The following is a 51,237-nucleotide window of genomic DNA, read 5'->3' as shown; positions in this document are numbered from 1 at the left end:
TTTTCATTTTATAAACTCACTGTGAGCATGTGAGTAGTTTAGCTCCTGCCATTAGATCTATTTTGGATACTTAATTGTGGTGTTTTGTGGAATTTTCCCCCTCATAGATGATTGTGCATTTGGAGGAAAAAAAAATGAACCCCATGTGAGTTGTGAGTCCTATATAACATTTAAAAGACTTTGCTATAAAAAAGTAATGTAGGAAAATTTATTATTGTTAGCTGTCCGGTATGCTTAATAGGTAGGGTTGGACTGTGATTCAAGTCCGGCTCTTTAAGTTGTCAATTATCATGAATTTCTTTCTACAGTCATTCACACTGTACCTCTGCTTTGTGCCGGTTTCCAGCATGCGCAGGAATAATGTGGTGTCTAATAATTACGTGTTCAGGTAAAGTCAATGTGGTTTATACTGTTGTGATCCAGAGTGAAAACTACCAACACCACCATTTGATATTATCAAATGAAGCAGTGACTAAACTACCACCATTTTGTTCAAAATGTACTCATTGTTTGCTTTGATAATCTTTCTGACTCAAGTTCTTCACTGCTTACCTGTTTTAAATATGTGCTTTAAAGTAGTATTCCATATTTACTGAGAATAAAGTATAATAGTATGTGAAAAGGTAACTTCTTTAAGTTTTTTTTTTTTTTTTTTTTTTTTTTTTTTTGGCTTTACAGAATTTTTTCCTAACTATCCTGTAGTCCTAGCATTGGTGTGTTTGTCTATATTTCATGATAGAGACTTTGTTGAAGTGAAACAAAACTGTTTCTGGGCTGCAAAATTCGTGGATGATGACAATAACCACCTCAGAAATAACACAGATTGAAAGCAGTTTTACCATAATGTATTACAAATGAATTTATAAGACACTTGTATCATAGTTAAGAGACCTTTCTGTTGAAAAAATGTTTCAGAGTTAAATTGTATACCCATACTTGCACAGTGCATTAACAGTAGTGCAGGTATTAGTTACCCGCCAATATGCATGTCCATTGTCCGCAGTGTGTTTTAATACTTTGAGCTCTTAATCGAAGTTTGACAGTAAGATCCAAGAAGTTGAAATTGTCGTGACCCACATTGAACATTACATACAAACTCCATAACCATTGCTCCTATAAATGTGTGAGCATTTTATCCGCTTTTTTTCTCTGCCATAATTGATTTACATTGATTGTGGTCAAAAATTATTCCTGCATGTGATTCAAACCCCCGGCCCCCCACACCTATGTTCTCCATGGAAGTTGGATATATATAAAGTAGGAATAACTTTTGGGGCATAAATGGCATATATACTAGGACGAAAAAGAAACGCCGGGTACATAAAATATGCAACACATATTTTATTGCTTGGCCTAATATAATGCCCGGCCCCATGTCGCCAGAGTTTGCCAGCAATTTCTTGCCAACAGTAACATACACCCACTCGATTGGCCAGCATTCAGTCCAGATTTGTCCCCAATTGAACATTTGTGGGACGAACTGGATTGGAGGGTAAGGAGACGTCCACATGCCCCCCCCCCCCCTAATCATGTCCAGCTCACACATGCCTTGCATGCAGAATGGAATAACATCCCCATGGCCATGATTAACACCCTGGTGAATTCCATGCATAGACCGATCAGGGCTGCCACAGCTGCGCATGGAGGACACACAAGATACTGATATGTCCGGCCGTGTTTCGCAAAACAAGAAGGGTCATCGTTAAAAGGGGGTATTTTTTCACATAATCAGCATCGGAAATCGATTGAAACTTAAACAGCTGGTTCCATACAGATGACATTTCATACAAAAATGAATATAATAATCCAATAATACAATTTATCCCTTAAAACAATCATTATAGTTTACCCGGCGTTTCTTTTTCGTCCTAGTATATAAAGATATCTCTCTGGCCAAAAGAAGACTATAAATAAAATAATTGTAGTTTGTTTGTTTGTCAGTCTGCCTAAATCAGCTTTCCTAGATATATAACTGGTAATTGATAATATTTCTGCAAGAGATTGGCTTGTATAAATACTGCAGCAGTGAGAGACAAATGACTATTCAGACTCAATGTCCGAGTTCTGAATTGCCACAGAGAAATAATTCTGACGCCTCTAAGGATCAAACCACCATTCCATGGGTATCAAATTCCCTGACGAGCAAAACGGCCAGACTCCCTTATACTCAAATCAAGTTTAAAACAGTTACCAATGGCCTTTTATTGTGCCAACTTAATTAACTAAAACATACAAAAGCATTCTATTTTATCGAATCTGATAAATGAATGTTTCTGTCAAATTAAATGCTTGTTGTTTATATTTCTTATATGTGTGTACTTTACATGTTAACTTCATGATTCAACTAAAAAATTTTATATGTGTGTACTTTAACATGTTAACTTCATGAAATAAAATTTTTATCATGTTAGGATACATAAAAATTGCCTGCTGTCAGCATGCTAATTACCTTTCATAATGTATCTAAAGTTTGAAATATCTGTATTGGTTTTTATGGCAAAATGTTCATGTTTTTCACTGTATATAACAGATTGTTTTGACACTATCAATGATTTGCATCATAAAAGTAATATTTTTTGCATATTGTTTGAAACAAAACAATAACAGATGGTCTATTACATGTATTAGACTCCAGCAAATCATTGAAAATTGTTAGTGAATATTTTCCTCATTTTTCCAGCAAAATGTTTATCCATTAAAGATGATTAAAATGTAGATAAGTATATGATGTGTGTGTATCATCAATTTGACTTTCTTTGATATATAATAAGAAAGAACAATGTAGTTGTATTGACATACCTTCTCGAATAATACCATCTTTGCATGAGGTTAGATGTGTATATTTTAGCAGCCTTTTTAATAGTGGTCGCTTAAAATGGCCATTTTAGAAGTCAGGATCATTTTTTTCCGTTTGATAGATAAAGCGTAACATATGTAAAATATACATGGATACCACTTATGCTACAAAATGCCTTGAGCATCCGAGTATCAGCGGGCAATATTTTTCACTAAGTCTATCAGCGGGCAATATTTTTCACTAAGTCAGTCCAGGACTCAGGGTTATAAAACTTTTTTTATCCTATGTGATACAACATTTTAAAGCTCCACGCCTCCAGATGAGTCAAAATATTTCAAGAATATCAATATTGAGAAAAATGTACTAAAATTTATAGAAAGGTAAAAACATTCAAGATCCAAGTTACATTATACATGTACATGTTGTATGCGGTTAAAGACTGATTTTGCAGTATTTTGTTACCATATTTCTACTGTGTTACTAAAGTAAGGGCTGTTTTGCATATGTCCCGTCCATAACTTTGTCATTTATCAAAGTAAAGGAATTTGAAATAACTTGGCACAAATGTTTGTTATAATAAGATGATGTGTCATGTGCATTAACCAGACCCCTACCTCCAGGGTCAGGGTCGTACTTGCTCATTCAAGGTCAACAATGTCTATTTGAGAGTATATGTTGTGTCCGGTCCATAACTTTCTTATCTGTGAAGGGATTTTGTAAATACTTGCCACAATTGTTCACATTAATAAGACGATTTGTCATGCACAACAACCTGTCACCTATCTCCAAGGTCAAGGTCACACTAAGAGGTCAAAGATTAATATAGTCTGTCACAGGGTATTTTTTGTGTCCTGTCCATAATTTTTTTTATAGGTCAAAGGATACTGTAGATGCTTGCCACAAATAGTCACTATAATAAGACGTTGTGTCATGCGCAACACTTGCATCCCTTCCTCCAAGTTCAAGGTCCGCTTAGAGGTCAAAAGTTGACATAGTCTGTTTAAGGGTATATTTTGTGTCTGATCCATAACTTTTGTATAGGTAAAAGAATTTTGTAAATACTTTCCAAAAACAGTCACTATAATAAGACGCTGTCATCCCTACCTCCAAGCTCAAGGTCACACTTAGTGGTCAAAAGCTAACATAGTCTGTTTTAGGGTATATTTTGTGTTCGATCTAGAACTTCTTTGGGAATAATCAAGGGGAATAATTCTTGAAATATTCATGCAAAAGTTATGAATCTAGTCACACATGGACTCGGACCGGTGAATTTTCGTACTATTTGTTCTGTAGTAAATCAGTCAAATTTGAGGCTTAATTCTGGATTCCACTGTTCTTGATGAATTATATACTGTCTTCAACTTTAAACATTAACACTATCTAAGTCCAATGAGGCCCAAAATATAAAAGGTTAGCCATCTACTTTTTCAGAAATCTTCATTCTGTTGTAACACTGTTTAAATTCACCTCTTTAAAAACTCCTGACAGCTGGTGGGTAGTACATCTTTAATCCTTCCACCAACAAATGAGTTCCTGGAGAATACACAAAAAATAACTTTTAAAGTCATCATATAACACACAAAAACTACACACATGCAATAAATACACTTTGATTATGACCAATCTAACTAGAGATGACTTAAACTGGGCCATTTCAAAATTTTAAAGAAATACTTTCTAGATGATAGATGAAGATAATACTTAACAATCAAACAGTTCTCAAATAAGTTACAAAAGCAAATGGAGATAATTCGGCAAAAGATGAGCTTAGGTGTTATAATTCTTATCACAAATGACAAAGGTGTTGTTAACAAAGTTGGTCTTTAATTTCAAAAGAAAGAGCAAGTTACAGAAAAAAAAAATAAAAAAAATTCTAAGTTAAATGGGAGATTGATTGAAAAATATTGACACTTCAGTTATGAACCTTGTCATATTATTATTATATGGTACATTGTATTTGATATGATAGATTAAAGTAGATCCTTGAGGAAAAATAAAGAAGTTAGAGCAAAAAAATAACAAATTTTGTCAAAAAAAATCCTAGTTCAAGGGGAATAATTCTTGACATATTCATGCAAAAGTTATGAATCTAGTCACCCATGGACTCGGACCGGTGAATTTTCGTACTATTTGTTCTGTCGTAAATCAGTCAAATTTGTTGCTTAATTCTGGATTCCGCTGTTCTTGATGAATTATATACTGTCTTCAACTTTAAACATTAACACTATCTAAGTCCAATGAGGCCCAAAATATAATAGGTTAGCCATCTACTTTTTTCAGAAATCTTCATTCTGTTGTAACACTGTTAAAATTCACCTCTTAAAAAACTCTTGACAGCTGGTGGGTAGTACATCTTTAATCCTTCCACCAACAAATGAGTTCCTGGAGAATACACAAAAAATAACTTTTAAAGTCATCATATAACACACAAAAACTACACACATGCAATAAATACACTTTAATTATGACCAATCTAACTAGAGATGACTTAAACTGGGCCATTTCAAAATTTTTAAGAAATACTTTCTAGATGATAGATGAAGATAATACTTAACAATCAAACAGTTCTCAAATTAGTTACAAAAGCAAATAGGGAAAATTCTGGAAAAGAGGAGCTAAGGTGTTATAATTCTTATCACAAATGACAAAGGTGTTGTTAACAAAGTTGGTATTAAATTTCAAAAGAAAGAGCAGTTATAGAAAAAAAGAAAAGAAAATTCTAAGTTAAATGAGAAGATTATTTGAAAAATATTGACATTAGAGTTATGAACTTTGTCATATTATTATTATATGGTACATTTTATTTGATATGATAGTTTAAAGTAGATCCTTGAGGAAAAATAAAGAAGTTAGACCAAAAAAGTAACAAATTTTGTCAAAAAAAATCCTAGTTCAAGGGAAATAATTCTTGAAATATTCATGCAAAAGTTATGAATCTAGTCACCGATGGACTCGGACCGGTGAATTTTCGTACTATTTGTTCTGTAGTAAATCAGTCAAATTTGAGGCTTAATTCTGGATTCCACTGTTCTTGATGAATTATATACTGTCTTCAACTTTAAACATTAACACTATCTAAGTCCAATGAGGCCCAAAATATAATAGGTTAGCCATCTACTTTTTTCAGAAATCTTCATTCTGTTGTAACACTGTTTAAATTCACCTCTTTAAAAACTCCTGACAGCTGGTGGGTAGTACATCTTTAATCCTTCCACCAACAAATGAGTTCCTGGAGAATACACAAAAAATAACTTTTAAAGTCATCATATAACACACAAAAACTACACACATGCAATAAATACACTTTAATTATGACCAATCTAACTAGAGATGACTTAAACTGGGCCATTTCAAAATTTTAAAGAAATACTTTCTAGATGATAGATGAAGATAATACTTAACAATCAAACAGTTCTCAAATAAGTTACAAAAGCAAATAGAGATAATTCTGGAAAAGAGGAGCTTAGGTGTTATAATTCTTAATACAAATGACAAAGGTGTTGTTAACAAAGTTGGTCTTAAATTTCAAAAGAAAGAGCAAGTTACAGAAAAAAAGAAAAGAAAATTCTAAGTTAAATGGTAGATTAATTGAAAAATATTGACACTACAGTTATGAACCTTGTCATATTATTATTATATGGTACATTGTATTTGATATGATAGTTTAAAGTAGATCCTTGAGAAAAAATAAGGAAGTTAGAGCAAAAAAATAACAAATTTTGTCAAAAAAATTCTCCTAGTTCAAGGGGAATAATTCTAGAAACATTCATGCAAAAGTTATGAATCTAGTCACACATGGACTCGGACCGGTGAATTTTCGTACTATTTGTTCTGTAGTAAATCAGTCAAATTTTTGACCTAATTCTGGATTCCACTATTCTTGATGAATTATATACTGTCTTCAACTTTAAACATTAACACTATCTAAGTCCAATGACGCCCAAAATATAATAGGTTAGCCATCTACTTTTTTCAGAAATCTTCATTCTGTTGTAACACTGTTTAAATTCACCTCTTAAAAAACTCTTGACAGCTGGTTGGTAGTACATCTTTAATCCTTCCACCAACAAATGAGTTCCTGGAGAATACACAAAAAATAACTTTTAAAGTCATCTTATAACACACAAAAACTACACACATGCAATAAATACACTTTGATTATGACCAATCTAACTAGAGATGACTTAAACTGGGCCATTTCAAAATTTTAAAGAAATACTTTCTAGATGATAGATGAAGATAATACTTAACAATCAAACAGTTCTCAAATAAGTTACAAAAGCAAATGGAGATAATTCTGGAAAAGAGGAGCTTAGGTGTTATAATTCTTATCACAAATGACAAAGGTGTTGTTAACAAAGTTGGTCTTTAATTTCAAAAGAAAGAGCAAGTTACAGAAAAAAAAAAAAAAAAATTCTAAGTTAAATGGGAGATTGATTGAAAAAATATTGACATTAGTTTATGAACCTTGTCATATTATTATTATATGGTACATTGTATTTGATATGATAGATTAAAGTAGATCCTTGAGGAAAAAAATAAAGAAGTTAGAGCAAAAAAAAATAAAAAAATTTTCAAAAAAAAAATCCTAGTTCAAGGGGAATAATTTTATGACATATTCATGCAAAGTTAGGAAAAATGAATCTAGTCACACATGGACTCGGACCGGTGAATTTTCGTACTATTTGTTCTGTAGTAAATCAGTCAAATTTGAGACTTAATTCTGGATTCCACTGTTCTTGGTGAATATTATATACTGTCTTCAACTTTAAACATTAACACTATCTAAGTCCAATGAGGCCCAAAATATAATAGGTTAGCCATCTACTTTTTTCAGAAATCTTCATTCTGTTGTAACACTGTTAAAATTCACCTCTTAAAAAACTCTTGACAGCTGGTGGGTAGTACATCTTTAATCCTTCCACCAACAAATGAGTTCCTGGAGAATACACAAAAAATAACTTTTAAAGTCATCATATAACACACAAAAACTACACACATGCAATAAATACACTTTGATTATGACCAATCTAACTAGAGATGACTTAAACTGGGCCATTTCAAAATTTTAAAGAAATACTTTCTAGATGATAGATGAAGATAATACTTAACAATCAAACAGTTCTCAAATAAGTTACAAAAGCAAATAGAGATAATTCTGGAAAAGAGGAGCTTAGGTGTTATAATTCTTATCACAAATGACAAAGGTGTTGTTAACAAAGTTAATATTAAATTTCAAAAGAAAGAGCAGTTACAGAAAAAAGAAAAGAAAATTCTAAGTTAAATGAGAAGATTATTTTAAAAATATGGACACTAGAGTTATGAACCTTGTCATATTATTATTATATGGTACATTATATTTGATATGATAGTTTAAAGTAGATCCTTGAGGAAAAATAAAGAAGTTAGACCAAAAAAGTAACAAATTTTGTCAAAAAAAATCCTAGTTCAAGGGAAATAATTCTTGAAATATTCATGCAAAAGTTATGAATCTAGTCACCGATGGACTCGGACCGGTGAATTTTCGTACTATTTGTTCTGTAGTAAATCAGTCAAATTTGAGGCTTAATTCTGGATTCCACTGTTCTTGATGAATTATATACTGTCTTCAACTTTAAACATTAACACTATCTAAGTCCAATGAGGCCCAAAATATAATAGGTTAGCCATCTACTTTTTTTCAGAAATCTTCATTCTGTTGTAACACTGTTTAAATTCACCTCTTAAAAAACTCTTGACAGCTGGTGGGTAGTACATCTTTAATCCTTCCACCAACAAATGAGTTCCTGGAGAATACACAAAAAATAACTTTTAAAGTCATCATATAACACACAAAAACTACACACATGCAATAAATACACTTTGAATTATGACCAATCTAACTAGAGATGAATTAAACTGGGCCATTTTCAAAATTTTAAAGAAATACTTTCTAGATGATAGATGAAGATAATACTTAACAATCAAAACAGTTCTCAAATAAGTTACAAAAGCAAATAGAGATAATTCCTGGAAAAGAGGAGCTTAGGTGTTATAATTCTTATCACAAATGACAAAGGTGTTGTTAACAAAGTTGGTCTTAAATTTCAAAAGAAAGAGCAGTTACAGAAAAAAAAGAAAAGAAAATTCTAAGTTAAATGAGAAGATTATTTGAAAAATATTTGACACTAGAGTTATGAACCTTGTCATATTATTATTATATGGTACATTGTATTTGATATGATAGTTTAAAGTAGATCCTTGAGGAAAAATAAAGAAGTTAGAGCAAAAAAATAACAAATTTTGTCAAAAAAAATCTAGTTCAAGGGAAATAATTCTTGAAATATTCATGCAAAAGTTATGAATCTAGTCACACATGGACTCGGACCGGTGAATTTTCATACTATTTGTTCTGTAGTAAATCAGTCAAATTTGAGGCTTAATTCTGGATTCCACTGTTCTTGATGAATTATATACTGTCTTCAACTTTAAAACATTAACACTATCTAAGTCCAATGAGGCCCAAAATATTATAGGTTAGCCATCTACTTTTTTCAGAAATCTTCATTCTGTTGTAACACTGTTTAAATTCACCTCTTAAAAACTCTTGACAGCTGGTGGGTAGTACATCTTTAATCCTTCCACCAACAAATGAGTTCCTGGAGAATACACAAAAAATAACTTTTAAAGTCATCATATAACACACAAAAACTTCACACATGCAATAATACACTTTGATTATGAACAATCTAACTAGAGATGACTTAAACTGGGCCATTTCAAAATTTTAAAGAAATACTTTCTAGATGATAGATGAAGATAATACTTAACAATCAAACAGTTCTCAAATAAGTTACAAAAGCAAATAGAGATAATTCTGGAAAAGAGGAGCTTAGGTGTTATAATTCTTATCACAAATGACAAAGGTGTTGTTAACAAAGTTGGTCTTAAATTTCAAAAGAAAGAGCAGTTACAGAAAAAAGAAAAGAAAATTCTAAGTTAAATGAGAAGATTATTTGAAAAATATTGACACTAGAGTTATGAACCTTGTCATATTATTATTATATGGTACATTGTATTTGATATGATAGTTTAAAGTAGCTCCTTGAGGAAAAATAAAGAAGTTAGAGCAAAAAAGTAACAAATTTTTATCAAAAAAAAATCCTAGTTCAAGGGAAATAATTCTTGAAATATTCATGCAAAAGTTATGAATCTAGTCACCCATGGACTCGGACCGGTGAATTTTCGTACTATTTGTTCTGTAGTAAATCAGTCAAATTTGAGGCTTAATTCTGGATTCCACTGTTCTTGATGAATTATATACTGTCTTCAACTTTAAACATTAACACTATCTAAGTCCAATGAGGCCCAAAATATAATAGGTTAGCCATCTACTTTTTTCATTAATCTTCATTCTGTTGTAACACTGTTTAAATTCACCTCTTAAAAAACTCCTGACAGCTGGTGGGTAGTACATCTTTAATCCTTCCACCAACAAATGAGTTCCTGGAGAATACACAAAAAATAACTTTTAAAGTCATCATATAACACACAAAAACTACACACATGCAATAAAAACACTTTAATTATGACCAATCTAACTAGAGATGACTTAAACTGGGCCATTTCAAAATTTCAAGGACTACTTTCTAGATGATAGATGAAGATAATACTTAACAATCAAACAGTTCTCAAATAAGTTACAAAAGCAAATAGAGATAATTCTGGAAAAGAGGAGCTTAGGTGTTATAATTCTTATCACAAATGACAAAGGTGTTGTTAACAAAGTTGGTCTTAAATTTCAAAAGAAAGAGCAGTTACAGAAAAAAAAGGAAAGAAAATTCTAAGTTAAATGAGAAGATTATTTGAAAAATATTGACACTAGAGTTATGAACCTTGTCATATTATTATTATATGGTACATTGTATTTGATATGATAGTTTAAAGTAGATCCTTGAGGAAAAATAAAGAAGTTAGAGCAAAAAAGTAACAAATTTTGTCAAAAAAAATCCTAGTTCAAGGGAAATAATTCTTGAAATATTCATGCAAAAGTTATGAATCTAGTCACCCATGGACTCGGACCGGTGTATTTTCGTACTATTTTTTCTGTAGTAAATCAGTCAAATTTGAGGCTTAATTCTGGATTCCACTGTTCTTGATGAATTATATACTGTCTTCAACTTTAAACATTAACACTATCTAAGTCCAATGAGGCCCAAAATATAATAGGTTAGCCATCTACTTTTTTCAGAAATCTTCATTCTGTTGTAACACTGTTTAAATTCACCTCTTAAAAAACTCCTGACAGCTGGTGGGTAGTACATCTTTAATCCTTCCACCAACAAATGAGTTCCTGGAGAATACACAAAAAATAACTTTTAAAGTCATCATATAACACACAAAAACTACACACATGCAATAAAAACACTTTAATTATGACCAATCTAACTAGAGATGACTTAAACTGGGCCATTTCAAAATTTCAAGGACTACTTTCTAGATGATAGATGAAGATAATACTTAACAATCAAACAGTTCTCAAATAAGTTACAAAAGCAAATAGAGATAATTCTGGAAAAGAGGAGCTTAGGTGTTATAATTCTTATCACAAATGACAAAGGTGTTGTTAACAAAGTTGGTCTTAAATTTCAAAAGAAAGAGCAAGTTACAGAAAAAAAAGGAAAGAAAATTCTAAGTTAAATGGGAGATTAATTGAAAAATATTGACACTTCAGTTATGAACCTTGTCATATTATTATTATATGGTACATTGTATTTGATATGATAGTTTAAAGTAGATCCTTGAGGAAAAATAAAGAAGTTAGAGCAAAAAAATAACAAATTTTGTCAAAAAAAATCCTAGTTCAAGGGGAATAATTCTTGAAATATTCATGCAAAAGTTATGAATCTAGTCACACATGGACTCGGACCGGTGAATTTTCGTACTATTTGTTCTGTAGTAAATCAGTCAAATTTGAGGCTTAATTCTGGATTCCACTGTTCTTGATGAATTATATACTGTCTTCAACTTTAAACATTAACACTATCTAAGTCCAATGAGGCCCAAAATATAATAGGTTAGCCATCTACTTTTTTCAGAAATCTTCATTCTGTTGTAACACTGTTTAAATTCACCTCTTAAAAAACTCCTGACAGCTGGTGGGTAGTACATCTTTAATCCTTCCACCAACAAATGAGTTCCTGGAGAATACACAAAAAATAACTTTTAAAGTCATCATATAACACACAAAAACTACACACATGCAATAAATACACTTTAATTATGACCAATCTAACTAGAGATGACTTAAACTGGGCCATTTCAAAATTTTAAAGAAATACTTTCTAGATGATAGATGAAGATAATACTTAACAATCAAACAGCTCTCAAATAAGTTACAAAAGCAAATAGAGATAATTCTGGAAAAGAGGAGCTTAGGTGTTATATTTCTTATCACAAATGACAAAGGTGTTGTTAACAAAGTTGGTCTTAAATTTCAAAAGAAAGAGCAAGTTACAGAAAAAAAGAAAAGAAAATTCTAAGTTAAATGGGAGATTAATTGAAAAATATTGACACTACAGTTATGAACCTTGTCTATTTGTTCTGTAGTAAATCAGTCAAATTTGAGGCTTAATTCTGGATTCCACTGTTCTTGATGAATTATTTACTGTCTTCAACTTTAAACATTAACACTATCTAAGTCCAATGAGGCCCAAAATATAATAGGTTAGCCATCTACTTTTTTCAGTAATCTTCATTCTGTTGTAACACTGTTTAAATTCACCTCTTAAAAAACTCCTGACAGCTGGTGGGTAGTACATCTTTAATCCTTCCACCAACAAATGAGTTCCTGGAGAATACACAAAAAATAACTTTTAAAGTCATCATATAACACACAAAAACTACACACATGCAATAAATACACTTTAATTATGACCAATCTAACTAGAGATGACTTAAACTGGGCCATTTCAAAATTTTAAAGAAATACTTTCTAGATGATAGATGAAGATAATACTTAACAATCAAACAGTTCTCAAATAAGTTACAAAAGCAAATAGAGATAATTCTGGAAAAGAGGAGCTTAGGTGTTATAATTCTTATCACAAATGACAAAGGTGTTGTTAACAAAGTTGGTCTTAAATTTCAAAAGAAAGAGCAAGTTACAGAAAAAAAGAAAAGAAAATTCTAAGTTAAATGGGAGATTAATTGAAAAATATTGACACTACAGTTATGAACCTTGTCATATTATTATTTTATGGTACATTGTATTTGATATGATAGTTTAAAGTAGATCCTTGAGGAAAAATAAGGAAGTTAGAGCAAAAAAATAACAAATTTTGTCTCCTAGTTCAAGGGGAATAATTCTTGAAATATTCATGCAAAAGTTATGAATCTAGTCACACATGGACTCGGACCGGTGAATTTTCGTACTATTTGTTCTGTAGTAAATCAGTCAAATTTGAGACTTAATTCTGGATTCCACTGTTCTTGATGAATATTATATACTGTCTTCAACTTTAAACATTAACACTATCTAAGTCCAATGAAGCCCAAAATATAATAGGTTAGCCATCTACTTTTTTCATTAATCTTCATTCTGTTGTAACACTGTTTAAATTCACCTCTTAAAAAACTCCTGACAGCTGGTGGGTAGTACATCTTTAATCCTTCCACCAACAAATGAGTTCCTGGAGAATACACAAAAAATAACTTTTAAAGTCATCATATAACACACAAAAACTACACACATGCAATAAAACACTTTAATTATGACCAATCTAACTAGAGATGACTTAAACTGGGCCATTTCAAAATTTCAAGGACTGCTTTCTAGACTACAATGGGTTCGGTCTAATTCCATACGTACCGGGTTGAGTGATATAATAAGTAAAAAATATAAAAGAGTTGATGTTGATAAAATGTAGAAGTAATTGTAAAAAAAAATTACATTAATTTTAAATTCAAGGGAGGTATAATTCTGAAAAATTGTGTGATAGAGTTATGAATCTTGTCATACATCATGTCGGTGGTGATAAGGAATATATATTTGGTGTTTGAAGTAAATGTAGATTTTTGGAAATAAAGAAGAGCACCAAACATGTAACCAATAAAGCTCCAAATGTGTAACCACTGAACCTTCAAGCACGTAACCACTAGAGCGAGAAAAACGTAACCACTAGAACCCTAACATGTTAACACCAGAACTCCAAGCATGTAATCACAAGAGCACTATGAATGTTTATTCAAGTGTGTAACCTCTAGTGCATCAAGCGTGTAACCACTAGAGCATCAAACATGTTACCACTAGAGCACCAAGCATGTTACCACTAGAGCACCAAGCATGTTACCACTAGAGCACCAAGCATGTTACCACTAGAGCACCAAACATGTTACCACTAGAGCACCAAGCATGTTACCACTAGAGCACCAAGCATGTAACCACTAGAGCATCAAACATGTTACCACTAGAGCACCAAGCATGTTACCACTAGAGCACCAAACATGTTACCACTAGAGCACCAAGCATGTTACCACTAGAGCACCAAGCATGTTACCACTAGAGCATCAAACATGTTACCACTAGAGCACCAAGCATGTTACCACTAGAGCACAAAACATGTTACCACTACAGCACCAAGCATGTTACCACTAGAGCACCAAACATGTTACCACTAGAGCACCAAGCATGTTGCCACTAGAGCACCAAGCATGTTACCACTAGAGCACCAAACATGTTACCACTAGAGCACCAAGCATGTTATCACTAGAGCACCAAACATTTTATCACTAGAGCACCAAACATGTTACTACTAGAGCACCAAGCATGTTACCACTAGAGCACCAAACATGTTACCACTAGAGCACCAAGCATGTTATCACTAGAGCACCAAACATGTTATCACTAGAGCACCAAGCATGTTATCACTAGAGCACCAAACATGTTATCACTAGAGCACCAAGCATGTTATCACTAGAGCACCAAACATGTTATCACTAGAGCACCAAGCATGTTACTACTAGAGCACCAAGCATGTTATCACTAGAGCACCAAACATGTTATCACTAGAGCACCAAGCATGTTACTACTAGAGCACCAAACATGTTACTACTAGAGCATCAAACATGTTACCACTAGAGCTATAAGCATAAAACCACTGGAACACCAAGAATGTAACCACTTAATCTTAACCACGGTATATATTCCGTACATACTACATTATTCCCTTCGGGCTCCGTTCCCTGCGGGCCGGAGCCCGCAGGGTATTGGTACGCGTTTAATTTTTGATGAATGGAGGAGCACGTAACCTGTTTTCGGTACATGGAGGAGCATGTGATCTATTAACCGTTTTCGAAAACCTAGCTAAAGACCGTTTTCCGGTACGTTACCGTTTTAGCTCTGGGGAATTACACCAAATGAAGTACATAACACAGTTACGAGATATGTCTATTTTTCTATCATTATTTAACCGTATTAGGTGAAAAAAAATTATGGTTTTAAAAATTATCAATATTCGTTTTATATCTATTGCAAATTATTAAAAAGAAATTGTTTATAATGAAAATCAATAAAATTCAAACAGACGGCACGCGTAGTGGAATCTTCCATAATGAATAAGGTTATTTTCTGAGTAAACTTGTGTATTTACTTTATTTTTGTATGAATTATTCATACAATGATATTTAATTATTTTCTTATAAAGAAATAACTGTTTTATTTTAGTTTAATTTAAAAAAAAATGCCGAAAACATTGAGTTCGCTATTACACTCCATTTAGGTAAATTCCCCAGCGGAAAACGGCGTTTATCTAGGTTTTCGAATTCGTGAAATTCACGAGAACATAAAACTATTACGTATTATTTCCAATTTTTTATAATTATTTTACCGTTTAAGGTGGAAAATCTTGAATGATGTGTTTGAAAAAATTATTATCAATGTTTCTTTGATATCTATCTCAAATTTTACAAACAATAAATTGTTTATAGTGAAAATCTACAAAATCAAAATATTCGAAGTGGCATCTGCCATAATAAATAGAGATATTTTTCTGCGTAAACTTGTGTGTTATCTTTATTTTTGCACGGAATTGTTCATACAATGGTATTTAATCATTTTCTTAAAAAGAAATACCGTAATTGTTTTATGTTCAACATTATCTCCGGTCTCCGGTTTTCAACGGTCACCAGTCTCCATAGACCTTCTTCTATTGATCAACTATTTTCAACTATATTCCTGATACAAACGTTTATTTATTTTTCCACAAAAAAATGTTGAAAATAGTTAAATGAAATATTTTTATATCATTAAAAATGTTTCCCGCCGGAAACCATTTAACTTGTCTAGATAATGTAGTATGTACGGAATATATATCATGTTAACACTACAGCATCAAGCTTGTAACTTCTAGAGCGTAAAACATGTAACCACCGGAGCTCAAAGAGGTCACCACTAGAACACCAAGCATGTTACTACTAGATCATCAAGCGTCTAAACCCTAGAGTGCAAAGTGAGTAACCACTATAGCGTCTGGTGTGAACCAACTAGAACTCAAAGCATGTATCCATTAGAACACCATGCTATCACCAATTGTCTTCAACTCCAAGCATGTAACCACAAGAGCAGCCAGCTTGTAACCACAAAGGTTCCAAGTGTGTGACCACAAGCAAAAACCTACTAGAGCACCAAGCGTGTAACCACTAAAGCACCAAGCGTGTAACACTAGATTACCAAGCATGTAACCACAAGAGCGCCGAGGATGTAACCAATAGAGAACCAAGCCTGTCAACACCAGAGTACTATGCATGTTACCACAAGAGAACCAAACATCTCACCATTAGAGCTCCAAGCCGTGTAACCATTAGGGTACCCAGAATGTTACCACTAGAACACCAAGCATCTTACCGCTAGAGCACCAAGCATGTAACCACGACAGTGCCTGGCATGTGACCATTTCAGTGCCAAGCATGTAACTACTTGAGTGCCAAGCATGTTACTACTAGAGCACTAAGCTTGCAACCACTTGAGAAATAAGCGTCTTTCCTCAAATTTCTTATTTGTACATTAACAAAATAAGTTGGCTCGGAGCTACATACCGTCATGGCTCCATGTTGGTTGCCAAAATGTAACAGGTTGAGAAAGATGTGCAGTCTGACGGGGGCACAAACATGGGATGCTCTGAAAATCATTATGCAGCTCTACCAACTGAGCTATCAGGCATTCGGCATAAGTTTTCTCTTATTTATTGAACAGTTTATACTGTGATATTATGTCATTTTTTATGGGTACAGAGAACACTTCACAGATATATGCCATCACGGCCCCACATTTTGCACCAAATATCACAGGGAGAGAAAATAGTGCAGTGTGGCCGGATTTTGAACCCTGGACCCTCAGAGGCTGCACAGACCGTGCATGATATGCTTTCCTCCAGTGTTACAACTATGCCAGGGTAGGGATTTAGGCTGGCCCACCTAAGACAGCTAAACTGCTCAACCATGTGTAGACAAATTTCATATTAAAGACACATTATGCCACAGAAATTTGTTTTTCATTCTTCAAAATTACAAAAACGTTAAAATAATATCACCTCAAGAAAGCAGGTACGAATTTGAAATAATTTGTCACAAAAGTAGTAAAATCTAAACAAAGTATTTTGACTTCCATAAAAGTACTTTAATTATCCCTATTACTACTATCTTAAAAAAAAGAGAGAGAAAAAACAAACAAACAAAAAAAAAACAAAAAAAAAACAGAAGCAAAAGATATGGTTCGGGTAATTGGCCAATGATTAACATTTTGGTAAATATACCAGGACAGCAAACTTTAAAAAGATTTTGGAAAATGAAAATAAAAGCATTTATTGGGCAAAAATCGCACAAAGTGCCTTTAATATGACATCCTGGGGAATAGAAGTTATTAACATACAGAAAATAAAACAATAATTGATCATGACCTTCAATAGATACATCATTTGTTTACAATATGATTAACAAGACCAACAAGGAAAGGCTGCATGACTTCAATGATCCTTAAAGTTGTCTCTTCAGTATTATCATTCTTATTTTTCAAAAGAAATTCTTGTAAAGATATGGTAATTTGTTTGTTATTATATTTACTTTCCATATACACGCAGAAATGTATCATAAAAAGTAAACAGAAGTTCACGAAAAGAAACCCAATTATTAAATGCTATTAATTATCATTTAGTATTTCAATAATGTAGAAATATATCAGATTTACACATGTATATATAAATCTGTATAGTACTAGGATTAATTAAAAAATAATGATTAAGGACCCAAAGCGACCAAAACAAGGTCTAAATGGATTGAAAAACTAGTTCGCAAAGTCACGCCCTAATCGAAATACTTCCATTTTTGGTTATACACATAAAGTCACGTGTTTCCGGAGGCTGGGCTAAAGCACGTATGCATGATTGTTATTGAAAAATTGGTTCGCAAAAATCGAATCGCTAAAACAATATTATACACATATTAAAGTCACGTGTTTCCGGAGGCTGAGCAAAATCACGTATGCATGATTGTCTTTGAAAAAATACTTCGCAAATTAACGCCCTTATCGAATCGCTTAAACAATACTTTTCATTTGTGGTTACACATACAAAGTCACGTGTTTCCGGAGGATGGGCTTAAGCACGTTTGCATGATTGTCTTAGTTGACGCGATGTTTTAGTTTCTATATATACGTGTATAACTGAACACTTTTCATCAGACGTTTTTAGTACTGTCGTGTATTGTATCTGGCATATTAGAAAGGTAGGAATTTGTATTTTCATATTAGATTTCTTACAGCATAATTTTATTGTATTGTTAGGATATTGAGACGGAATGTACGTTGATAATTTTGTTAACACAAAACGTGAAGGAAATAAATAAATAAATGGAAATGGTAAATGTTCGTGATTTAAGGGAATTTTGCTTGCAAAAATATATCTTTTCAAATTAAATAATAATTAAAATTGAAATTAAATATAAAATATAAATAAAACAAAATAAAAAAATTGTATTTTATGAAAGAGAAAGATATTGTAAGAAGATAGGCTTATGGTGCTGCAATATGGCTTTTGATTTAATGGATTTCATGTTGGCTCTTAAGATATAATCACAAAACAGAACAGAACAGTTCTGTTCTATTCTTAAGAGATAATCACACCATGCGTATATCGCTATGCTATAATGTGGTTAATAAATTCATATTGATCTGAAAATAAATGTTGATACTAGAAGGCCGTTTGATATTTACATAAAATATTGTTTATATCCAATATGTATGCGCGCAGAATTAAAGTTATGCTTAAATAATGCTATCAATTCATTTCAAAACTTTATTGTCCGAGTCACAGTTTTCATGTGAACATAAACAATCGTCAAGGAGTAGTAGACATTAAAAACAATATAAATTTGTCAAAATACTTTTTACAAAACTAATGATCTAAGTGATGAGGGAAAGTGACCTATATATTTTTATGTTATTGAAAATAAATAGTGCAGGATTTTAAAGTGAGTCAGTTGTCGATGTTTCTAAGTTATATACTAGTAACTCATCTGTGTTTTGAAGAAAAGAAAGTGACACTTAATAGGTACGTGTTCATATCAGAAATTGCTTATTAAACTAAAAATATGTATTTTAATAGTAAGTTTTTAATGGTATGTATACATAGCTTTCATTGTTGTTGAGGCAAATGTCGAATTGGCGTTTGTAATTTATTTTTTAACAATCTCTCAGCACACATTTTGTTCAGAATATAATAATTTATTGGTTTTTAATACGGGCTCTCGATTTCTCATAAGCATGTTTAGATTTTTTTTCTGAGAAACACTGATAATACATAAATGGCAAGTAACTGCAATAAATTGGTAAATAAGGTGATTCAAAAGTAGATTCATTTGGTGGCCGTAGTCAAACAAGGTTTTAATGTAATAGCAAACTGTGATATTGAAGAAATTATCAGCGTGTGATTCCTTTACATTTTATGAACAGTAGGCCTAAATATGTATCCAGAAGGTTCTTCATTTTATGAGCAATTCGGCATGACTGTAAAAATATTTTGTCTGAAAGGAAAAAAGAGGATTTTTTAAAAGATGAATAATGCTTTAAATCTTTGAATTTCATTTAAATGCCATGACAAAACGTCATTTTATGAATAGTTAAAAATAAGATATGATCGAACGGATGAAACTGTATGTTAATAAAAATATGTAAAAACGTCTGGCTAAAATTTACCCAATACAAAACACTTTATTCAGCTTTAAATTATTGGTAAAAACATCGTTTTCCGACCTTTTAGAGCCAAACGTACTAAAGAAATTATTTCTATCATTTGTTGATATTAAAATCCCACAATTTCTTCAGTTTTGGCCATCTGCTGAAATACCTTTTTAGAAATTTCATTTTGAGTATCTTTGATATCCATCTACATTTTTCAGAATAAGCTATTTTATAATATATATATATATATATATATATATATATATATATATATATATATATATATATATATATATATATATATATATATATATATAAGCTATTTTAAACTTTAGGAGGAGAACGTACGTACATATTTTTAATGCGGAGACGTAAAGAATTTGGTAGATCAATTACATTAGTATGGAGCTAACATGGATATACAATAAGACCTCTACTTATTCTATATTTGCATTATTGACGAGACATCAGATAAGAACGTGTAACGTATAGGATAAAATTACAGCAATATAGTAAATTACTAAAATGAAATTCATTTCAGGACTGTTTTCTTCTTTTAGCGATAAAAAGGTGTTTGTGAGCAACGATGACATTAAAAATCACACTTTTGGTGAGTTGATTTCAATTTTTTATCTCGTTTAACGCCTTTTAATCACTTCAAAACAGTAACTTCAGTTCCTTACTATAATGTCTAAATTTTGTTACTTTAAAACGTTTGTTACCCAGTACATGTAAGTGGAATCCCTACTTAAGACTACCCTGGAATTGAGACCATATAGTAAGAACGGAATTTTATGTTCTTTATGTCAAATGTTACATGATCCAGAATTAAAACCTCTTCGCTTTTCCACTTTTAAGGCTACCAAATTCAGTCTAAATTCTTAATTTGTTCATTATTTGACCACACTTTTGAGACCACTGATTTAAAGTTAATACATGTATACCTATAGATGTTGTTGTTTTGTTGTTATCATCTGCTTGAATGATCTTAGGCATGCCACTTCAGAATGTTTGAGATATTATATGAAATAAGGTGAGAAAGAAGATTTTAGTGTGGTTTGATACTGCTTTAAGCAAAATGATTTTGCGCAGAATTAATTTTTTATTTGATTGGTGAGTTATGTACATCATGTAATAATAAATATATCAAATCAGACCAAATAGAATTTGATATTAAATTTCTTCAGAAATATGTTTTTGTAACATTATAATTTATAACATACTTTTTTGTATTGTATTTGCAGGTTAAGATATATTGTCTATTCTCACAAATTGACTGAAATTAGTCTTTATTATAAATATGTAAAAAATGATAAGAATATTCACAATTAAGACCACCCAGCAATTAAGTTTACCACTTTGGTCAAGTCCCAATGGTGGTCTTAATTGAGGGTTTTAATTGTATTTCTTTTATAATGCTGGTATAAAAAATAAACAAATCAATCTAAAAAAAAAAAAAAAAATCAAAATAAAACAAACATAAAAATTAAACGTTTTTTCTAATATTACATGTACAAATATTTTTTTCTAGCTATTGGCATTTCTTTTGGTGTTTGTAAAAACATCCGAATCAAAGTCGCTTAGAGACATGCAGAGGGTAAAATATAAGAACAGTAAGAATACCAACTTTATTAAACGTTCAGAAAATAACAATGGGGGAGGAAATGGAGTAGTAAGATGTAATGATCACAACGAGGTAAATAAATTACAATCATGGTATGTCGTTCCTTTAAAAATAATAATATGCCATTTTCAAATGTCGTGTTTTTCACACTAAGTTTTTGGACATGTTGTGAAAGAAACAAAATAACATTATTTAGACTGACAAATGAATAAACTCCATGTCTAATATGTAAAAAAAAACATATTTAAAAAAAAAACAATGCTTTCTAGCTTAAACTTATTCTTAAATCAATGATTTCTAACTTAAACTTATTCTTAAATCGTTAAAGATAAGTATATAATTTCAGTGTCCAGCCGGGTTTGCCTGCCTATTGCCCGGCTTTGAACAGGCAAATTCCAAAGCAAATAAGAGGTGCTACCAATGTGAGTACTTAACATTTAACATATAATATTGAAAAATGAACATATTTTTCTTTGCTTCCTTTCTTTTTCTTGCCAGCGGACATATATGTCATATTAATAACATGTATGCTACAGACTTTTTCCAAAATCGTTAAGATCTGTTCTAAATGTCGAATCTGTCCATCTTTTTCAATTTATATATATACCACAGAAACGTTATTATATATTACATTTTTCTAAGCACCATTGAAACAAGTTCGAAATTGAGTAATAAATTTTATTCAAGACTTTCTTATCGGGCAAAGAATAAATTCAGAAACACGTTAAAAGACCACTATTGTCACTTTTTATGCATTTTCAATGGAAAAGATCATTGTTTTAGGCAACTGTACAGACCCGAGTCAGTGTTTCTTTCAAGATAAACAAATGAAGTGTGATTGTTGTGGCTCTGGATTCACAGGGCAATTTTGTCAAATAAGTATATACTTTTTATATACCTTGCTTAAAGTTGAAATTCTCAAAGATATAAGACATTTAAATTTCAAACATCACTCAAGCGAATACCATTAATTGATTCTTTTTTGTTTTAAACGGAAAATTAAAGAAATGTTTTAAGATTGATATACCTATCTGTTTGTCATTCGTCAATTTGTATAACATTCTCTGAACATTTTACTCTTCTTGTTTGCTTCCTAATGAGAAATGTATTCCTTTGTGAAGTTACTTATACAATAACAAACCAATGATGAAATTACTTATATACATGTTTATATCAGCCCATTTTCATGCGTAGATCAACATTTGTTTGTCTCTTTTCTATCATTAAGATATAGACGATTGCATAAATGCGGTTTGTTTAAATGGTGCTACCTGTGAGGATTCAGTGAATGACTACACCTGCCATTGTACGCCAGGTTTCACAGGAACACATTGTGAAATAGGTATTTCTATATCTTATTGTTCAGTTAACGCCTTTAATGTAATTGCTGGTAAATATTACACTGTATGTATATGTTGAAGATCTATATATATGAAACATGTCTTTTTGTTATTATCGCAGAACAGGATCTGGATTCATAGGAGAATTTTGTGAAATAAGCAAATTTTAGATTTGATATATCTTGCTTAAAGTTGAAATTTTCTGGTTTTTTTTTTAAGTTTTGACTTTTTCAAACATCCCTCAAGAGTCAAACATTGCTTAGATGTTGCTGATACAAAAATATAAGATAAAAAAAACTTGTCGAGGATTTTACAGATGCAATATTATATTCTCAAATTAATCATTTGCGAATGAACTTCATTGCAATTAATATTCATCTCATCCTTCTATGTTTTTAAAATGTTCTACGATTAATTGCTTACACCTTTTTTTTCTTCCGTCAATTTTTGTTACATGTACAATATGCCTGTTTTCTATTACAATTTTAATGTATTAAGATATAGACGATTGCACAAGTGCGAGTTGTTTAAACAATGGCACCTGTGTGGATTTAGTGAATGACTACACCTGCCAATGTACGCCAGGTTTCACAGGAACAAACTGCGGAATAGGTATTTCTAAATCTTGTTGTTCAATAAGCATCTTTTATATGATTGCTGGTAAATATAATACTGTATGTATATGTTGAAGATTATTATATGAAACATTGCTAATATGCATGTCTTTTGTAATTTTCACGAAACTTGATCTGGATGGGAGAACTTTGTGAAGTAAGTAATTTATACTTTTGAGATACTATATAGTACCTTGCTTAAACTTGAAATTCCTTAGTAAAACAAAAGACATCTTAATTATTTTAGCTTTGGCTTTTTCGAACATCTCTCAAGCGAAAACATTGCTGAATTGTTGCTGATGGAATAATTTAAGATTAAAAATTTGTCAAGTGTCAAATGAGTATACTGATATAATGTATATTTTCTAGTAAATCCTTTAAGAAACTGCAGCAAATGAACTTCAGTGCAAATTATATTCATCTCCTTCATCTATCTATTTCTAAATTTTCTATGATTAATGTTCCAATTTTTTTCTTTCGTCAATTTGTATAACATTCTCGGAACTTTTTACTCTTCTTTCTTGCTTCCTAGTGAGAAATGTATTCCTTTGTGAAGTTACTTATACAATAACAAACCAATAATGAAATTGCTGATATACATGTATATATCAGCCCATTTTCATGCGTAGTTCTATGTTTGTTATCTACATTTGTATGTCTCTTTTCTATCATTAAGATATAGACGATTGCATAAATGCGGTTTGTTTAAATGGTGCTACCTGTGAGGATTTTGTTAATGACTACACCTGCCATTGTACGCCAGGTTTCACAGGAACACATTGTGAAATAGGTATTTCTATTCTTATTGTTCAGTTAACGCCTTTAATGTAATTGCTGGTAAATATTACACTGTATGTATATGTTGAAGATCTATATATATGAAACATATGTCTTTTTGTAATTATCGCAGAACAGGATCTGGATTCATAGGAGAATTTTGTGAAATAAGTAAATTATAGTACTGATGATTTACCTTGCTTAAAGTCGAAATTTTCTCTAAAGCATTAAACATATAAATTTCTTAAAGTTTGGCTCTTTCAAACATCTTTAAAGCGAAACACTTTGCTGAAATGTCGCTGATGAAACAATTTAATTAGAGACTGCAGGGAATGAACTTCATTGCAGTTTATGTTCATCTCTTCATCCATGTTTTAAACAAGAAATAGAAGAAATATTCAGCGATTTATTGCTAACACATATTTTTTCTCTTTTGTGAATTTGTGTAACATGCACAATGCCTGTTTCCATTCATTAAGATATAGACGATTGCACAAGTGCGAGTTGTTTAAACGGTGCAACCTGTGTGGATTTAGTGAATGACCATACCTGCCAATGTACGCCAGGTTTCACAGGAACAAACTGCGGAATAGGTATTTCTAAATCTTATTGTTCAATAAGCATCTTTTATATGATTGCTGGTAAATATTATACTGTATGTATATGTTGAAGATTAATATATGAAACATTGATAATATTCATGTCTTTTGTAATTATCACGAAACTGGATCTGGATTGGAGAATTTTGTGAAATAAGTTATTTTTACTTTTGATATACCTTGTTTAAAGTTGAATTCCCTAGTAAAACAAAAGACATCTTAATCATTTTAGCTTTGGCTTTTTCAAACATCTCTCAAGCGAAAAAATTGCTTAAATGTTGCTGATGGAATAATTTAAGATGAAAAATTTGTCAAGTGTCAAATGATTATACTGATATGATGTATATTTTCTAGTAAATCCTTTAAGAAACTTCAGTGCTAATTATATTCATCTCCTTCATCTATCTATTTCTAAATTTTCTATGATTAATGTTCCAATTTTTTCTTTCGTCAATTTGTATAACATTCTCGGAACTTTTTACTCTTCTTGTTCTCTTCCTAGTGAGAAATGTATTCCTTTGTGAAGTAACTTATAAAATAACAAACCAATAATGAAATTGCTGATATACATGTATATATCAGCCCATTTTCATGCGTATTTCTATGTTAGTGATCTACATTTGTATGTCTCTTTTCTATCATTAAGATATAGACGATTGCATAAATGCGGTTTGTTTAAACGGTGCTAACTGTGAGGACTTTGTTAATGACTACACCTGCCATTGTACGCCAGGTTTCACAGGAACACATTGTGAAATAGGTATTTCTATATCTTATTGTTCAGTTAATACCTTTAATGTGATTGCTGGTAAATATTACACTGTATTTATATGTTGAAGATCTATATATGAAACATGTCTTTTTGTAATTATCGCAGAACAGGATCTGGATTCATAGGAGAATTTTATGAAATAAGTAAACTATACTTATGATATACCTTGCTTTCAGTCGAAATTTTCTCTAAAGCATCAATCATATAAATTTCTTACGCTTTGGCTCTTCAAACATCTCTTAAGCGAAAAAACTTTGCTGAAATGTTGCTGACGATACAATTTAATTAGAGACTACAGGGAATGAATTTCATTGCAATTTATGTTCATCTATTTCATCCATGTTTAAACAAGAAATTGAAGAAATATTCTGCAATGTATTGCTAACACATATTTTTTTCTTTTGTGAATTTGTGTAACATGCACAATGCCTGTTTCCATTCATTAAGATATAGACGATTGCACAATTGCGAGTTGTTTAAACGGTGCTACCTGTGTGGATTTAGTGAATGGCTACACCTGCTGTTGTGCGCCAGGCTTCACAGGAACACACTGTGAAATAGGTATTTCTAAATCTTATTGGTCAGTGAGTAAGCACCTTTGATATGATTGCTGGTAAATATTACACTGTACATAATTGTTGAAGATCTATATATACATGTATGAAGGATTTTACATATATATTCTGCACTAAATTCTTAAAGAAACTGCGGTAAATGAACTTCAAAGCAATTTATTCATCTCCTTCATCTATGTTTTAAACAGAAATGTGAAGTAATGTTCTGCCATTAATTGCTTACACATATTTTTTTTTCTTTCGTGAATTTGTGTAACATTCAGGGATCTTTTACTCTTCCTTGCTTCTTATATATACATGTGTATTGAGGAATCAGCCCAATTTCGTATACATATTTTTATATGCCTGTTCTCTATTATTAAGATATAGACGATTGCATAAATGCGGTTTGTTTAAACAATGGCACATGTGAAGATTTAGTGAACGCCCATACCTGCCAATGTACGCCAGGTTTCACAGGAACAGTCTGTGAATCAGGTATTTCTAAATCTTCTTTCTGTAAGCACATTTGAAATGATTGCTGGTACCACAAGAACTTGAAATTCTATCAATATAATAGATAATATCAAAAATATACACAGTATAGTTTATTTTAAATACTATATAGGGGTATATTTTGGATATTATCGTTAATATTGACATAATTTCAAGTTACTGTGCTGCTAAATATGTTGAAGATCTATATATGAAACACATAATATTTATGTCTTTTCGTAATTATCAAGATCGACATAATCATTTATTATTCATTTTCCAAGTAAGTAAAAGTGTTACTTTGATTTCTTTATTCACTGTGATGATGCCATTCACGTTTTATCGGTAAAAGTTGATTAAACATGGTTGTATGTTCTGTATTTCTCTTCAGTTTATAAAGATCCATGTCTACCGGGGTGGTTTTATGACAGAAATAGCTGTTATCTCTACGTCAGCACTACGTTTAACTGGCTATCGGCAGTTGTAATATGAAAATCTTTTACCTTATTACTTTATTACCTAAGCAGACCTGGAAATGATTACAATGATCAGTATTTGATTCAATTACAATTACTTTCAGATTTTACTGTAATTGATTATGATTGATTATTCCGACTTGTCTCTGTAATCAATTAAATTTCAATTACTTTATGATGGCAATTGATTAATAATTGATAACATTGAAATGTATAACTCTAAAACAAAAGTTAAACCATGTGAAATAAAGGCATCCTTTGATTCTGTTAAATCTGATAGTACATGTAATCAACATCCATCAAATTGTGAATGAATTCAAGCTGTAATTGATTAATTACAATTAATATAATCAATTTGTTGGGCAAGGTAATCAATTACATTATGTGTTACAGTGTATTTAAAAAAATCAATAATTTCGATTAACGATTACCCCAGATTTGTTAAGGCTATGCAATATTTCTACAAATTCTATATAAATCTCTGACAACAATGTACCTCGGATTTTTAATTTAACAAGTAAAAATTGAATCGTACTGGGTTGATTTAAGACGAATACAGATGTCTAAACCGTATCAAAATGTTGAAATTCATTGAGAATTAAGGTTGAGCAAGGTTATTGGTCACGGCAGAGACATAGATTATGTCTCTGGTCACGGTCAGACCCGAGTGTCTGAGAATAACTGCAAATTTTACATGTCTTGTCTTTAAAGAACTATCAAATATTTTTCGAAATATAAGAAAATAAACGTATGAGGATTGGTGGCCTAGTGGTTAAGGTGTCTGCCTCTCAAACCAGGGAACATAGGTTCGAGCCCTAAATGGGCCATGACCATTTTTCTTCATATGACACCAGTACTGGTTTGTTCCAGGAACTGGACTCGAAAGTGATTAATATAAGTGGAAATACTTTGTTTCGCAATCTAGCTTTAATATAAACATTTAAACTAAACACTTATCATTGAAATTTCTGCAAATTATTGCGCGGAGTTAGTTTTAAATTAATGATATATTCTTTCATTATTTAACAGTCTTACTGCCAGTCCCTAGACCCGAACGCCTATCTTGTCGAGATAACAGATGATGCTGAAAACACACTTGTATACACAATATCAAGTTATGCCGGTAAGTGACTGACATTGAACATACTCTCCTAATATCTAACATACATCAAGTCTCATATTTTGTATGTAATGGACTTGATCATGACTTACTTAGTAAATAAATACAGTTTTCAATAAATAAATCAAAACGACAAAAAGTAACCACTACCAATGTAAAACCTGGACACATGACGAGCAGATGTACTGCCCTTGTCCAGCAAGCATTCTTATATAAAAAAGCTTTTGGACAAATGTCAAATAACGTACGCTCAAAAGTTGTTTAAATAAGTTAATGTACATTCATTTCATTTGTAAGCACTTGCTTTTACATGTACTTGAAACAGGGTCTTTCAAAATATTATTTGAAATATATTTGAAAGACCCTGCTTGAAATCAGAATTTCTATATTTTCTTATAATTTTACAGATGTTTGGATTGGTTTATCAGACAGTGACTCAGAAGGAAATTTTTATTGGGAATATTCTGGGGACAACTTAATATTTACGCCAGGCATTTTATACTTTAGTGGAAGCGATAGTAGAGACTGTGTTTTTATGCACGGTACACACTGGGATGTGGGCTATTGTTCAAATAACCGACCTATAGTATGCGAAATGCCAGAGCAGGTAATCATACATTGCACATGACACGTATTTGCTGTATCCTGGATTTTTGTTCTTGCGAAAATAGTTCAAATTTAACATGTATTTGCATTTCTAATGATATGCATCTATATGTGTAATTATAATAAGCATAATAGACACTTTTCACATAGTTATTACCTCCCCTGACCACCATTCCATGATTACGTGCTTAAGATGAGATAGAAATCTCTGATAATTGTAAAATCTTTTACATGATGATGCTAAAATAGTATTTTAAATATCGGGATCTATCTTTTTCTTTTCAATAGTTTTCAGTTTATAAGTGATTAAACACACATATTTTAAGTGTATTATACTGTATATGTTCTTCACAAAATGTCGCAAATGATTTCAGTATGTTGTTCTATTTCAGTAAAACGTGGAAACACAATGGGGCCAAGTCAATGGATGACTACTGAATTACATTTCATAACCTTTGTTTTCTTATTTCGTTAAAATTAATAATTACAACACACTCTGTGTGAGCGGGCGCTGCGTATTTACTATTATTTTCTAAATGTTGAGGAAATCGCTCCAAAAAATTAAGAAATCTATATTTTGCTTATTTCTGGAGTCAGAAAGGTAGCAAAGAGAGTGTAATGTTTGTAAGTTATGTGCTGGATTTGAAAATGTATTGCTTTTCTTTTCTTTTCTTTTCTTTTCATGGGTTTAATTATTTTGAGGGGTTCTTGGCATGAACGTGTAGAATTTGGGGCGAATCCAATGTTCAGGAGACGAGTAGAATTTAGTTCAGGAGACGAGTAGAATTTGGGGCGAAGCCAATGTTCAGAAGACGAATGAAAAATAATATTGTTTAATTATCATATAAATTTTGTTATCATTATTTCATGTGGGAACATATAGCAAATAAATTTATGGGACAAAATTGCGTTTGTTTTATTAACTGACTTTGTCATCATTATTCCACACAGACACTTGGGGTGTGGAGCTCAAAACTCCTTTAAAATCCAGATTAAATGCATATTTGTCAATCCCAGCACATGTACTGATCATAAATATAAAAAAAAACCTTAAGGCGTTTTAAGCTCCACATCCCAAGTGTCTGTAATTTAATATGGACTTCTTTAGAAACTTCCATTGCGTTAATAATGGTTTTAGAGAATGTTAGATGTTTATTACCTGCAGAAAATAGCGTTAAATGTAAAATAATATGCAATAAAAGTAGCAAAATATAAACAAAATAGTATTTTGACTTCCGTACAAAATGGATGAAAAGGAAGAATACAGAGAAACCACACGTCAACACAGGATAGATACGAACAGTTTTTGTGCTCCTTTAAGCACTTAGTTGACCGTGACCACTCTGCTAACCTTGACCATTTCTTGACCACTCAACAGACCGTATCACTCATCACATTAACCTCACAGCCGATCAAAACCAACAGACCTTAAGCACGCAGCAGACATAAACAATTTAAGACACATTGACCACTCATCAGACATTAAGCACTCAGCAGACATAAACAATTTAAGACACATTGACCACTCATCAGACATTAAGCACTCAGCAGACATAAACAATTTAAGACACATTGACCACTCATCAGACATTAAGCACTTAGCAGACATAAAACAATTTTAAAGACCATAACCACGCAGCCCTTTAACCATTTAGCAGAAAAATTAACCACTAACAGATTATCCCTACTAAACAGCCCTTAATCACTAAGAAAACCCTTTAACCCATTCAGCATGCAGATATCATAAATCTAAAAAAGCCCAAAACCCAAATCAAACAGACTTTTTTAAAACCAAAAACCATTTAAAAGCTGACCTTTAAAACCACTTTTACAAAACCATAACCATTTTTCTCAACCCCCAAGGGGGCCCTATGAGTAAATAAGAATAAAAATTTCAAAATTTTTAAAATTTATATCTGCCCACTTTTCAACTCCCCAAAGACCCCAGGATTTTGTGTTGGCCCCTTTAAATCTTTTAAGATGTTTTTTAAAAAATTTTAAATATTTTACGTCCCTTTGAAGACATTTAAATCAAAAAATATAGGATTTATCAGTTGTTTTATCATGTCTGTTTTTTACTGGATATTAACACAATTTTGGTCATATCTCAGAGGTTGTGTAATATAACTGGCTTGCCTTGATAACTAACCAGTAACTAGCAATTTTTCCACATGTGTCCCAAATGATTTCTGAATCATCAGTTTGAAACAAAATGAGCCGCGTCATGACAAAACCAACATAGTGCGTTTGCGACCAGTATGGATCCAGACCAGCCTGCGCATCCGCGCAGTCTCATCAGGATCCATGCTGTTCGCTGTCAGTTTCTCTACTTGCTATAGGGTTTGTAAGCGAACAGCTTGGATCCTGATGCAGATGCGCAGGCTGGTCTGGATCCATGCTGCTCGCAAACCCATTATGTTGGTTTTGTCATGACAGGGCTCAAATTATTGACCATGTATGATAAGATTTAATATCCAAGATAATTTCAATTTGGAGAAATTATGCCTTGCAGGTGTATCTGATTAGGGTACACTAAATTACAAAACCAATCTGTGGTGGTGGGGGTAATAAAATGAACTTCAACCTTAAAGGGTGACCATTAAAAGCAAGAATTTCAGAAACCATTATAGGGGTATTACCGTAAAGGATTTATAGATGGATACAGAGTTTGTCTGATATTTTACCTTCTAGGGTGAATCTGAACCAAGCAAGTCACAACAGTGGTCTGTAAATCAAGTTTTTGAGGTGAATATTTGTGCAAAGTTTGTAGAAAATCCATCAAGGGGCATACATTTAGGATTTGTAGAGTAGACAAATTGGAAACAGGAATATGGACTAAATGACAGAGCAAAGGGATTCCATAATATAAAAAAACAACAAAAAAACATTTATATAGTAGAGGTATAACAATCAGTGACAACTACAAATGAATCAGTTGGTGGTAATCATGTTTTACTGACCAAGAAGATAATTTATATCAGCCTATTTTCTAGTATTTGTTCAAGAGTTATTAAAAGAACAAGAATGTGTTTGGTAAACAAAAACCATATAAGCAATGTATTTCACCATATAAGCAAACTTTTCCCCCACAAGTACATGTATATATGGAATGATGGATATTTATCCAATAATGTAGTTAGACTGATAGACAGTTCAATAAGTATATGCCGGGGGGGGGGCATAAAAAGGCATTTTGATCGAGTAAAGTAAGGAAAACACAAGTGTGATATGAGGATTCCCACCCCCATTTTCCCCAATCTTGGCATACAGGAAGTACATGTAACTTGCTGAGAAAACTTAGCTGTTACAAAAACACTAGTGCCTATGGGAATATAACTGAAATACTACCTGGATTTTAAAAATTCCAAAAAAAAAAACCCCGGTTTTTTCCCCCCAAATTTGGAAAAAAAAACCCCCCATTTTTAAAAATTTTTTTTTTTTCCCCCAAAAAATTTAAAAAAAATTTTTTAAAAAAACCAAACCCCCCCCCCAAAAAAAGGGGGAAAAAAAATTAAAAAAAAAAAAAAACCCCCCTTTTTTTGGAAGGGGAAAAAAATTTTTGGGGGAAAAGGGGGGAAAAAATTTTTTTTTTTTTGGGTTTTTCCAAAAAAAATTTTAAAATTCCGGTTTTTTCCCCAAAAAAAACCGGGGAAAAAAATTTTAAATTTGGAAAAAAAAAATTTAAAAAAAAATTTTTTAAAAAAAATTTTTTCCCTTTTTTTAAATTTTTTAAAAAATTTTAAAAAAAAAAATTTAAAATTTTTTTTTAAAAATAAATTCCCGGGGGAAAAAAGGGGTTTTTTTTAAAAAAAAAAACCCCCCCCAAAAAACCCAAAACCCTTTTAAAAAAAAAAAAACCCCCCCCCGGGTTTTGGGGCCAACTTTTTTAATTTTTTTTTTAAAATTTTTCCAAAGAAAAAAAGGTTTTTCCCCCCCTTTTTTCCCCCCCAAAAAAAAATTTTTTTAAAAACCCCCTTTTTTAGGAAAATTTTTTTTCTTTAAATTTTTTTTTTAAAAAATTTTTTTTTAAAAAATTTTTTTTTAAAAACCCTTTTTTTTTTAAAAAAAAAATGGGGGGTTGGAAAAAAAGGGTTTTTTTTTTTAAAAAAATTTTAATTTTTTGGAAAAATGTTAATTTTTAAAAAATTTTTTTTTTTTTTAAAAAAAATTTTTTAAAAAAAAAAAAAAAAAAATTTAAAACCCCCCCGGAAAAAAATTTTTTTTAAAAAGGGGGGGGAAAAATTTTTTTTTTTTGGGGGGTTTTTTTTTTTTTTTTTTTTTTTGTTTTGGGTTTTTTTTTTTTTTTAAAAAAAAAAGGGGGGGGTTTTTCCCCGGGGTTTTTTTTTTTTTTTTTTGGGCCTTTTTAAAAAAAGGGGTTTTTAAAATTTTTAATTTTTAAGGGGTTTTTTTTTTTTTGGCCCCAAAAATTTTTTTTTTAAAAGGTTTTTAAAAAAATTTAAATTTTTTTTTTTTAAGGGGGTTTTTGGGGGGGGTTTTTTTTTTTAAAATTTTTTTTTTCAAAATTTTTGGAAAAAATTTTTTGGGGAAAAATTTGGGGTTTTTTAAAAAAAATTTTTTTGAAAATTTTTTTTTAAAAAAAAAATTTTTTTTTTTTTTTTGGGGGGGGGGGTTTTTTTTTTTTTTAAATTTTTTTTTTGGAAAAAAATTTTTTTTTAAAAAAAGGGGGGATGGGTTTTAAAAAAAAATTTTTTTTAAAAAAAAATTTTTTTGGGGGAAAAAAAAAACCCTTTTTTTTTTAAAAAATTTTTTTTTTTTTTAAAAAAAATTTTTTTTTTTTTAAAAAAAGGGTTTTTTTTCCCCCCCGGGGTTTTAAAAAACCAAAAACCCTTTAAAAAATTTTTTTTAAAAAATTTTTTTTTAAAAAGTCAAAAAAGGGGGAAAAAAATTTTTTCCCCTTTTCCCCCTTTTTTTTTTTGGGGGGGGGGGGGGCCCCTTTTTAAAAAAAAAAACCCCCTTTTTTTAAAAAAAAAAATTTTTTTTTAAAAAAAAAAGCTTTGGGAAAATTTTGAAATGTATTTGAATGTGTAATATTGTGAAATAACCAAAAGGAAGTAATTTACACATTATCAATGGCACTTTCAAACCTCGTAAATTACCAAAAAGTTGTCAGAATATGCATAAAAAGCCTTTACTGCGTTAGTAACGCAGTAGAAATATAGTTGTAAATACTGTAATATTAGTAATTAATCACACATGACATGTAAAATATTACTTGAAACTTGAAACTTTTTATTTTTCCTTACATCTTAGTACATTTTTCTCAAGTTTGAATTTATTGAAATATTTTAAATCATCTGATCTGGAGGCAAGTAGCTTTAAAACATCCATATACTATACAGCCTACCTTCTAGTATCTGATGAACCCTACAATCTCTCATATATTGTTGTACAGCATAATCCTTTAAATAGCCATAACCACCATGTATTTGTATTGCCTGGTTACATATCTGTAAAAACAACATAAGATACATACCTATAAATGTTAAACAAAAATAGGACAGTACATCCAATAATTACACACATATATATATATATACCTAAAATTCAAAAGAAAATAAGTCTAGTACTGGTGTAACTCTCCAGGAACGATGGTTAGGAAACTACCCGCCTATATGACTGAAATACTGTTTGGAAAAGGCGTAAAATGAAAAAGAAAATAAGATCATACACCAAGAGCTGTCCGTCAGACCTCACGCTCAACTTGCCTTGATGATGAAGGTCACTAACATGCATTTTAAATTTTTGAAGTCACCTTAAACAGTTAAGGAAACGTTTAAAATCTTAGTACATTTTTCTAAAGTTTGATTTTCTTGAAATGTTTTGACTCATTTGGAGGTATGCAGCTTTACAAGTATTCATTTATTAAAGTCCATTAAAAACCTAATGCATATAGGAACTAAAATGTAAACATTCATTTGTAGAGAAGAATTTTATCATCTCTGATTAAAGGGAGACTATCCAAAAAAAAATTTAAGAAATAATGGTGGATTTTCAAATGTGTATTGTTAATTGTTACAGAGTCAATATCCCACAAGTATTAAACATCAGGAACATAATGTTTCGGCATCAATGACCCTTAAGTTCCAGAATATGACACCACTGCAGTGAACTGGAATGTCACAACAATAACAACAACAAAAACCCATTGGTTTGTGTAAGTCAATCTAATAATAAATAAAAGCTGTAAATGAAAATTGCAGCAAGGTTTTATCAATATGGTTTGGCACTTGTAACTGCCACACAGCACATGCTTCCTCCTACAAATATTATCCAACTTTCAAACATGGTATCAAATGACTTCTTTGTTACAAATAAGTTTGGAATAAAACATATACCCAAAAATTGTTACCACTATACCAAAGCTGCCTTCAACTTTTCTTAAGGTTAAATATGTTACTTTATGATCAATCGACAGTTTTGAAGAAGGCTTAACAGTGATATGGTGCACTTATTAAACAAGCAATTATCATAGTATTGCAAGCAATCCATAAGTCCCCTACCGGTAAGAGCCCAAGCAACATTCTGAAGGCCCATTGGCCATTCACTTATGTTTCTATTTTAAGTGATCACAGTGAACAGTTTTTATGTACAGACAGACTGAAGGACACTCTAAAGTTATTTTTTAAACATCCCTGTTATCAAAATATAACATTTTTAAAGCAAAATTTAAAAAAAAGGAGATAACAATGTCATACATGATGTGAGTGTAACAAAGAACAATTAGTAATGAAGGTATGAATATTGAATGTTTATTTTTAATTTGAAGTAAATGAAAGTTAAAAGAACGAATAGGAAAAATAAAAAGTTTAAGGAGGAGATAATTCTGGAAATATGGATGCTAGATTTATAAACCTTGTCATATTATTGTCATATTATTATGATGTGGGAGTTAGAAGAAAATCCTATCATAATTGAAGAAAATTACCAATTTCTCAAAAAAAAGTCAAGTTCAAAAGGGGCATAATTCTGGAAATAGTCTTGCTAGAGTATTGAACACTCACAAATGTTGAGTGATAATAAGAAACATTTATATGAAGTTTGAAGTAGATATGTTCAGAAAAAAAGAAGTTATTAAAAAAACTAGAACTCCGCGAGTCGGATGTGTCGCCTTGTGAACAATGTAGTTTAGGGGAAATGGCCAGGACAAAAATGAAATATGAAAAATAACAAAGGGCAATAACTAAAAAAATAATAAGTGCAGAGCAGCAGTTTCTGTACACTGCACTTCTTATCAATAAGATCTATCATTCTATGATGTTTCAAGTCCATAGCTTTCATACTTGAGGAAAAATGACCAGGACAAAAATAAAGTAAGAAAAGCAACAAAGGGCAATAACTCAAAAATAAGAAATGCTGAGTATCAGTTCTTATGCACTGCACTTCTTTTTAATGAAATCTATCATCCTATGAAGTTTCAAGTCCATAATTTTTATACTTTCAGAGAAATGGCCTGGTCAAATATTAAGTATGAAAATAAACAAAGGGCAATAACTCAAAAAGTAAGAAATGCAGAGTACCAGTTCTTGTGCATTGCACTTCTTCTTAATGAGACCTATCATCCTATGAAGTTTCAAGTCCATGGCTTTTATACATTAGGAGAAATGGCCCGGACAAAAATAAAGTATGAAAATTAACAAAGGGCAATAACTCAAAAATTAGGAAGTGCAGAGTACTGGTTCTTGTGCACTGCATTTCTTCTTAATGAGAACTATCATCCTATGAAGTTTCAAGTCCATAGCTTTTTTAGTTGAAGAGAAATGGCCCGGACAAAATTAAAGTATGAAAATTAACAAAGGGCAATAACTTAAAAAATAAGAACTGCAGAGTACCGGTCCTTGTGCACTGCACTTCGGGTTATTGAAAGAAGCATGCATACCAAGTTTGAAGTCAATCAGACTTATAGTGACTGAGTTATGCTCCGGACAAGCTTTAGCGGACGCCGACGCCGACAACGACAACGACGCCGACACAGACGCCGCCGCCGCCGACACCGCCGACAAAAGTAACCCCTATATGTCACCTTTTCAAGGCGACACAAAAACAATGTTTTTTTTCATGAAAATTTTAAGTTCCAGGGAGGTAATTCTGATCAATTTTGTGCTAGAGTTGTAAACTTTTTCACATATGATGTGGTTGATGACTAGCAACTTATATTTAAAGTTTGAAGAAAATACCTTAAGAAATAAAGAACTTATAGTGAAAAAACTGAAAAACTAGAATCAGAAATCTTGAAATTCAGTCTATTTGTTGCCATGGCAACCAGAATTTTCAATACAGGAAGATAAGAAAAGAATGTGCATAATTTTCCATACTGCCATCTACCAATATGTCAAGTTTCATAAAAATTTTCAGTCATTTTTGCGTTATCACTGGATCCAGGTTATGTGTAAAATTTGCCATATTTTCAGTCTATTTGTTGCCATAGCAACCAGAATTTCAGCATAGGAAAAAAAAAAAATGACGTGCATAATCTCCATACTGCCATCTATCCATATATCAAGTTTCATAAAAATATTTTCAGTACTTTTTGCGGTATCGCAGGATCCAGGTTATGTGTAAAATTTGCCACATTTTCAGTCTATTTGTTGCCATAGCAACCAGAATTTTCAACATAGGAAGAAAAGAAAAAGACGTGCATAATCTCCATACTGCCATCTATCCATATATCAAGTTTCATTAAAATATTTTCAGTACTTTTTGCGGTATCGTGGGATCCAGATAATGTGTAAAATTTGCCATATTTTCAGTCTATTTGTTGCCAGAGCAACCAGAATTTTCAACATAGGAAGAAAAGAAAAAGACGTGCATAATCTCCATACTGCCATCTATCCATATATCAAGTTTCATTAAAATATTTTCAGTACTTTTTGCATTATCGCGGGATCCAGTTTTGTGGACGGACGGACTGACGGACGGACAGATGGACGGAGGGTAAACCTAAAGTCCCCTCCGGTAAACCGGTAGGGGACTAACAACCTCTTGTGTTAATATTTTACCTATTACATTTGTATCTTTACAGAAAGTCTGTGGTTCTACTCAGGTGCCCTTTCGTGTCTGAAATAATTGCCGTAATGGCACCCGAGGCCTTCTGCAGCCAGTAAAGCTGGAATGTCACTATATGACCTATTCTGTGTTGGTGTGACCCATTCAAACACATACCGGTATGTATCTAATGTATTGTAATAAAGAATATCAAAGGGCCAAAGTAAAGGAAGCTTAAAATGTAGGAAGAGGTGATTAAGTAACAAGGTAATTGATCCTTACAGTAAAACATGCATTATATGGGAAATATTTTGACATGGCACAAAAATCCAGTTTAATCTAAACACTCATCTGAAGTGAAATAATTTTCCCCTTATTCATTTAAAAAACATCTGCCGTGAATATAGTAAACCATGGAAAAAGAGCCTTAAGAAAGCATTTTTATCAATAAATTTTCCAGTAGCAAAATAGTTTTGCCATTGAAAATAGCTTGCCATCGGGCAAAAAGTCACTTACATTAAAACATTCATCTGTCGTGAAGTATTTTGCCATGGAACAAAGAGCAACTTTCCCCGGCCAGTCTTCTTCTAATGCTTTAGTTGCCTGTCTTACCATGTTCCGTGATACTACAAGTTTTGTTGCCATTTCTGCCAGCAGAAATTGCAAATACTGAAATAGTAATACATGTTTGAGCCATTCACAAGCAATTTAGTAATGTACCTTGCAAATGATATTAATATTGAAAAACAAAATGGGACTATCTCATAACCTCTTATCAGTATGTATAATTAAATCATATGCAATGTTATCATTTACATATTGAATACTTGACTCAAAGAAAAAATTTTATTTTGTAACCCTATCAAAGGGAAAACACATCATCTTTAATGACACTGAACAACACAAGTTTGCAAATGACAAATCTGTTCTAAGTATGTTACCCTAAACTTGCTGAACTTGTTTAGCTTCCATTTTACGGACAGTCCATTAATACTTTTCATGATATCAAGATGGAAGCAGGTTAGCAGAGTCTACTCAGACTACATGAATATGCAGGCTGGCCTGGCTCTATAATCATAGCAAATGTTTATCCCTTTGGGTTTCAGCAGTTTAAGGGTTAATATATATGAAAAAGTATAACAATCTGACCTGTAAATTCAAGGTCACTTTAGGGGGTCAAGGTCATATTTGAATAAATTAATATATATTTGATATCTTGTTTCCCAGTATAAAGACACTTACTTATAAAATGAAGATGTTACATGTTCTACCTATAGGTAAAAGTTAACTCAATCTTACCTGAAAGTTTTCTAAGGTTTGTCCAAATTGTTTTCTAACTTTAAGATAATCCCTACTTAATTCTACACAGGCTTGTGCTGCCCCTAATGAACATGATGCTGAAAAATACAACCATATTATACATATTATTACACGATTATTTATTGATGACAAAAATGTATTTACATGTGATAATTTGAATCTATATGCACCATGTACAGTCCATTCACAAAGGAATGTGAAAATAAGGCAGCACACAACACTAAATGTAGCCACAGTGGAGGATTTCTTTGAAAGTGTAAATATTCTCGACATAAATGACTGTTTGAGTTCAAAATGCATTTTCAGCAACAGATTTGGTTTTGTAGCATCTAATATGAACTCCGGCAAAATAGGACTAGTAATAAACTGTTGAGGCAGATAGTGTCAAGAACATCGTTTTACTACATACAGTGCATTTCAACTGCAGGCTCGGAAGTATCAAGACATTTTTCAAGGGGGTACATACTTCCATCTGTAGCAAAAAATCTACAAGGCCAAGCATCTATTTCTTGTTATATTTTAAATGTTGAGGGGGTTGCCAAGAAAGAAACAGTGTTTCTATAGCTTTTTTATTTGCAGGTAATTTTTGACAGAGGGACAGAAGGTGATTTTTTTTAGGTCTCAGACCACAGATCAAAGGGAGATTAATCTGAAAATAAAAGAATTATGAACCTTGTCACATAAGATCTGGTTGATGATAAAGAATATGTTATAATGTAGTTGAAGTTTGAGGTAGATACCTTTAAAACTAAAGAAGTTATACTAAAAAATAACATTTTTCAAGTGAAAAAATCTAAGTTAAAGGGGAGATAATTTTTGCATTATTGGTACTACAGTCATGAATCTGTTAACAAAAGGTTGATGATAAGGAACATATATTAGAAGTATGAAGTTGATCCCTAAAGAAATAAAGAAGTAGCAGTAAAAAATTGTATTTTTTAACGAAAATTCGAAGTTCAAAGGGAGATAAATCTGACAATATTGGTGCTAGAGTTATGAACATTGTCACATAAGATATGGTTGATGATAAGGAACAGATATTTGATGTTTGAAGTTGATGATCTAAGAAATGAAAAAGTTATAGTGAAAAATATTTTACTGCACCAAAACTTTAATCTGAAATCTGTATGCGGACGCCGAAGTGGTCACCGACGCCAGGGCGAGTAAGACAGCTCTCCATATTCCTCGTATAGTCAAGCTATAAATTAACCACCTGTGACACCAACGTCTGGGGAAGTTCAATAGCTCTTCCTATTCTCTGTATAGTCATGCAATAAAAAATGTGTTTTAAGTGATAATGAGAATCCTTACCTATATTAATTCTGCCGCCATTTAGACCTCTCATTGCTATTTTAAACCCGTCACCTGGCTGCCCTATAACATTTGTTGCAGGTACTCGACAATCCTCAAATATCACTGCCCTTGTTGGCTGAGAATTCCAACCTACCTAAAATCATTATCTTTAAATTTTATCATTTCATAATTACTTTTTTCACCTTAAAAGCAAGGTGTTTTAAAACTCTAGTTAGTTTATTCTCTTTTAAAATAAAACATAAAACATAAATAATATGCTCTTTAAACACTAAAATGTTGCAACAAAATTTACTCCTGCATATATCAGACTGGATTTACTAATGTTTGAAGTGATGCTGTTACATGTCATATTACATCACAAAGTTACTAGACTGGACATTCCTCTCTGTAGTAAGTGAAAGAACTTAGTATATTACAATAGTATCTATAAGAGCTATGATCTTTTACTTTCCAAAATATTTCAAACACTTTTTTGGGAACCTAGACATGATCATCATGTCATGCCAGAGGACAGCTTCCCTTAGGTCATAACCAGTAATCTCAACAGTGTGGAATGTTTATGTTAAAAATAGAATTTACTACATGCAGACATGTACCAACAATTTCCAGATTTGAAGTTTGATACCAAAACAGCCTTTCTTTCCTTCTAATGATCAGTTACCACAATACTAATTCATTTTTTTTGCTGAACAATATTAAATCAACCTTTCTCTCTTTCTTGCCAAAATCCAGACCCTGTGTGCCCTTCTCCACTAGAAGACAGGAAATACCTTTGGGACCTTTCTCTCCTGTTCTACACATGACTACATACACATCTGTCTCTCCACCTCCACTGATGAACATCTTAAAAATAACATCCATTCAATCAAGTTATAGGTTTTCCTACCTTTAAAATAAATTATTTACAATAAATACAAGGTGTATACAGGAATAATCATATTTCTTTTTAGAAAATAGACCATCTTTAAATTTATATTAATGCCAGAAAACTTCTGTTATCTTTAAAGATGTTTGACTTGCATTACATCGTTTTTATTTTAAATTTTTATAACATATATTTTTGCATTATCTCACAAATTTTCTGAGAGACCTTGAAAAGTTTGTTAAAAAGTACAACAATACATTGAAAATCAGAATTTTTTTTCCATAAAAGTTACTGCTGTTGAAGACACTATTCATTTAATACAAATAATACTGAATTTGCTTGCTGTCTATTAATAATCTACAATATTTCAAGAACAAAATGTTCAAAACAAGCAACCACTAGTACATAATTTGTTTTTCTGCGGTTTTCTTTACGCCAATTTGAACACATTTTTGGTCATATCTTCGCGGTCTATCAACCTCATTGCATCTTTTGGATAACTTACAAAATAATAACAAATTTCTCCACATGTGACTGACTAATATCCCACATGATTTCTGGATCAGTGGTGATAGAACAAGAGCTGTCGGTAGGACAGCAACGCTCGACTATTCTTAGTGCTTGATAGTAAAAAAAATGCTTGATACAGTTACCTCCTCCTGTTTACAGGTTGGGATCACGATGGTGAACAAGTGTGCAAAGTTTCAAAGCCATATGTCAATGGACTTTGAAAATATTTGAGCTATTACAAAAACTTTAACGTAAATTCTAAGTTGAAAAAGGGCATAATTCTGTCAAAATGCTTGATAGAGTTACCTCCTCCTGTCTACAGGTTGGGGTCATGATGGTGAACAAGTATGCAAAGTTTCAAAGCCATATGTCAATGGACTTTGAAAATATTTGAACTATTACAAAAACTTTAACGTAAATTCTAAGTTGAAAAAGGGCATAATTCTGTCAAAATGCTTGATAGAGTTACCTCCTCCTGTCTACAGGTTGGGGTCATGATGGTGAACAAGTATGCAAAGTTTCAAAGCCATATGTCAATGGACTTTGAAAATATTTGAACTATTACAAAAACTTTAACGTAAATTCTAAGTTGAAAAAGGGGCATAATTCTGTCAAAATGCTGGATAGAGTTACCTCCTCCTGTCTACAGGTTGGGGTCATGATGGTGAACAAGTGTGCAAAGTTTCAAAGCCATATGTCAATGGACTTTGAAAATATTTGAACTATTACAAAAACTTTAACATAAGTGGTTACAACAATGCAGACGCAGAAGCCGACTCTCGGGTGACTACAATAGCTCTACTTATTCTTATCGAATAGTCGAGCTAAAAATGTCAACTAGACTCAGTGATCTGCCATCATATTGTCACGCATAAATTACGTCGCGTCCGAGAATCAAACCATTGACCTTGGATGACTTATCCTATGCTCTCCGTATTTAGCTCAGTGATCCAACCAATTGTACTGTGTTCCTACTGACAGATGTGCAGGCAGAAGTGACTTTATTGGTGACATAGCTATGCAATCATTATCACCAGCATACAAACTGTTGAGAATTTAGAAACAATAAAGTGTCCCCCACCTTTGATCCATTCAGTATGTAATGATCTCCTTCTCTTCTAGCAGACAAAGATAAATTGGCAGCATCACTTCCAAAATCTGCATAAACATAATATATATATACTTTCAAGTGTGCTAAAAATAATACATATATACTTTCAAGTGAAATAAAAATAATACATACATACTTTCAAGTGAACATAAAAATAATACATACATATATACTTATTTTTAGATAACCAATCACTTATAACAACTGATTTGACAATGTCATGCTCATGAAAATTACATGTTTATATGAGTTAATCTGTTCACAGAAATTTTGTAAAAACTTTTTCCAGTGAAATATGTACTGTACAGACAGATTTGACTGTACATAATTATATACGTGTATGAATTAATGATTAAGGAATTAATGGATCTCAAGGGCTATTATACAATATAAAGCTATATGACCACTTATTATTCAATGTGATAGTTGTAAAACTGTGTGCATGATTCTTGGTTAAAAAGTTATCTATATGTAACATGTAACTGTCTATTTTGCTAGATGTTAAGTCCGGCTGAAACTGTAAGGTTATACATGCATGGCTACTTTTCAGCTTTACTGGTGGAGGAAGACTTCAGGTGCCCCCTCATGCAGGATTTCAGACACAAGAAGATACAGGAGTAGATCCCCAAACTTTCCATATCTTACCTGGACAGCTTTCTTATTTGAAGAATCTAAAACCTTCATGGCATTCAGACCCATAGCAGTGTGGGCCAATTGATTCAAAACGCCATAATTCTATCAAAATCTGTGTCAGAGTTATGTGCCTTGGATAGTGACCACCAATTATGGTGAAGAACTTAGCTAAGACAGGTTTTTAGATTCAATTAAATAACTGATTTACCATGCCATGTAAAACCTTTACCAAGAACTTTTTAAGTTCACAAGGGCTAAAATTCAACCAAAGTTATGGGCCTTAATAACCTTCAATCATGACCTCTAAGACATGTGTAAAGTTTCAAGTGAGTACCTTCAGTAATTTTGTCGATTAATGTTGCATACAAGAAAACTTCTAAAGTCACAAATGGCCTTAATTCTGTTAAAATTGATACTAGAGTAATGGGTACAAGTGCACTAAAACCTTACTCTGATACCCCAGTGAGTAGGATAGCCCCACTATTCTTCAAACTGTCAAGCTAAGAAAAATGGTTGTATTTTGTATGGTATAACAGAATGTCAGTTTAAATCAAGCACGACGGTGTCAAGAAAATATATTGTCAAAATGGAAAAGACGAAATAACTTTCAGCTCCTTTGCACTTTTTTCTTCTATTTCCTTCAATATAAATACTCCTAAAGTTTATTTGGTTGGAGTAAACTGCTTTGTTACATAGAGTGTGTTTTTGTTGTTTTTTTTTACAATCACTCCAAATACCTAAACATTTATGTTACATTGTATGCAATCTCATTAAAATCATATCCTTATGCCCCGGTCACATATTCACGGATAATGCCACGGAAGAGCTACGGTCTAATCGTTCACGGATTACTACGAAAATGTGAAATTTCGTAGTCCGCTACGGTTCTAGTACGGACACACAACGGTATGGAGTCCAACAGATTTACCACCAAAAGCCCCCTGAGAGACACGGATTGTTACGGACCCACACGGTTTGATACGGAGCGACACGAATCAGGACGGACGCACTACAGATACACTACGGTCTGCTACTGTATAAGCACAGATTAGTACGAATAAGTACGGTCTGATACGGATTGCCACGGATTTATACAAATCTACAACCTCTTGCTTGCTTATTTTCAAAATGCCTCAAAAGAAAAGAACACCTAGAAAACGAATTGGATCCCCAACAAGTTCGACCATGAGAGCCTCATACTAAACTTGAAGCGTTCTTCGTCAAAGCCCATCTCTAGTCCACCATCTCGTCTGTCTTCTCTTACCTGATTAGATATGGACTAGTAATCATTAATGAAAAATGTTGATCAACACTGCTTCTCTTTTAATTTTAAGATTTGCTGTTCATCTTACAATTACATTAATTATCGTGATGTTTATGTTTTAAAAATATGTAAAAAGCTTGTTAATTAATCTTATTTTCACTCAAGGGCCAGCCTCCGAGGCTTATGAGACACTTCGTTTTATGTACATATTAACTCCAATTTCACGATCCAATGTTTGTAAAATATGTAACATTAAATGTTATTCTATTACTTATGAATTGTAGTACGATATTAATATAAATTTACTTCTATGTATGTCATCAAGCAGCTCGACCACTGCCTCCGCATTCTGAGCCATTTCAATATAAAGTTGCAGCCAGTAAATGGCAATTATCATTTATTAAATGTTTCCGCAAATATGTCTGTTTTTAACAAGAAGGTAGTATTTATACCCTTGAACAAGAGCTGTCGGTAGGACAGCAACGCTCGACTATTCTTAGTGCTTGATTGTAAAAAAAATGCTTGATACAGTTACCTCCTCCTGTTTACAGGTTGGGGTAATGATGGTGAACAAGTGTGCAAAGTTTCAAAGCCATATGTCAATGGACTTTGAAAATATTTGAACTATTACAAAAACTTTAACGTTAATTCTAAGTCGAAAAAGGGGCATAATTCTGTCAAAATGCTTGATACAGTTACCTCCTCCTGTTTACAGGTTGGGGTAATGATGATGAACAAGTGTGCAAAGTTTCAAAGCCATATGTCAATGGACTTTGAAAATATTTAAACTATTACAAAAACTTTAACATAAGTGGTTACGCCGACGCGGACGCCGACGCTCGGGTGACTACAATAGCTCTACTTATTCTTATCGAATAGTCAAGCTACCAAGTACATGATACTTAAATCATCCGTACTAAACAGTGGTGGACCGTACCATTCCGTACTGTTTTGTGTTGCAACGCAATAAACCGTATAAGACCATGCTAATCCTTGCCTCTCCGTAGTACAACGTATTACGATCGTGGCTTTCCGTGACAATGCCGTATTAATCCGTATTAAAACCGTAGCTTATACGTTGGGTAACCGTACAAATGCGTAGTTCTCCGTACAAAACCGTGGAAATCCTTGACAAGTTGGTGGACTACGAATCAGTACGGACTAGTACGGTTTTCGTACGGACCAGTACGTATCAGTACAGATTAATATGGACTAGTAGGGATACGCTACGGTTGATTTTTCCGTAGCAAATTTATGTGCATGTTCAAAAATTGTCAAGGATTGCTACGGATATACAAGGACTACTACGATTGATTATGGTTACAATACGGAGAGCTACTGACCAGTACGGGTAGCTATGGACAATGCCGGAATTAATCTGTGGCTCTTCCGTGGGCGTATCCCGTGAATATGTGACCGGGGTATAACTGTCGATCCACTATCCTTCGTTTCGTAGCAAAGAGTTACAGAGCGAAAATGATGATCTGATTTTAATGAGATTGCATTGTATGTTACTATAAATAGCTTACTTGGTTCAGTTAGACAATATGAGGCTAAAGCTTCCATGGTAGCAAGTTTAGGTATCCATTCACTTTTCTGAGTATCATTACCAAATTCATCTATCATCCATGCACACATACTGAAATAAAGATCAAATTAGAATGATAAAAGGTGTAACTGACACATTATACTGTTACAATAGTAACAGTACGATTTTCAAACAAGAGCTTTCGTGAGACAGCCAGCGCTCGACTATTCTTAGTGCTTGATAGTGAGAAAAGAAGCATAACTCAAAAGTAATGGGACCTTTCTGCATCATGTTAAATAACCATAAAGAACAAGTGTTTGAAATTTCCACCCATTCCCTTCAGGATTTTTGGAGATACCAACTTGCTCCATAAAATTTAACCAAAGTGTGACAACAATGCCTAAACATAAAACGGAGTGAGTTCAAAAGCTCTCCCTATTTTTTGAAAAGTCAAGCTAAAAACTGTACAACCATTTATTTACATATTCTAATGGTCATATCTGAAAAGATATTAAAGATACAGTGTTGTAAATCAGAATCAAATGTATCAAAAAGCTATTTCAAGAAGGTTTTGAAATGATTTTACCAATGTGGCTCCTATTTTTCAGAAATTTACAAATATCAAATTTTCAGCTACTTTCACTATTCACTGGGTAAGTCAGAAAGTGGAGCTGTTTGATGGAGGTCCTGAATCTAAGTCCTAGTCAGGTTTCACTTTTTTTTCCAATCTGTGATTTCAAACTCTGCTTCCCTGGATTAACCAGTACTGGTTTCATATCAGAAAACGCTTATTATTTCTTTACAGTCCCTATATTTAAACATCTTTATCACTGGGCAACTGCTCCATGCCTTTATTTTCACACAGATTAATTAGACATGTTTAAAGGCTTCAGTCTGTGAGAAAGTTACAATAAGTTTAATTAGGAGTGGTGGTCTGGTGGTTAAAGTGTCTGCCTCTCAACCCAGGGATCATAGGTTCGAGCACTAATTGGGTCACAATCCTTTTTCTTCATACAACACCAGTACTGGTTGGTTCCAGGATGCAGACTCAAAGTGATTAATATAAGTTGCAAAAACATGTTTCACAATTAAGCTTGAATAAATATGTTTAAACCAATAAGTTTAATATTAAGCTTATAGTGTTACTTGTGAATACTGATGTAGGCAGTGGTGCTAACACAACCCTGAGATAAAGCTTCAAAAATGAGCGAAGCATCTGTCCGACCCAGTCCAGTCCCACCAAACTCTTCACTACAATAAATAGCACCAAATCCAATACTTCCTGCCTTCTTCATTACATCCACTGGAAAGGTTTCCTGGAAAAACAAAACAAGGATCCATCACATCTTATGTGAAATATGACATCATTTAGATATGTTATTTACATATTTTAATAAACTTATTTTATCTAATTTGTATCTCAGAAAAAAAGATGAATTTATATAACCCAATACCATATACATCCATTTTGAAAATCTGAACTTGACACCCAAGGTCATCTCAAAATGTCAAGATAAAAATAGATTCAGCTACTGCCTGCAGGCTAAGAGTTAATAAAGTAAAACATTTTGAAATTTGCATTTTCTAATTCATAATGAAGCAATGATTGTTTATATTTTATCTGCTTGCAGCTTCATTTTCAATGACCGGTATTTTAATATGTCTATAAACTGACATCTAAGATATCTTAAATGGCCTACAGTAATTTCTTATTCATTTTAACATCGTATGGAATTCAATGTCATTTACTTACATGTATTTATTACAATTGTCATTTCATACATTAATATCAGTAAAATAAAATGAAACGAGAATTTGAACAAGGATTTTTTTCCACCTCTATAATAATGCATGTGCCCCTCTTTTTTTATAAGAAACAAATTTGTGCACCTTGACAATAATCTAAATGCTTTTTTTAACAACAAAATTGAAATAAAGTATATACACGAGCTGACATGGCATAGAACTATAAAGGCCTACTACTACATTTATTTGATTTTATTTAGCATTACTGTATGTAAACAACAAAGTTAATTATTATTATATATACAGACAATTAAAACATGGACAGGTGTTTTCATACATACTAATTACTGTGTACATGTACAACATTTCAATAAACTATAGATTATAACATACAGGAATGTATATTCCATATATATTACAGCTCAAAACTAAACAAGAATTCTTCATTACTAGACACTATTGAATTAGCTATCTACAATAGGGCTGGGGCGAGTATCCGAGTACTCGGATAATCACGAATCAAAATGAAAAATCAAGTACAAATATTTGTCAGTCCAGGGATCGTGGATTGCAATCTTATTTGTTTATCATACATTCGCTGTTTCTTACACTTTAAATGTAAAAAAAATCAATTTGTGTATAATTATGCGACGTTTACCTAAATACAATTTGCTCATTTAAGACAGGAATTAAACAAACATATGCTGAGCTAGGAAGTCATTTGTTTCGAAAAAGAAATCACTATCCTTATTGAGCGCTTGTTTTTAAAAGTAAATAAATAAACATTTTTAGTCGCTTTGTATTGATCTATAATAACAATGTAAGTGACATGTTTTCAGAAGTAATGTTCATGTTTTTATGGGTGTCTTGATAACAATAGATTCGTGGTTCGATTTGTATATCGCAAGTGGGCAAACAAGTCAAATCGGCCCCAAGTCAGATCGGCCCCAAGTCAGATCGGCCCCAAAATTAGTCAATTCGGCCTCAAAATTAGTCAAATCGGCCACACAACAATTTTAAAAAGTCAAATCGGCCCCAAAACTAGTCAAATCGGCCCCAAAACTAGTCAAATCGGCCTCAGAACTAGTCAAATCGGCCGTATTTAAGTTATTTTTAATTTTTTATGAAAAATCCTATTTTGGTTAAAATAATGTTATTCGCCAAAAATTACAAGGTTATTAACCCATTACTTCATGAGCATTTTGTGAAAAATGGCTGTTTTCATTGAAAAGTCTCCCGTTACAAGTTCAAATTGCTATAATACTATAAAAACTGCTTCAACACTAATCAAACTTGGCACAAATGTTGACTGGACCATTGCACTTGCAACAACATGCTCAGGCTTAAATTTTCTGTTACCATGGCAACGAGGGGACATCTCAAAATTGCCAAAAATCACTATTTTGCGTTGATTTTTTCCATCAAAATTGATTTCAAAGTGCTGCACTTTCTCAATGGATTGAGATAGAGTCAAATGCTTTTCAGTGTTGGTTACACGTTACCTTATGATCAATCTGGGGTCATTTACAGCCTCTCACAAGTCCAAAAATTTTCTTGGCGATGAGGGGGACTCCGCCCCCCTTCAAACCCCCCAAACAGAAGGGGGCACATCCCCCTTCTGGCAACCCCCTGATGTATCTTTTGGTTGGGGGGCCGCGCCGAAAAAGAGGTCACTTTTTTTAACATCATTTCTCAAACAAAAACAAGTGTTTGGGGCCTAAATAAGGCATTTTTTCATCATTTGAGACAACAAAAAGGGGGGGGGGTGAAAAAGGCGTTAAAAGGCGTGTATATGAAGTAATGGGTTAACTGAGAGTTGCACTTTAACATAAATGTACCAATTAAAAATAATTCATTACAAAGTTGAGACAGTTTTGATGCTAGTGATAATTGTTATTAATGTAATTATGCAGGTGTGCTATGATTGTTGATTGATTTCTACATTTAATTTCAATTAAATATCTTCATATAAAGGTCGGTCTACGTTTTGAAGATAAAAAAAATAATTATGTGAAAAACAAACAATTATCACGTGTCTTTAATCAGTTCAGTCATAATGTATCAAATAATCATGCATTGATTTTGGCTTTTTTAACAAACAATTTTGTGTGAAGTGAATTTAATCAGGTATGTATAAAAAGGTTGATTTTTTTAGCAACAGTCAAAAATGTATTTTACTGTTTACTGTCAGTAACTCAGGGATCTTTTGTGCATTGATTATTTTCCTTTTGTGACGTCACGTAAACAACACTTTAAACGTCTGTACAGCATTAACGACTGAATTAAAGAGATTGGTGTTCAGATTCATTTTCTTAGTTATACCATTTTCTTTCATTCTAGATACTTTTCACAACAAAATTTGACAAAAAGTGTTTTTATTTATCAGATTTTTTAAACAAGATGGCGCCCTCAATGAGAAAATACACAGGGAGATTATAAGAACGGCGAGTGCATTGTTTTAGAATAATGCATGCTTCAGGCCTTCTTTGTTTTATATAGACAAAATTCCGATAGTGTTAGAATATATGTTTTGTTCTTGTTTTCTATGTAATCCATGGCGAGTATTGTTCAGTGATAAGAAGTGACAATTACATGTATACTGTTTCATATGTTTATAGTATATTGAAGATAAATGTTAAACGTTATACTCTGACAATAAATTAGATTGATTATTATATGTTTTGTTCTTGTTTTCTATGTAATCCATTGTTTGTCATTTGGTATTCCCATCCACACAATTGTTTTTTATCAACATTTAAAAAATAAGAAAATGAATTAAGAAAATAAAAAAATGGGGCCGATCTGACTTGAGGCCGATTTCACTTGGGGCCGATTTGACTATTTTGGGGCCGATCCGACTTGGGGCCGATGTGACTTGGGGCCGATTTGACTGTAATTCGCAAGTGCTGAATTGTGGATCAGATCCTTCGTCATTATCCACGATCCCCACCCCTAATTTT

The 51,237-nt window shown here is 32.2% G+C and overlaps 2 protein-coding genes across 2 annotated transcripts; one reads left to right on the top strand and one right to left on the bottom strand.

Annotated features, from left to right (window-relative positions):
* The first annotated feature begins 20,476 nt into the window (after positions 1-20,476).
* Positions 20,477-30,044, top strand: LOC132760601 (fibropellin-1-like). Its single transcript, XM_060752608.1, has 15 exons — positions 20,477-20,616; positions 21,538-21,702; positions 21,977-22,052; positions 22,414-22,509; positions 22,859-22,972; positions 23,469-23,582; positions 24,261-24,374; positions 24,841-24,954; positions 25,607-25,720; positions 26,180-26,293; positions 26,671-26,784; positions 27,173-27,264; positions 28,287-28,380; positions 28,785-28,984; positions 29,376-30,044. The coding sequence occupies exons 1-15, from the start codon at positions 20,593-20,595 to the stop codon at positions 29,376-29,378; spliced, it is 1,548 nt and encodes a 515-aa protein (XP_060608591.1). The 5' UTR covers positions 20,477-20,592; the 3' UTR covers positions 29,379-30,044.
* A 4,258-nt stretch (positions 30,045-34,302) lies between these two features.
* LOC132760600 (isobutyryl-CoA dehydrogenase, mitochondrial-like) lies at positions 34,303-47,865 on the bottom strand. The gene is made up of 8 exons (XM_060752607.1): positions 47,678-47,865; positions 46,533-46,642; positions 43,077-43,153; positions 41,326-41,463; positions 40,618-40,753; positions 39,286-39,383; positions 38,503-38,655; positions 34,303-34,451 (listed from the first exon to the last, which is right to left on the bottom strand). Exons 1-8 carry the CDS (start codon positions 47,824-47,826, stop codon positions 34,320-34,322), a joined length of 993 nt encoding a protein of 330 aa, XP_060608590.1. The 5' UTR covers positions 47,827-47,865; the 3' UTR covers positions 34,303-34,319.
* Between the last annotated feature and the right edge of the window lie 3,372 nt (positions 47,866-51,237).

The sequence above is a fragment of the Ruditapes philippinarum genome, unplaced genomic scaffold, assembly GCF_026571515.1.
Source record: "Ruditapes philippinarum isolate M1 unplaced genomic scaffold, ASM2657151v2 ctg1345_1_1_1_1, whole genome shotgun sequence".
NCBI classification, from domain to species: domain Eukaryota; kingdom Metazoa; phylum Mollusca; class Bivalvia; order Venerida; family Veneridae; genus Ruditapes; species Ruditapes philippinarum.
The sequence above is the reverse complement of the archived record's forward strand: the minus strand, read 5'-3'. Positions and strand labels throughout refer to the sequence as shown.

Coding starts and splice junctions, on each gene's coding strand:
- LOC132760600 (XM_060752607.1), bottom strand. CDS start 47,826: ATGAAGAAGGCAGGAAGTATTGGATTTGGTGCTATTTATTGTAGTGAA. Junction 43,154..46,532: donor ATATTGTCTAACTGAACCAA/GTAAGCTATTTA, acceptor ATGTTTATGCAG/ATTTTGGAAGTGATGCTGCC. Junction 34,452..38,502: donor CGACAGATGAATGTTTTAAT/GTAAGTGACTTT, acceptor TTGTTTTTACAG/ATATGTAACCAGGCAATACA.
- LOC132760601 (XM_060752608.1), top strand. CDS start 20,593: ATGACATTAAAAATCACACTTTTG. Junction 22,973..23,468: donor AGGAACACATTGTGAAATAG/GTATTTCTATAT, acceptor TAATGTATTAAG/ATATAGACGATTGCACAAGT. Junction 24,955..25,606: donor AGGAACAAACTGCGGAATAG/GTATTTCTAAAT, acceptor TCTATCATTAAG/ATATAGACGATTGCATAAAT.